Raw genomic sequence first — 72,089 nt, 5'->3', positions numbered from 1 at the left:
TTCAAAAATGTCTAAACACGCATCACTATAATGTTTCTCTACCTCCAAAATTTTCTCTTGTGTTTGATCCTTGAGCTTATGAATCTCTGCATCTAATGTTTCCATTACTTTATTACCATCCACAATCTTCTCTATCTAATCATCCATCTTATCTAACTCTTTCACTATATACACCTCCATTAACATCTGATACCTTTGGACTTTGATTAACTATAGTGCCTGCAAGTCCTTGCACCAGGTATGTACTTTGTCCATCAAACCAAAATCTTGATTCAAAATGGCCACTAGTCTATCCGCATTATCCTACATATGGTGTTGCAGCTTAATATTTACCTATATAATCTGTACACCTTTTTCTTCAAAACTCTCTCACCATTGCTGACAAGCTTTCAAAATTGAGTCTAACTGGACTATCCCCTTATCTCTTCTCTCCAATATTGTGTTCAAAGTTTCCTCAAGATTTGCAGGATCTAAACGACCAACAAATTCATTCAGATATCCTTTTAGGATTTCATTTTGTCTTCAAAGTGTTATGAATTCTACCCCATCCTGTTCTAAGTGCCTAAACACTTATTTAATTTCTATTGTCACCATTAACTTAGATGTGTCCAATGTAGGTTTCCCAAGCATGACCTCCTTGATCCAATAGTCTCATGGAGTCAATTCTTCAACATCTGCATACGAAGGAGGGATAGCCACATGAGTAAATAAGTCTTGGTTCTGATGACTAATGATAAAGGCTAATGCCATGCATCCTTTGGTGGTGACTTAGGTTTCCTAATAACTTCAATCAATTTCCTCTTCGTCAGTAGTGAATTGCTACAATGGTAGAGCTGCTTCGAGTCCTTATGTTTCAGGTGGCAACTGACTCTAATCCTTTTGTTGAGGTTGACTAGTCAGAGTGTCCCTTATTTTGTCTCCCACCAATTTAGTATTGAATGGCATAAAATCAAAATCTGACATCTGAAAGACATCAGTGCCTTCACCCTCCTACTCATTGATTCATTGTTGTAGCTCATATTTTGATGTAATACACTAAATAGGCTACTCAGGAATTGATGTCGGTGTAACTATGGAGCTTCTTCTCCATTCTAACTCCATGGCTCTTTCAAGATAAGTCCTCCAGCTCAAAGGAAAAAGGTTATCCTCTTTATCCTCATCATCCTATTCTTCTTCTCCTTCGAGAATAACTTATGGGACTGATGGGAAAGGAATCTCTCTCCTAACCACCTTTTGCCTCATCTTGATCAGAGTCTTAATCTTTCTTCTCTTAATAGAAAATGGGGAGGCTTGTACCTCTTATTGAGTTGGAGACATCTCTTGTACTTCCATCTCAACTCCTTCTTGCTCTTCCTGTGTTGGTGGCACTTGAGGATTGTCTTGGATCTTTGTGGCTTCAATATTTTTTGACCCTTGTACATTTTCTTCCCCTAGCTATGGAGGTGTTTGGGTTGCTTCCTCTTCTGGCATGGCTTGTTGAGGAGAAGTCCTCTTCTTCTTACCTTTACCTATCTTAGCCCTATAATATCCAACTTGTTTATTAGGTTGGTGCACTATTTCTGGTCTCACTAGTGACTGAGTTGTAAATATAGGCACTGTGACCTTAACTCATTGACCTTTAGTTGGGCGGGCTTGAGCATGGAAGACCACCACTTGAAAAATTTGATCCAACTTGCAAGGTCTTTTGATCTAATCCTTTATAAATTTGATGACATGCCTAGCCCTATGATTGATGTCTGAGTTTTCTTCTTTGTCAATTTTGACATTCATGATAGGTTGATCATCAATCTTGTCCCTATTGAACAATGGGTTGAGAACATCCTTTGTATCCTATTGCATAACCTTTAAAGGGATCTTTAGTTTCAAGGCACTGCTTGCCAGATAAAGAGTCATCCTACAATAATCCCTTATACAAATATCATAGTTGTCTACTGTATTCATCAAATGATCCTCAATTGCACCTTCATGCTAAAATGTCTTGCCAGCCAAATATTGTACCCTTCCAATGTTATCAAAATAAAGGCAAGGAGAGTTATATTCCTCCAAGTGATATTAATCCCATTCAAGTTTGAAAGATAGAATATCTTATCTCCAAACCACACTAAATGGTCCTATCATAATAGGCCATACCCATGTTATTTTATGCTATTTCCTAACTCTGTTGTAAGCAAACAAGAGTTGTCGAGCGATCTCTAGTAGAATCAGTGTGTCACTAGGATACCTATGGATCTTCTTGGAATTGATCATTGTACCCGTTACCCTCAAATATGTGAATGCCAATATTGGATGTAATAGGTTCCAACCTCTAAAATCTTTGCAGTTGCCTCCTCTGACATCCTCTTCCCATAATCCCCCTTAATGAACCATATTATTATGAATATAAATGCATCATTCACTATTCTATATTCCTTGCTGTGCTCTGGAAGTTTCTTTTTCACTAGTTGAGGATATACTATATAGGGCCATGCATTTACATCTTGCATGCTACCCTTTTGTAGAGCCCTAGATAATATGTTTCCCTTGCAACTAATAAGTATACCAAATATGATGTTATATAGAACTTTTAATTATTCTTAACCATCATCAACTGTTCATCCAAGTTTTCACTAAGATTGGAAACCCAATCAATCGACATCTTCACCATCTTGATAGTTTCAATAAATTGCACCATCCAAATATTTAGGTGCCCTGACACTAGAAACCCCATGATTTTACTCAAGAGTATGATACAATATCTAATATCTTCCTTCATATATCCTCTCGTCATGACCACTTTTCCTACTTTATGCCCCAAAGGAGTCTTGTCAATAAGGTATGAGGATTGGATGATTTTAGATGCTTCCTCGACATGTTCCCTATACCATCTTTCGACTTGGTGATAGGTTAATCTGATAAATTGATCTGCTCTTGGAAGACGAAACACCTTCTCTTTGTTCTTGGGTCAAAGATCTAGGATGATCTCTCCAGTTATGCTCTTCAAGCCCTTTCTTTAGAAACACAAATTTGAGCGAGTGTCATAATTAGTTATGAGGAGTGTACCGATGTTGGGTGTGATGATGCATTAACAAGTCCTAATCGGATCAGAGCGCATATAAATGGGGACCTCTCTGTCAATTTGTTTCACAATACTAGGAATGCACTCAAATATTTGTGACCCAATTTGGTGTCCCAGATCTTTGAATAATCATCTTGAAAATGTGACTTTTCCGCAATGCATTGAAACTTGAACACCATAGGTTTTGGGACCATCTAGGGAGGACAATGAAGGAGCCATTAGATCTGCACAAAAATAACATATATTAGTCTGGAGTGGAAGAAAAATTGATTAATTCAAACCCTAATATAGACACAAACGAAACCTAGAAAACCTAATTGCTCAAAAACATCTTAAAAACCTAATTTATAACCCTTATATAAAAAAGGGCGCATGTGGTGTACGTAATCAGTGCACTAGGTGTGGTTTATCCTTTGATTATGCTTTTAAAAAAGAAAAAGAAAAAAAAGGGGTGCACAACAACAAACCTCATGAGGTGTGTTGATGCACACCCTATTTACTTTGGTGTAAAAAGGGCCTTTAAGTGTTCTAAGGTGCATAGTTGTGCACCTTTTGTCTAGGTGTATATTCAATTTGTTAAGTTTTTTATTTTTTAAATTTGTTTAGTAAAACAAAAAGGTGTGCACTAGTGCACCCGGGTAGGTGTGTTGTTGCGCACCTTTTTGGGTGTTTTAATGTTGATTCTCTATGTCTAGGTTGAGGAAAGAAGTAGAGATGTGCACCTCAATAGGTGTGGTGGCATGATATGAGAGTTGGAAGAAGAAGAAAAAAGACAAGTGAGGAGGTAAAAAAGGGGGGGTGTGCTTGGGTTTTTTAGATCCAAGACCCAATGCACTCCTTGGTACTGTACAATTACGCTACTGCACATCACCGAGGGGTGATAACTCCTCTTTAGCTTTTGGCACACTAGTACACCTGATAAGGTGTGCTAGTGCACTATATTTTTTTGCAAAAACATGACTTAGCTCTTAAATGATGTTTTTCATAATTTGGATTTTCAAACTAGGACTCAAATTTGACCAAAAGTACAAGGTAAAACCCTAAAAAAGACTCATACCCCAGACTAGGGATCCAAAAAGCTAAAAAATAAAGTAGGGGTCCATATTTCTAGGGAAAATGGGGTGTGCATTGTGAAACCACAACAAATAGCCTCGACAAAAAGGAAGAAACAATGAAGGTATTTCTTCATCAGCAAACATTCCTTCAAAATGTGTCCACCACCAATTGAATCCTAAATACCCCAAAGCCTATTTCAAGTCACTTTATAGTTAGAAACCTCAGAATCTTAAATCTCCAATTTCAGTGTGTGTTTAGTGCATTATTTTCTTCGACATATTAGAATGCAGTCTATCAAAAGTTTCCAACAACTTGGAAATAATCTTCCACCCCTCTTGGTCCATTTGTAGGGAATCTTCATGAAAGTTCTTTATCAATCGTTTGTCTGACCAGATGAGAGAATGAGTTCTAAGGGCTCTTGGTGGGTTGTCACTTTTCATTTGAAGTCTTGGATAACCTTTTGAATACTTGCTTCACATAGCTCATAATGTTTCCATTTGATTCTTTGATGAAGAAAAAGGTTTTGATACTGAATAGCTTATTTAGAGTGCATATCCCTATAGTTAGATTACCTTTATCAAACTTTTCAGAAACTTTCATTTTTAACACCTTTCTTTCTTTTTTATTTTCTTTCTGTATCCTGACCATGCTTAGATGGTGTGCCCAAGACATTGGTGTCATTTCCCAGATTCAATCTTTTGCGAACATCCCTTGCATTCCTCTTTTAAGAACCTTTTAGAAACTCTCATGCCAAACAATGATCTTAGCAATTCCTTCAAGAAGACCCTTCTATTTTAACCAATGGGGTTTGGACTATCCCTTACTACCTTCAACCTTGGTTAGAAAATGCCTAAGATAATCAATCTTTAAATTTTCAAAGTGTTGAGAACTTGTTGATCTACAATTCTGAATTCAAGACTAAAAGTCACCTATTACTGCAAGTAACATCTATTCCTTAGTTGGTATAAGAAAAAAAATCATAAAAATGTTTTGACAAAGAAATACCTCTTACCAAAAATGGGAACCAAAAGAATGGTTAGTAAGATACGTCAAGATAAAATCTTGAGTGCACCTACAACCTGGATTGATACAACTTTGAAAACAAACACACAACTGAAAGTAAACACACAACCAAAAAGAAACACACTTGCAGAAACAAACACACTTGTAGAAAAGAAAGTTTTTTAAAAAATAAAATTAAAAAAATCTTTTAGGCTTCAAAGTAATGCTTCAAAAATTTCCCATTTACTGGCAATAGAATGAAATCCCCCTGCAAGGAGCTTAGCCTAAATGTGTTTTCCCCCAGAATTTTTGCGATCTGATAAGGACCAATCCACAAGTGTTGAAACTTAATGTGGCTGCCCGACTTTTCTTTTGTCTTATCCTAGAGTAGAACAAGGTTGGATATTCTAAAATACTTTATCATGGCCCTCTTGTCTGACCACCTCTTGATGACAACTTGATGTTTCGCCAAATGCTCCAAAGCAGCTGTCCATTTTTCATCCATATCTAAAAGATTCATTAATCTGATTTGTAATCTGTTAGCATCTTCAACATAACCATTCATGAATTTCAAAAAAAGAATCCAGAGGTTAAGTAGAATTACCAACTCTTGTCTATAGACAAGAAAATATGGAGATGTCCCCAAAGCATTCTTGGCCCTAACTCAGTCTGTCCGTAGAGCATATTTGAGTTGTGTATGCTAATCTTTAGGATTCTCCTTCAAGAAACATCTTATTACCATGATCAAGTTCTTATTAGTAGACTTATCCATGCCATTTTCTTGTGGATAATAATTTGAAGAGAACTTGATAATAACTTGATTCTCTAGTGCCCATTGAGTTAGAAATATTAGTGCAAAAGTTGATCCGTTATCACATACTAGGGAGAACGACATCCCAAATCTAGTGCCTAGTTGACGATGGTGGATTCACTAGACCAATAAAATCTAACCCCCACTTTGTGAAGGGGCATATCTTGAATACTGGTTGTAATGGCATTGTAGGATGTCTTTCTCTATTAGCACTAGTCTAATAAATATGACAAGTATGCACATATTCAAAAGTATCTTTGAATATCATAGGACAAAAATAACTTAATCTTAAGATCATATGAATAGTTTATTTTTCTAAACCATGCCCTCTTCCATATTTATTTTGAAATTGTTCCAAAACTTCTTTTAATTCCTCACATCCCAAACATTTTAGGTAAATCATTTCATAGTTCCTTTTGTATAATTTTCTATCATGCAACATGTAGGATTCACACTTCATTTTGAGTCCCCTACACTGTGAACTATTCATCCATATGGGATACCAATTTTGTAAAAGATAGTAAACAATATCCTAGTACTAGACATCAGTTATTACACCTTGGTCAATATCAGCTTGAGATACTATAATCCTTTTCTGATCTTCTACATCTGTGTCGTCATCAAATCTAAATTTCTTTTCATACTCAATCTAGTTATCAATTATCATTTTTGATAATCCTTGGCCTCTTACTAACTTCATGGATTGAATTTCTAAGTCAAATTCTTGAAAGATTGCCATCCATTTTCCTCACCTTTCACCAAGTTCATTTTGCATCAATGAGTCTTAATTGCTGGATCAAGTACAATCACATATACCTTACTCCTTAGTATATAATGGCAGAATTTCTTTACTGCTATGATTATAGCAAAAGACTATTTGTCGAGGTTGGAATTATTTAACTCAACATTTTTTAGAGGAAAACTCATAAAGAAAATGGGCCTTTCATCTTCTTTTTCCTTCTTTTGTGTTAGAATCCCAACACATGAGTGTTCTAAAGAAAAAGAGTATATGAAAGGTAATCCATAATCTAGACTCACTAACACTGGGGTCATGGAGATGGCCATTTTGATATCCTCAAATGATTTCTTAATCTCTAGAACCAATTTTGTTTTAGCTCCCTTTTTTGACTAAATCATTAAGGGGATGAACTATCTTTGCAAATTTGCTTATGAACTTTCACACAAAATTTATCTTTCTGAAGAAAGACTTTAGTTCTTTTCAACTGTGAGGAGGTAATAACTTCAAAATAGCTTCAATTCTATCTAGATCAATGGAAATTTTGGCTTTAGAGATGATATGACCTAGGAGCTTTCCTTTAGTAAACCCATCTTAGGATTAAGTGATATGTCATATTTATGACATCTATTGAATACCTATCTTAAATCAGCAATATGAGTGCTTCGATCCTTTGAAAAGATAGTTAAGTCATCCATGTAGATGACTATACACTTTTTTATTGATCCCTTAAAAGCTTCATCCATGGCTCATTGAAATTTAGCCCCTACATTAACCAACCCAAAAGGCATTCTTCTGAAAGCAAAAGTTCCCCATTTACTCATGAAGGTTGTCTTTAGCCTATCTTCTTCATCAACCATTACTTGATTATACCCTGAGTATCCATCCAGGAAAGACATCATCTTTGAACCATTTGCAATTTGTAAAACCTCATCTAGTGAAGGTAAAGGGTAGTTGTCTTTTTGAGATGCGAGGTTCAAGTTACAAAAAATCCACTCAAAGACAAATCTCTCTGGTCTTTTTTCACATAGGAACCAAATTATCCACCCACGTAGAATGGTGAATGGGAAAGATGATCTTGGCATCAAGAAGCTTTTTAACTTCCTTCATTATCAAAGGTTCAATAATGAGATTAATAGGCCTTTTCCTTTGACAAAAAGGCTTCGCATCTGGCTTCAATGGAATATCATGCATAATAATCTCAGGATCATATGCTTTTAGCTCTTCATAGCTCCAAGCAATGCCATCCTTATACTTTACAAGTAATTTTAGAATGTCTTCCCTTTCTTGTGTGTTGCATGCCTTTTCGATCCTTACCATTCTAGGATCTTCATTAGTACCCAAATTGTACAAATCACATTCTTTGATCCCCTTTTCTTGTACCATTCTTCTATTTAGGGCTGATTCATCATGATAAAAAATATGATCCAATTCAACCATTCCCTTAGGAATAATGTTGGTTTTTAAGTTTAGGATCCCATCTTCATTTTCAAGTTCATCTTCCTCAGGTTTGTCATCCAGAGTGTCATCAATCTCTTTCCCTTTAAAGTGGCCATTGCACATGATAAATTTGAGTACATGTCGATCATCCTCAAAGACTTGAAAGTTTGAAATATTGTCCAAGATAGATGGAGCAACAACCATTTCTACTAAAAATCTTTTTAGTTTTGTTCTTTAAACTAGTTGTAATGTGCTAGCTAAAATAGCTAGAGCATCTGCTACCATGTTTTTCCTCCTTGGAATGGACTTTATGTTCAAAGCTTCAAAATCATCCATTAAATCCCATACTCTTTTCTTGTAAGAAAGAAACCTCTTATCATTGCAGGAGTATACTGATTTCACATGACTATGAGAGCTGCAATTCCTTTCTCTAGTGCAAAAAGAAGTCTTCAAATCAATGCTTTGTACTCTACAACATTGTTAGTACATCTGAACTACAATTGATATGTTGCATAAAAAGACTTACCTTTTGGGTTGATTAACTCAATACCTGCACCAGCTCATAATTTGCATTTGGAACTGTCAAAGTGAAGTGTCCGCATTAGATCTTCTTTGGGATTTCTAACCTTATGCTTATTTGTCCTTAGCTTTTCTTTTACTTGGGCCTGAAAGGATTGTTTCTTGGAAATCCATTATAGTCTTTCGTGGGGTGGACTCGATGATTTTTTGTTGTTAGTCCTCAACACCAGAATTGTATGGTTTTCTTGTTTGTCTTGAATTTCTCCTATTAGTTCTATAATTTCATCCACTTTGGCTTTATGAGGGATGACTACCAAAGTCCATCCTTGACCTTTCACATATCATCTTCATCTTTGAACTTTGATCATTCCTGGTGGAGGAGAAGACAAACCTCCACCATCTGAAGAGGTATCACTATATGATACATTTAGATCCTCAATCTCCTCTTCAACCTTTTCCACATATTTAGATATGTTTACAGGACTTTGATTTTCTATGGGTTCATCTTTTAGAATGTTATCACTCTTCACTTCCATCTTCTATGTTAATACCTTACCAACCACTTCTTGGCACAATGAACATTCAAACTCTGAATGACTAACTTTATGAAACCGACAAAATCCTAGGAGAATTAGGATATTGGGGTCAACTTCTTCTCCTAAACATTTTAAATTAGCCACCATGTTATCTATGAACTGTGTAACGATCTCCTGCTTCATGATTGAAATCTTGGATCTTTCATTTTGATCATCTGATATTTTAGTTGAAGTTGTATCAAATTCCATTAGTTTGTAGGAGCACAAATTTGATTGTAAGAATGCCATTTCATTCAGGGCATTGTATTCTGTAATCATTATTTTTATCTTTGGCTCTGCATCTATCTCGATTTGATTGTTCAATCCTTTCCATGGTAACCACAGCTGAGTAAAATCCATAGGAAACCATCGTCTTAGGTATTTTGTCCATTCTCTACTTAGAAGTAATCTATATGTTTTCAGAATATCAACCACATGTATATCGATGATGTCTTGAATCCACAAGTCAACTGTCAACTGTATCCATACATCTTTCAAAACACTAATGACCTTCATCTTAGTTTTATCCAATTGTATCACTATTTGATCAGAGGGCTAAGGAGTGACTCCTAACCTTTGTGCTATCGATAGTGGCATAACATTACAAGAGGCTCTTAAATCAATTAGGAAATTATGAAGATTCTTCCCATATATCATGATGCTAAGCAAAAACAAGGGTACCTCAACCTTGTCTTTAAACATAATTGGCATTGCCTCTGAAGCATTAACTTGTTGAGATATTGCCTTTTGAGGAACAATATTCATATTATAGGGTGCCTTTATGTGATCAAGAGTTTTAATTAGCACCTCTCATTGATGGGGAAAATTTTGCAACATGTCAAACATGGACATATTGGTCTTTATTCATTTTAAATCTTCTACCGCACTATACTTTTTATTAGACCAAGCAGGATTCTTCAATATTGTCGACACATTTTCTTGATTCTAATTTTGTTGTCCTCCATATGGGGGTCTAATTGGTACTAGATTATTACTCACTCTTGGATCAGGAGGAGTTGGTTGTAATGCAAGAGGAATCCCATCTATCATAGGTTCTTTCCTACTTCATAGATTGTAAGTATTTCGATTGTAATTGCGAAAGGAAAGCATCTCTTTAGGCTGAATGTCTAGTTACTGACTAAATGGAAAGGAGTATTCTTCATTAGCTAATTGTTATACTTACATGTTCTATGTGGAATCATAAGACTTTAGTAGCATAAAATTAATTGCATAGGAGGCACATTGTCATTCACTTGTGAATTCTGATTCATCTCTTGATTTCCATTATAATATGAACCATCATTATTGGATGCATTATGACCATTTTCATACTAATTGATGTCCACATATTGAACATTATTGTTATTGTTATCAACAGAAATGCTTTCATTATTAAGATGAGTGTTCCATTGTCGATTCTATCTTTGGAAGGCATTGTTATGATCAAGAGGATTGAAATTGTTTCCTCCGATATTGTTTCCTGCATTGTTGTTTCCATTGAAATTCCTATTGTAGTTCTAACCATAATTGTTGTTGTTGTAAGGAGAAGAATTGTTTCTTTGAAATTTTTTATTCTATCCTTGTGAAAACCTTAAGAAAGTTAGCTCATTATTCATTTGTCACATGGTCTTCTTCATTTGACCAAACTTGGAGGCAAATCTATTGTTTGCCTTAGTGGAAGCTGCCACCTTTTGCTCAAAGAAAGTAGCTTTTGGAGGTTCATACCCTAGATATGTTAAATTAATGTTTTGTGGAGAAGGTGCCTATTGTAATGGAACTGGATTCATAGGTATGAATTGGCTAGGCATCAGAGGTGCTCCGATAGGATATGTTGGCATTGTTGTAATAGCTTGAGCTGGAAGCATCAATCCTCCTCCATTAGGATTGCCTAGTTTAGTAAAAGTAATTGATTTTGTGAAGACCTTATCCAATGTATTGAAACTTGCTACAAGGAGTCTTCTTAGAAAAATAGTAATAAGATGGTCCATAGCATTCAAATAAATCTAAATAGTAGCTTCAACTGGTATAGTGTATGGTGTTTCTAACTTGCGGTATGCCATATGAAAGCAATGATTGAAGTGAGAAACCATATTAAATGGGTCCCTTTTGATTGATATGAGCTATTGATGTATTACAGCTAGGTTAATGAAGGTTTTGAATTGTTTCAAGAATAATTTCTTGAAAGTATCCCATTCTCCAATACATCCATGTGGCAAATTAACATACCAATTAAAGGCAACTTCCCCCAAAGAGTAATGGAAAAGAACCACATTCTCGTTAGCAATCTACATTTGGTTGCAAATTTCCTTCAATACCTTAATGTGATCTTCAACAGTTCGTGTCTCTTCATTCATGAACTTTGGGCAAAACTTCGTAGGATTCTTAGGAAGATCATTGAGTACACATGTCAAGTTGATTGGTGAGTCTACAACATTTTCAATAAAGGCCATTAGAGGATTTGGTGGACCGATGGGTGGCTATTGTGGGGGTGGAACTATCAGAGGATTTGGTGGAATGGTGAGTGGCTATTGTGGAGGTGAAACTAAAGAAGATGATGAAATGTTAAATGGAAGTGTAAGAATCTAAGGTATTCTTTTGTCACTATGGGGCTTGCAAAAAATGGCTAAGCTTGAGGAACTTGTGTGCACTAGGTGAAGATCTTAAAGCTTGCTGAAATGGGGATGATGGGTTAGAATCCTCCAATTTTCATAATTCTAGAAAAAATGCACCTTTGCAGAAGTACACTTTCTCACAAAATAAGGCACACCTTGGAAGATAGTACACTTGGCACACCTTAGAAGTTTAGAAGCTTAGAATTTGTTTTGAACTTGTAAAAAATTGTAGAATTTTGAAATTGCAAGTTGTTTCTTCTATTTTGAATGTTAAGAGGCCCTCCTTCTAGCACCACTTCTATTGAGCTATCATTTTGCATGATGCTTAACAAAAAGAATCCTTTCAAACTCCTCACTTGAAAAGCTGATCTAGGATCAACTCCAAGGTTTTGAATGATCTTGAGACTTACTAGAATCTTCTTAGTTGAAGATAAATGTGAGTGTTCATGAGGAGGCCTTTGCTGGTTTGAAACAATTCGGATAAGATGTAGAATCTGCTTACTATTTCAAAAGAATAAAACACACAAAAATAAATATATTTTTGTATTATCCTATTCTTATGATGAATGCAATCTAACAATGCAACTATATCAATTCCTAAATTAACCAAGTATTTTTAAAAAGAAAATAACGAAGGTAGGGTAACAAGAAGTTTAAGTAAATAGCATGAAAGTAAAATCTTAATGGACATAAGCCATGAAAATAATGTGTCTACGAGTTAAGCTTTTGAAAATATTGGTGGTAACCAATGGAAATAGGAGCAACACTTCCTTTTCCACTGATGCAATTATCAATGGGAATTCAGTAACCGTAAGATGTTTCACTTTTCATCAAATCGCAAGGCCGCAGAAAGTGCGCTTATGCAAGACAAAAAGCTATGTAGGAACAATATGATGATCTCTTCTCAAACTAAGTATGTCAGTGGAATTTCTCAACCCATAGCAAACACCAGAATTAAAAGATCACACAACCAGAACAACACAATAAAACTATCAGCTCAATTACACTTCATGAACATACATTCACAAAATATGACACTTAGGTAAGAATCACTACACTCCAAATGTGAGCACCAATAACATATATTATTGCATCAAAATAATGGTGGCCTAGAATACATATTACATTCCTGAATTTATAAGAAATCTTCTCCTCAACTTGTGTTGAGAGTGAGAGATATCTTTATGCGAACATATGCTTCTAAACTAATAAAACAAATTTATTTATATAAAAACTAACTCTCTAACTAGTGCTTAGTAGGACTTCATCCATATTCATATCATTAAATGGATGCATGAGCCTTTACATGTCTTAAAAAAAATAAAGCATGAGAAAATAGGAGAGAGAAAGTGTTTAGATGATGTAGGAGTGTCTAGAAGTGCCAAAAATAGAAGTTTCATCTTTACTAGGTATCAACAGGAGTTAAACTACCGTCAGATGCATGGAAAGCCCTAAATTTAGAACTGGTAGTTAACTATTGGTGCACCTCTGAATTCAAAATCCTCTAGAACATCTTCAAAAAAATGCACCTCAGAAGCAATGCACCTATGCTCCTGGTTCACCTGTGCACCTCAAAAGCAAGTTCAAAAAATACAAAATTTTACCAAGTGTCAAAACTAAAATTCTGGCTTCTGGGTTTTGTTCTTCTTTATACCAGAGTGATGTCTAGGTATTTGCCCTTGAATTTCTTGATGATCTTAGTGACTTCAGCTACATTTGGAAAATCTAATGCTTCATACTTATCCTTCACTTTCTGCCTATAGTTTCCCACCTCAATGCAAGTTTTTGTAAAATCTCTGAGCTTTACATCCAACTCTAGTAATGCTTCCTCCATTTTGAATGCTTGTCTAATGTCATCATCATTAGTAGCTTCCTCAAAAGTCTTCCAAAATTGGTCAACTAATATCTATACAACTATTAATTTATGCCTAGAATCATCTTTAAAAATGTCTAAACACACATCACTATAATGTTTTTGTACCTCCAAAATTTGCTCTTGGGTTTGATCCTTGAGCTTGTGAATCTTTGCATGCAGTATTATTTCTATCTGCAATATTCTCTATCCAATCATCAATCTTATCTAACTCTTTCAATGTATACACCTCCATTAACATCTAATATCTTTGGCATTTGATTGACTATAGTGCCTGCAAGTCCTTTCCCTAGGTACGTACTTTGTCCATCAAACCAAAATCTTGATTCAAAATAGCCACTAGCCTATCCACATTATCCTTCATATGGTGTACTAGCTTAAGAATTTCCTTGTATAATCAATACACTTTTTTTTCTCAAAAATCTCTCGCCATTGCTAACACGCTTTCAAAAATGGGTCTAACTAGACTATCCCCTTATCTCTTCTCTCCAATGCTATGTTCAAAGTTTCCTTAGGATTTGTAGGATCTAAAGGACCAACAACTTCATTCAGATATCCTTTTAGTATTTCATTTTGTCTCCAAAGTGTTATCAATTCTGCCCCATCCTGTTCTAAGTGCCTAAACACTTCTTTAATTCCCATTGTTGCCATTAACTTAGCCATATAGGTGAACCCACAATAGTGGGTTACACTTTTTTGGGAGGAAGAAATTCCTCCAAAATCATGAAAGGCAATTTTTTTTCCCAAAATTTTTTGATAGAAAGTAATCATCTAGTTTCAATTGGAACTACTTTTGATGGTAGTTTCGATCAAAACTAACTAAGAAAAATAAATCATCCTAAATAGTTTCTATAGAAATTATTTAGTTTCTATCAAAACTATTTTTTACATGAAAACTTGGCCTTATTAGTTTCGATAGAAACTAACTAAAAATAGTTTCTATCAAAAGTTTTAAAAAGGTTTTGATAGAAAGTTAGTTTCTATCGAAACTAGTAAAGTAGATGGCTTTTACAAAGTCTATATTATTCTCAATTATTTTCATGGCTTCTAGGCTCAATTGCTAGGTTTAGATGGAGCACTATAGACATGTCATTTTCCATGATACAAGTACTTAGAATAAACTTTCTAATGAATATGGATTTGATACATTTTGAATTTTTTAAGTATACATTTTTTTATGTTAATTGAATAGAGATTCATTATAAAACATAAACCTATATATTGAACACTCATGGAAAAATAATAAATAAGAGAATTTTTTTTTTGAAAAATAACTACAGTCTCCATATTCGAGTCTTCTTTCAATCAAAAAAGAAAATTTTAAATTGGATAAATATATAATAGGTTACATGTGTCAAAAGCCATGTATGTCCAAATTAGTGTTAGGTCAACTTTAAACTCTGATAAAATATGAAATGCAAAGGATAAAGACATCAGATCACCTCTATGGTTTTGGTATGGATGTTAAAAAACTAAATTCAAAAGAATCACATTGATATCTATTGTAGAAAAAAAAGTTATGTCTGTCAAAAACAATGTCACTTTTTAAAAATCAAGTTTTTGAAAACATAGCAATTTTTGTAGGACAAAATTAATTCAATCAAATCAATTCATTTTTTAAAATAAAAAATATATATTTAGAATCTACATATAAAATCCTAAAATACTCTAATTTACTTCATCTTCAAATTCCTTACCATTAAATGACAATTTGCATTTGAATGTGAAAGTTTTCTTGAAAATTCACAATTCAGTATCAATTTAGGCAAAAAAGTGTAACCCATTATTGTGGGTCCTCCAATTTCCAACATAGGTTTCCCAAGAATGAAATCCTTGATATGATAGTCTCTTGGAGTCAATTCTTCAACAATTGCATGCGGAGGAGGGATAGGCACGTGAGAAAATAAGTTCTAGTTTTAATCACTCATAATAAAGGCTAATGCTTATGCATCCTTTGGTAGTGACTCAAGTTTCCTAAGAAATTTAATAAATTCCATCCTATCCTCTTGATGTAGGAGCATCTTGGGTTGCACTACTATCTTGCATGTTTTTAGTTTTGACATTGCTGTTGAAATTGTGTTTTGTCGAAACTGTGTTTTCTAGTTTCTGGGTGCCTGTTGTAGACCATGTAACTAATTTTGTAAAACGAATGAAAGGCTGAAAATTTTATGGATTGAAGAGGGCCTAGATTTATTTCTATGATACAAGAAGAAATTTATAATTTCTCATAAGTTGGGAGATATGAAAATTCTCCTAGAGTATCAATTTATGACAGTTCTATGTGATAGTTTTTTGTGCTTAACTTTCGCGATGGATGTGCGCTTATCCTTGATGAATCAACATTTACACACTTAAGGGGTGGACCTAAATTAATACCCACAGTTTGAAGCATGATTTCTAATTCAATAAGATCTAGGAGATATCTTGACATTTCTCAGATATCAATTTCTAGACCTTTAATTTCTGATGTAGTCTGACTTGTAGCTCTTCAAGTATTTAATGTTAGGTTTATTTTTATGATGGGTATTTAATATTTGCTAAGAGATGAATTGTGGCTTCTCTATGTTTTAGAATGATCTATAAGCCATTTTGGTTAGTATAAATAGAGTCTTTAGGATTAGAGCTTAGCAGTTTTAGAGACGATTGGAGAGTAGAACTAGAAAGTGTGAATTTGAAGCTAGATCTTAGATCATGAATGTATTTTGTATCTGGCCATAACCCAAAAGGCCTTACAGCTGGGCATGTATGCTAATCACTTCATGAATCAGTAAACAATATTGCTCTCTCTCTCTCTCTCTCTCTCTCTCTCTCTCTCTCTCTCTCTCTCTCTCTCTCTCTCTCTCTCTCTCTCTCTCTCTCTCTATGGTGTTGTTCTCTTTTGTCTTTGATTCCATTGTGTTAACTCTCGCATGGTGGTTTGGGTAGCTGAATGTGCCACTTGGCCTTAGTTACTCCCATCCTCCCTACATCAGGTGGTATCAAAGCTTGTGGTTCATCCTTGTGGAGATTGGATTGTGTAGAACCCTATTTTAGATTTGGTTGTAGGGTTTTAAATCTATGGGTTTGACCTATAATTTGCAGAGGGTTATGATCTTGCAGGAACTTGATTTGTAAAGATGGTTTGTGGTAGAGAAAATGCTAATAATGCTATATTGGATCAATTAAGACAAATTGCAGCTAGATTAGATTCTATGGAGATAGCCTAGAAGAGAGGAGCACATCTTGATGATGTAAGTGATGATGAAGCAGTAGCACCAAACCATAATCTAGAACCTGAGGAAGATCAAGATGAGGAAAGATTGTTGAGAGTGTTGTCTAGGGAAAATTCAAAGCGTAATGTAGAAGTTATTCCTTATGATAGAAAATTGGACACCAATGCTATGTTAGATTGGATCTTAGATATGGAGAAGTTCTTTGAGTATGAAAACATTCCTGATAATAAGAAGGTGAAGATTACAATTACTAGATTGAAAGTCATGCTCCACTATGGTGGGAGCATTTGCAAACTGATAGACAAAGGAGAGGAAAGGAGAAGATTAGAACTTGGCCAAAGATGATGAAAAAGGTAAAGAAAAAATTCCTTCCTACTAATTACCAAGTTAGCTTGTTGAGAAAGATGCAAAATTTGAGACAACAGGACATGATTGTGAAAGAGTATACTAAGGAATTCTATAGACTGGACATCAGATTTGGACATGTGGATGATGATATTGAGAAAATTGCAAGGTACATAAATAGATTAAGATCTAAAATTCAAGATGAAATAAGTTTTATGAAGTTGGAAAGTGTGGAAGAAGCTTATCAATATACCATGAAAGTTGAGGAGATCTTGACAAAGAAGCATAAAAAAAGACAAAGAGGTAGAGGTGGTAGATTCTAGAGAGGTAGAGGTAGATCTTATGGAGAAGGTGGTAGATCTAATAGTTCTATGCATGATAAAGGAAAATCTAGATGGAAGAATGATGACAAAGACAAGACTGAGCAAAAAGGTGGTAGTTCATACTGAGGAGGTACTAGATCTTATCGAGGAAGAGGTAATTCTTATTCTAGAGGTAGTTTTTGTGGTAATTGTTTCAGATGTGGCAAAGAAGGGCATAGATATTTTGAATGTAGATCTCCTAAAAGTGGGTAAAATAATAGAAATGTTGTGATTCAAGGAGACATTGAGAGTTCATAAGGTGGACTTGAGGCCGAAGAAAATCTGATGGTGGGAAGAACCTTATGTAATAAGGGAAGTGATGAGGAACTTGTCCTTAGAAGAAGTCTTTTCAAGACCAGATGTAAGATGGATGGAAAATGCGCAAGGTAATCATTGATAGTTGAATTTCAACAAATTTGGCATTAGAAGAGCTAGTTACAAAGTTGCAATTGTAGAGGCTGAAACATCCAAAACTTTATCATGTTTCATGGATCAAAGATGAGCATAAGATATTGGTAAGTGAGAAATGTATTGTGAAGTTCAAGATTGGACATTACTTTGATGAAGTTTTGTGTGATATTATACCTATGGATTGTTGTCATATTTTTTTGGGTAGACCTTGGCAATATGATAGATATGTTGTACATGATGGAAGATTGAATAAATATACTCTTTGGGTAAATGGGAAGAAACAAATTTTTCTACTTTTGATTGAAAGTCTAGATGAGGTCAGTTGTACTACAATAACATTTTGCATGTTTAATGGAAAGCAAATTGAAATCTAAGTAAAGAAAAATAAAGTTTGTTTTGCTATAGTTCTTAGAGGATCGAGTGTTGGTAGTAATGACCAAGCATCAAAAGTTGGTAATGATAGAGTGACAACAAAAATTATAGAATTGTTGAATGAGTATAAAGATATTGTAGCCAAGGATATTATTGATGGTTTACCTCTAGTAAGAAGTATAAGTCATTGTATGGATCTAATTCCTGGAGCTAGTTTTCTGAACAAAGCACCATATAGATTGACACCTACAAAGAATGAAGAACTTAACAAACAAGTGCATGAGTTATTGCAAAAAGGTTTAATCAGAGAAAGTTTGAGTCCATGTGCTGTACTTATTGTATTGGTACCTAAAAAGAATGGAGAATGAAGAATGGAGAATGTGTACTAATTCCAGAGCTATTATCAAAATCACAGTAAAATATAGGTTTCCTATGTCGAGGATGGATGATATAATGGATTGTTTGAGTGGAGCAAAGTATTTTACCAAGATTGATTTGAAGAGTGGCTATCATCAGATTAGAATCAAAGAAGGTGATGAATGGAAGACTATTTTCAAGACACAAGATGGTTTGTATGAATGGTTGGTTATGCCTTTTGTTTTGACTAATGCACCTAGTACTTTCATGAGGTTGATGAATGAAGTTTTGAAAAGATTCTTGGGTAAGTTTGTGATTGTTTATTTGGATGATATTCTAATATTCAGTAAGACCAAGGAAGAACATCTTGAGCATATTAGACAAATATTATAGAGGTTGAAAAAGGAAAAGTTTCTGATTAATCTGAAAAAGTGTTCTTTTATACAAGAGGAGATTGTGTATTTGGGATTTTTAATTTTAGTTAATGGATTGAAGATGGATCCTGAGAAGGTTAAAGCAATTTTGGAGTGGCCTAAACCTGAGAATGTGGGTGAGGTAAGATCATTTCATGGCTTGGCTAGTTTTTACAGAAAGTTTATAAAGAATGTTGTTTGTAATGCTATGAGTGAGACAATGAGGGGAGATAAAAAGGAATTCAAGTGGACACGTGGAGCTGATAAGAGTTTTGAAACTTTGAAACAAAAGGTTTCTAAATTACTTGTATTGGCTTTTCTTGATTTCAACTAAGTATTTTAGGTTGAATGTGATGTAAGTGGTAATGCAATAGGAGCTATATTAAATCAAGAAGGTAAACTATTGCTTTCTTTAGTGAAAAGTTGAATGATGCCAAAAGAAAGTATTTTGTATATGATCAAGAATTTTATGCTATTATTCAAGCATTGAAGAAGTGGAGACATTATTTTATTCCTAAGGAGTTTGTATTGTATACTGATCATAAAGCTTTACAATACTTGGGAAGCCAACATAAATTGAATCAGAGACATATGAAGTGGGTTGAGTATTTCCAAGATTTTACATTTGTAATTAAGCATAAGAGTAGAGTTACTAATAGAGTTGCTAATGCATTGAGTAGAATACATTTTTTGTTGACTGAAATGAAGGTTAAAGTTCTTGGTTTTGATGAAATGAAAGAGTTGTATGATGCTGATCCTGATTTTTCTGAGGCATGGAGAGAGTGCAGAGTACTAAATCTGATAGATCACATAAGTAAGTATGATGAGTATTTCATTCAAGAAGGTATGTTGTTCAAAGGCATTTAGTTGTGTATTCATAGAAGTTCTATGAGGTTGAATTTGATTAAGGAAAAGCATAGTGGTGGATTGGCTGGATATTTTGGAATTGATAAGACATTGAGTTTGCTAAAAGAGAAGTATTATTGGCCAAAAATGTATAAGGATGTTCATAAATTTGTAAAGAGTTGTGGAGTTTGTCAAGTTGCAAAAGGAGTGAGTCAAAATACTAGTTTGTATACACCTATTACTATTCCTGAGAAACCTTGGAGTGACATCAGTATGCATTTTGTTCTTGGATTACCTAAGACAATGAAGGGGTATGATTCCATATTTGTTGTAGTGGACAGATTTTCAAAGATGGCTCATTTCATACCATATAAGAAGACATCAAATGCTGAGCACATTGCTAAAATTTTCTTTAAAGAGATTGTGAGATTGCATGGACTACCAAGAAGTATTATTTCTGACAAAGATAGTAAGTTTGTTGGTTATTTTTGGAAGACTTTGTGGAAGAAGATGGGTACTAAGTTGAAGTTTAGCTCTACATTCCATCCATAGAGAGATGGACAGACATAAATTGTGAATAGAAGCTTGGATAATTTGCTGAGATATTTAGTTGGGAATAAGCCAAGTAATTGGGAGATGGTATTGGTAGAAGCTGAATTTGCATATACTAATTCTATGAATAGGAGTACAGGGAAGACACCTTTTGAGACTGTTACTGGAAAGAATCCTAGAGGAGTATCAAATTTGAGAGATATTACTGGTGAAGAAAAGAGAAGTGCTGAAGGAGAAGAATTTTCTGATTTTATGAAATCTTTACATAAAGAAGTGAAGTTGAGGATAGAACAAAGTAATCAGAAGTATAAGGAGAATGCTGATCAGTCTAGAAGACATCATGATTTTTAAGTTGGTGACGAGGTGATGGTTCATCTAAAGAAAGAAAGACATCCTATTGGAACATACAGTAAGCTAAAGATGAAGAAGTTTGGACCTTGTAAGATCTTGAAGAAGTTTGACAGTGGAAACACTTATGAAATTGTGTTACCTGATGACATGGATATATCTCCTATATTCAATATTGCTAATTTATACAAGTATCATGAGTTAGATAATGAATTTATTATATCAAAGGACTATCCTAAGAAGTAAATTGAAGAAGTTGAACATATATTGGATCAGAGAGTTGGTAAGATCACAAGGGGAACATATTATTATGATTATCTGGTGAAGTGGAAGAACAAACCTATAGAAGATGCTTTATGGATTTCTCAATCTAAGTTGGATTTAGCTCAGGTTGTGACATCTCAATAATTTAGGAGAATAATTTCTTCTAACCCTAGTTTTCTGATGTAGGAGGATCCTAGGTTGCACTGCTAGCCTGCATGTTTTTAGTTTTTACCTTGCTGCTAAAATTGTGTTTTGCTGAAAATGTGTTTTCTAGTTTCTAGGTGCCTATTACAGATTGTGCAACTAATTTTGTACAAAGAATAAGAGGCTATCAACTTCAAGTATTAAAGAGGGCCCAAATTAATATCTATGGTCCAAGGCACACTTTCTAATTCCTCATAAGTTGGGACATTTGGAAATTCTCCCAGAGTATCGATTTGTGGCAGTTTTGCATGATAGTTTTCTATGCTTGACTTTCAGGATGGATGTACACTTATCCTTGGTGAATCAACCTTTACACAATTAAGGGGTTGTAGAGGACCTAAATTACTACCCAAAATTTTAAGCGTGAGTTCTAATTCAATTAGAGCTAGGAGATATTGCAATTTTTTTTGAATGTCAATTTCTGGACCTTTAATTGCTGATGTAGGCCAACTTGTGGCTCTTCAAGTATTTAATGTTAGGTTTATTTTCATGATGGGTATTTAATATTTGGTAAGAGCTAACTTGTGGCTTCTCTTTTTTTTAGAATGATCTATAATCTATTTTGGCTTGTATAAATAGAGTGTTTAGGCTTAGAGCTAAGCAGTTTTAGAGAGGATTGGAGAGTAGAATTGGAAAGTGTGAATTTGAAGCTGGATCTTAGATCATGAATGTATTTTGTATCTATCCATAATTCAGAAGGCCTTATATCTGGGCATGTATGCTGATCATTTCATGAATCAATAAATAATATTATTCTCTCTCTCTCTCTCTCTCTCTCTCTCTCTCTCTCTCTTTTGTGTTTGCTTCCATTGTGTTAACTCTCGCATGGTGGTTTGGGTAGTTGAGTGTGCCACTTGGCCTTAGTTACTCCCAACCTCCTTATGTTAGGATTAAACCATGGATAGAAATAAAAATTACATGCAAATATAAATAATATCATAAAATAATAGATCACATAGAAAAGAACACAAGACACCAAGATTTAATGTGGTTCACCCAATCCCTAGGCTACGTCCACCAAATAGCAAGTCTGATATTATTACAATCCATTATGATCCAGTGATTACAACTTGATTACAATCTGTAATCCCTTACAGCTCAATATCAATGCAAGAACCAATTTTTGCATCACTCACTATGAAACAATCTCTAACCTTAAGCCCTTTTATACAAGTATTTTTTTTTCTTTAGGGTTACAACATGTCAACCATAAATTGGTGAATATTAGCCCATACTTTAATGGCAAATTGGTTCAAATAGTACCAAAAAATTTATGAAGTATGTATAGTACTTCCCTAATCAGTCACCACAAACTAACAATCTCCCACTTGAGGACTAATCAGACACCACAGTAGACAACAATCTCCCATTTGGAGAGTGATCCTGTAGCAATATCATTACCACATGGGGCTCCCACTAGATCAAACCACCCTAGACTCTGTTGTTCTTTTATTCTTATTCAGTCTAGAAGACCAACCAAAGCTGAAAAGGAATTCAGCTTCTCTCATGTCACTACCTTTGTGAACATATTTGTTGGATTGTCATCTGTATGTATCTTATTTAGCTTTAACTATCCATCATCCAAAAATGACCGAATGAAATGGTACCACAATTGAATGTGTTTATTCTTTGAATGCAAAGCTAAATTCTTTGTAAGATGAATGGCACTCTGACTATCTGTAAACAAATAATTATCCCTTTGAGGGTGTCCCAATTCTTCCAAGAAGAACTAAACCAATATCATCTCCCTAGCTACCTCTGCAGTGGCAACATACTTTACCTCTATAGTGGATAAAGCATTAACCTTCTGTAACCTAGAAACCCGTCTCATTGTTGCCCCACTAAGAGTAAATACATAACCTATAGTGCTTCACCTGGTATCAATATCTCCTGCCAAATCTGAGTCAACATAGCCTTGTAAATTAGTAGTAGAGCCCCCAAAATATAAACACTTATTGGATGTTCCTCTCAAATATTTGAGAATCCATTTGACTACATTCTAATGCTCATTTCCTAGATGACTCATATATCTACTAACGACTCCCACTACGTGTGCAATATCTGGCCTTGTACATACCATAGCATACATTAAGCTTCCTAAAGTTGAAGCATAGGGTACCTTGGATATCTTATCCTCCTCTTCTTGTGTCTTAGGACACATCTCTTTAGTCAACTTCAAATGCCTAGGTAAAGGTGTGCTGACAACTTTAACATTCTCTATAGAGAAACATTGCAACATCCTCTCAACATAATTAGCCTAAGATAGCATCAATTTCATATTCTTCCTATCTCTATAAATCTTCATACCAAGGATTTGGTTTACTGCCCCCAAATCCTTCATAGAAAATGCATGTGCTAATTGGCATTTCAGCCTCTTAATGTGATCCATGTTAGACCCAGCTACAAGCATATCATCAACATATAAACATAAAATAATGTAGCTGTCATTATTCAACCTCTTAAAATAAACACAAAGATTTGAGTGACACCTACTATAGCCATGCTCATGCATAAAACTATCAAATTTTAGATACCATTGCCGAGGTGCTTGCTTCAAGCCATATAAAATTTTCTTAAATTTGTACACTAAGTTCTCCTTACCTTTGACCTCAAATCCTTATGGCTAAGTCATATATATCTCTTTCATCCAAATCATCATGAAGAAAGGCTATTTTAACATCAAGCTGCTCTAAATACAAATCTTTAGTAGCCAGAATACTTAAAATAGTATGGATAGAAGTCATTTTAACAATAAGAGAGAATATCTCATCAAAATCAATGCCCTTTTTTTATGCAAACCCTTTTACAACTAACCTAGCTTTAAATATTTTCTTACCTTCATCCACTTCTTTTAACCTATAAACCCACTTATTCTATAAAGCCTTTTTACTTGCAGGCAATTTGCATAAATCGCAAGTCCTATTTTTCAACAAAGAATCCATTTATTCTTTCATTGTAGACTCCCACTAAAGCTTAGTATCCACCTACACAACTTCATCATAACATTCAAGTTCACCAGCATAAGTAAGTAAAATAAAATACAAAGAGGGAGAAAATATTTCTAGAGGTCTAATTTGCCTTGTTGACCATCTAACATTCACTATTGTGTGTGGTACTTGTTGTTACAGTTGTTGCACATCATGAAGAATGGCTAGAATGTCATCTTTTGGAGTATCATCCAACACTACATAATCATCCTCTTTCTTCTCATATTGCTGCAACAGATCTTTGTACAACACTTTCTCATTGACTATGACATCCCTGCTTCTACAATTTTTTGATTTTCAAAATTCCAAAGCCTATAACCGAATTCAAATCCAACAAATATACATTTCTTTGAAGCTTCCAGCTTGGTTCTATTTTCATAATCTATATGATCAAAAGCTTCACAACTGAAAGTCTTGAGAAATAATAACTCACCTTCTTACTAGTCCATGCTTCCTCTAGAATACCATATCCCAAAGGAGTAGAGGGACCTCTATTAATCAAATATACAACAATATTGAGAGCCTCTGCCCACATGTGTAAGGGCAACCTAGCATGCAACCTCATGCTCCTTGCATGCTCCATTATAGTCCTATTCATGCATTTAGCCACTCCATTTTCCTGTGGAGTCCTTGGAATAGTTTTCTATTTACGAATACCATTAGTGGAGCAATAATCTTCAAATTCATGACTGCAATACTCACCACCATTATCAGATCCAAGACATTTTAATTTCTTACCAGTCTTATTTTCAACCAAGCATTTCCATTTTTTAAAAGTTTGAAATACATTAGATTTTTGTCTAAGGAAATAAATCCATAATTTTCTAGTTGCATCATCAATAAAGATAACATAGTAATGAGAGCCACCAAGGGAAGATACTTGAGCCGGTCCCCATACATCGGTATGCACAAGCTCTAATTTCTTCTTTTTATTTTCCTTCGTAGTCTTCACAAAACACACTCTCTTTTATTTTCCATACACACAACTTTCACATAAATCTATATTAACACATTTCAGACCTAGTAAAACTTTTTTTGAATGAAGCACTTATATACCTTTCTCACTTATGTGCCCAAGTCTGTTGTGCCACAATGCTGTATCAGAATTTATAACAACTATTTGTTCTCCTTGCTGAACTACAACAACTGTTCCTGAACATTCATTTTTCTCTAAAACAATTAAAGTAGAAGGAACAATATGACCTATACAAAGATATAAGGTGCCTACTTTCAAACCTTTTGCTACTACAAGGGAACTTTTTGAAACCTTCAAATTTTTATCATTGAAAGTAATTACACAACCCTCATCACCAAGTTGCCCTACTGAAATTAAATTCCTACTCAGCCTTGGAACATGTCTTTCCTGATGTAGTAGCCAATGATTCCCATTTTGCAACTTAATTTTAACTTTTCCCTTTCCACCAATCTAACAAGGTTCATTATCCCCCAAATAAACAAGCCCAAAATCCTCTTAGACATAATCAATGAAATAATCTCTATGAGGTGTAGAATGAAATGAAGCACTAGAATCTAAAACCCATGAATCATCAACACTTTCTAAAGATAGAAGAATTACATCCTCTTCAGATTTGTTACTTGCCACATTTGCCTCCTTGTCTCCATCTAGTTTATCTCCTTCATTTTTCTTTCAAGTCCAATGATCTTTCTTTTTATACCCTAGTTTTCCATAGTACTAGAAGTCATTTGGTTCTCTCAATTGAGACTTCCTCCCTTTTGACTTTCCTCTTGATTTCCCATAATTTTTGGAATTACTTCCTCTCTCACTCATTTTGCCTTGACTTTGTGCATTCAAAGCACTTCCTGATGTAGATCTAACTAAGGATTTCCTATGAGTTTCCTCACTTAAAATAATTCCGATCACATCATCATATTTTAGGGTACTAGATCCAGGAACAAAATTACTCACAACCATTACCAAGCCATTCTAGCTTTTAGGCAAAGAACACAAAATCAAGAGATACCTAATTTCTTCATCAAAATTGATACCCAAAGAAGATAAATGACTAGTAATAGTATTAAACTCATTTAAATGATCTACAAAAAATCCACCTTCTATCATTTTCATATTAAATAAATGCTTCATTAGAAATACCCTATTTGAAGTAGAGGGCTTTTCATATAGTTTCACTAGGGTTTGCATCAACTCTTTTGTTGTCTTTGCTTTTGTAATATTAAATGCCACCAATGGTGTTAGGCATAATGGAATGCTTCCAAGTTCCTTTATGTCCAAGAGATCCCAGTCATCATTTGACATAGATCCTTGATTCTTGGTTTTGCCTTCCAATGACTTTCATAAATCCTTTTGATAAAGATAGTCTTCCATTTGCATCTTCCATAATTGAAAGTTTTGCTTGTTAAACCTGTCAACCCTCAGCTTACCCTCGTTTTCCATTGCTCCCACTCAACCATGAGAATCCTACTAAATTATGAGACTTTCCTACAGAGGATAACTAAAAAAACAACCTCGCTTTGATACCACTTGTTAGGAATAAACCACGAACATAAATAAAAATTACATGCAAATATGAACAATATCATAAAATAGTAGATCACATAGAAAAGAACAAAAGACACCAAGATTTAACGTGCTTCACCCAATCCTTGGGCTACATCCACCAAACAAAAAGTCTAGTATTATTACGATCCAATGATTACAACCTAATTACAACTTGTAATCCCTTACAGCTCAATACTACTGCAAGAACCAATTTTTGCATCACTCACTATGAAACAATCCCTAACCCTAAGCCCTTTTATAAAAGTATTTTTGCCACTTTAGGGTTAGAACATGTCAATTATAAATTGGTGAATATTGGCCCATACTTTAGTGATGAATCGACGAATAGTACCAAAAAATTTATGAAGTATGTATAGTACTTCCCTGACCAGTCACCACAAACTAATACCCTACCTCACCTCTTCCTTAGTAGTGAATTGCTGCCTTTTGTTTTTAATGACTTCTTTCCTTTACCATCTTAGAACATGCTCTATTAGGTAATTTCCCTTTGAAGACGAGGGATTTTTCTCTGCTATGCTCTTCCCTTTAGCCCCCCTCTCTAGAGTCTTCTCCTTATGTGAGAGATCCACATTGGGAGCCTCTGTATCTATGGAATCCACAATTATCACCTCTTTGTCTTGGGAAGTTTGCTAAGGTTGCTCACTTATTTGCCCTTCCTCTAACACTTCACTGGTAGATGCTTGTTGTGGCTCTCTCTCTTGTTCTACTTGAACTTGTTCTTTGTTGGTGTTTGGAGGAAGAGGGGTAGCCGATCCCTTATATACACAAAATGTAACATGCATGGGAGATGGTAGGGCTACTTTGGGTCCTTGCGGCTCGGGTAGCAACTGACTCCATTCCTCCTATTGAGGTTGATTAGTCAAAGTGTCCCTTATCTTGTCTCCCACCAATTCAGTACAAACTGGCATACAATCAAAATATGACATTTGAAAGACATCAGTGCCTTTTCCCTCCTGCTCATCGATCCATTATTGTAGCTCATCTTCTCATGTAGTAGATTGAATAGGTTACTCAAGAATGGATGGTAGTGTAACTGTGGAGCTTATTCTCCATTCTAATTTCATGGATCTTGCAAGATGAGTCCTCTAGCTCAAAGGAAGGTTATCCTCATCATCCTCATCATCCTCATCATCCTCTTCTTCTTCTCCTTTAGGGATAACTTCCAGGATTGATGGGAAAGGAATCACTCTCCTAATCACCTTTTGCCTCCTCTTGATCAGAGTCTTAATCTTTCTTCTCTTAATAGTAGATGGGGAGGCTTGTACCTCTTGTTGAGGTGGAGACACCTCTTATACTTCCATTTTAGCTCCTCCTTGATCTTCCTCCATTGGTGGTAGTTGAGGATTGTCCTGGTTCTATATAGCTTCAATATTTTTTGACCCTTGTACATTTTCTTCCCTTGGCTATGGAGGTGCTTGGGTTGCTTCCTCTTCTGGCTTGGCTTGTTGAGGAGAAGCCCTCTTCCTCTTACCTTTACCTTTTTGAGCCCTATAATATCTGACTTGTCTATCAAGTTGGTCCACTATTTTTGGTCTCATTAGTGACTGAGCTATAAATGTAGACACTGTGACCTTAGCTCCTCAACCTTTAGCTAGGTAGGCTTGAGCATGGAAGACCACCGCTTGAGGAATTGGATCCAAATTGAAAGGTTTTTTGATCCAATCCTTGTCAATTTGATGACATGCCTAGCCCTATGATTGATGTTTGAGCTTTCTTCTTTGTCAATCTCGGCATTCATGACAGGTCGATCACCAATTTTGTCCCTATTGAACAATAGATCGAGAACATCCTCTGTATCTTATTAAATAACCTTCAAAGGGATCTTTACTTTCAAGGCATTGCTTGCCAGATACAGAGTCATCCTATAATAATCCCTTATATAGATATCATAGTCATCCACTGCATTCATCTAGTGATCCTCAATTGCATCTTCATGCTGAAATTCTTGCTAGCCAAATATTATACCCTTCCAATGTTATCAAAATAATGGTGAGGAGAGTTATATTCCTCCAAAGGATACTGATCCCATTCAGGCTCAAAAGATAGAATATATTATCTCTGGACCACACTAAATGGTCCTATCATAATAGGCCATACCCATGTTATTTTATGCTATTTCCTAATTCTGTCATTTTGTCACCTATTATCTAGTAGTGTAAATTGAATACTAATCTATTAAAGCATTCTCAATACTAAAAATAGTAAACACTTATGATAGGATGAATATGGTTATCACCACCAAAGGAAGCAAACCAAGAATGGTAGGCTTCTCATGATATAACCAATGATGAAGTGGATGTGTCCCTGATAGGTAGAGATGTGTGCTCACGATTGTGCTCAAGCTTCAAGTGGATGGATTGTGTGCATGGAGGATGGTTTTAACAATGGAGGTATTGAGAAATTTCAACATTATAATGGTATTTTGGTGGTTTTCAAGCTCTCAAAATAGTATTATAACATTGCATAAAAGGTGGATGATCTTTACGAAGGGAGAGGGTTCCATTTATAGGCTAAGGGGTAGAGAGATGGATGGTTAGGATGCAAGGATGAAAAGATGCTGAGGGAGGGTCAAGATGCACTCAAAAGGGAGCACATGGATTGTGTTTGTTTAGCACCAATAGGGAGGTGACACTTGTCACAAGGAGGATGAGTGAGAGAGGATAGGATATTCATTGGTCAAAGGAGTAATGAGGGAGGTTGAGTATGTAAGAGGGATGTAAGAGTCATAAAGGGAGGTGTAAGAGGTGTGGTCAAGTTTGTTGACTTTGGCTTGGGTTAGCAAGTCTTAACCCTTGCTTAAAGTTGTGCACATGTTTAGGAGGGGGATTAGGATTAGCTTAGAAAGGGGGTTAGGGGGTAAGTAGCTTAGCTTTGATGGGATGGGTTAGTTAAGTGGCTAAGTGAGTTTAGTATGGGTGAATGGGTTGGATTAGGGGTTAGGATAGGGTTTAGGAATGCTTTTAGGGTTTGGATAAATTATTGAATGATTTATTTAATAAAATGAGGATATGTGATTAAATTAAATAGATTTGAGGATTTATTTAATTTAATAGAGTAATAGGAATTTAATTAATAAATTAATTTTGGGTGATCATTTGATATTATCAATTGGACTATAGTTAATTAAATAAATTAATTAACTAGGGGATGATGATTAATTAATTAAATAGTAAATATTTAATCAATAATGTCCTATGAGATGACTAAATATGATTACTTATTGATGTAATTAGATTTAGGTGTTTACATTTTTCCCCTCTTTGACATAGTGTTGAAACAACACTATTTCAAAGAAGTTCGAATATAAACAATGCGAAGAAGATTGCCCAAAGCAACATGGTTGACCCAGTTTTAAATAGAAGAGGAGAGAATGGACCAGGTGATGCCCCCTCAAGAAGGTGGTGGGGAGAGAAGGTGAGGCCTGACAACTTCTTGAAAAGTACAAGAATCAAGAGCGAGCAGGAGGATTGAGAGTGGCTAAGAGAGGGGTTTGAGGAAGCTTATACTCTCACTATGGGAGAATGATCCAAAGGAAAACCTTGTGCACAAGGATAAACAAGGGGTAAGAACACTGGTTACAAGGGGAGGGGGGTTGATCGGTTGCTTAAATTGAACCCAAGGAAGTGATTTGGAAGATGTTAGGGTTAAGATTCTAGGATTGGGATTGGGATGACTAAAATTATGATTGATGTAGAAGCTATGATTATGATTGATGCAGGATTTATGATTTGATGCAGGAGCTATGATGATGATTGATGTAGGATCTATGATGATGATTGATGTAGGAGCTATGATTATGATGGAAGCAAGAGCTATGACTATGATGGATACTAGATTGGATACTATATGAATGATAGATTGGCTGGATCATGATGGCAGTATTAATTGGATGGGATGCTTTAATAGGATGGCATGTTTTGATAGGATGGGATTCTTGGATATAATGAGATGTTTTGAGAGAATAGAATGCATGGATAAGATGGGATGTTTTGATAGGATGAGATGCTTGGATAGGATGTGAGTGTGAAGGAATTTAGTGAAGCTTGAGCATGGGGGTGTTCCAAAGGGGAGTACCACCATGTAATTGAGAACTTATTTTGATATAGGAATAGTGGGGATATGCCAAGGTTACTAAGAACATCAAGGCCTTTGCACAAATATTACATAGGATTGACTCAAAACAAACATGCAAGGATTGCCCTAGCATCACACATGAAACTCAGAGGAATCAAAGTGCAAATGATATTGGGTAACCCACAAAGAAAATGATAGTTCCCAAGTGCACCATGTAACCACAAGTGATCACATGTTTGGACTATGCAAGGGTCATATGAAATTGACTCACAAGCTGAAAAGAAGAAGATGAAAGCAAGATCAAAACCTTGTGCTTGAATTGCCCCATTCGTAGCACACCATAATATAAAATATCATGGTGACCTTAAGGAGGGAACATCACAAATCACTTGGAAAAGATACATTAAGAACCAGACTTGAAATCTCGAAAAGAAAATAAATCGAAAGAAAATGTAAATCCATGAAAAAGTAACCTTTTGCCAAAGAGATCAGTAGGACTAGATACTGATAGACCAAGATCAGATGAGAGGAAGGATGCATCCTGCAAGGATCTATCGATAATATCAAGGTCTAGGATGAGCTAGGCAATCAGAACTCTTTAGGACAACATTTTGATGATAAGGGATCTTGTATGAGGATTCACTAGAGCACCTAACAAAGATAATTGTGATTGTGTGATCGAGCATGAACTAACACGAAGAGATGAGAGATATACAATGAGACCAAGATAAGGATTAACATGCAAGGAATATACAACTGATAGATCAAAGGATTTACAAGGGATTGCTACACAAAAGTTCAACATGACAGGATAGCAACAGAAAAGATAAAGATGAGAAGATAGTAGATAAAAAGATTAAGATGAGGAGATAGAGGGAAAGCATAGGATGAGAAGAGAAAGGGGATAAAAAGCTTGGGATGTGAAGATAGTGGATAAAAAGCTCAAGAGGAGCTGATAGTGGAAGAAAAGCTCAAGATGAGGAGATAAAGGGGATGAAAAGCTTAAGATGAGAAGATAGTTTGTAAAAGCTTAAGATGGCGGGAGTAAAAAGCTCAAAATGAGGATATCGTGAAAAAACTTAGGATGAGGAGATAGGGGATGAAAAGCTCAAGGAGTGGGAAGGATGCATCCCAATGATGATGATTGGGGTGTGACCAAGGCTTGCAACAAGGATGGGTAAGTGATTAAGAAGGTGATTGGATAAGTTAAAAGGATGTGTGATGGGATGGTGTAGTAGATGGTAGATTTTAGGAGCATTAGGATAGGAATGGATGACATTGGGTAGGTGGGGATAGCCTAGAGCTAGATACTAATAACAAGGGATGTACCCGATGATGGAAAGATGGAGAGATGGTGGGAAGTGCAGAAAAGGGTATGACTAGTAGAAGGTTGGATATTGTTTTGGGGTAGAACTAGATGAAAATAGGGCTAGAATGGGGGGGCAGGGAATAGACACAACATGGTCTCCAAGGAATATAGTGCCCCTACTTATATGTTATTCAAGAGGAGGTTACATAAGGGGTGGGATAGGATGGGAGATTTGGTCAACAAGAGGAGAAGGGAGATAGATGAATGCTAGGAGGATTTTTTTTATGTAGAGTATGATAGGATCTAGGGTTGGAGGATAAGAGGATAATGAGGTAGAGGGAAGCTATGATAGGAAAGGTGAATGAGCAGGGAAGATAGGGGATAATAATATTGGGTAGATGAGTATGATGGAGGGCTTATATGGATGGAAGGGTGGGTGGATAAAGGATAGGTGGATAGAAACTATGATGGGAAATGGATGTTAGAAGGATGACCAAAAGCATGTATCTAGTGGTGGACTTCATTTTTTATCAAGATCCAAAGGAGGATGGTGGTGAAATGGATGGGATTTAGTTAGTATGGTGGGATACGATGGGAAGAATGGGTGATGGAAAGTGCCCCCAAGTGTGCAGAGCATTTGGATGGAGGGATTACACATGACACTTGTTTGCCAAGTTTTCATCATGGTACTTATCCATGGTGCTTGAATTGGCAAGTTTTCACCAGTGGATGATTTTATAAATTTATAATTTTTTCTTTTCTTTTTTGACTTTTGCGATGCATTTTTACTCATAGATGTTGGTAGGAAGGAGGGAGTTGAACATGATTGGATTATACAAGTAGAATGATGGGTGAGAGTTGGCAGGTAAGGGATGGGAAAGACATGAGGCTTGTGGGTAAATGAAAAGATCATCATTGGCACACACCTTGAAAGGTGATAAAATAGTAGGAAAGATGGTGCTGAATGAGGTTAAGGAGAAAATTGAGGAAGAGAAATATAAGGACTAACAATAAAGTTGGAAGATGGAGGATGTGATTTTTAGGATAAGAAGCATATGGACTAAGAGTGGGTTGGGTGGGTGAAGGATGTATATATGGAGATTTGGATAAAGGATGAATATGTGAGGCTTTTTGAGTAGCATGAATGGATGCCAATTGAGAATTTTCTTGGAGATGCATTTCTTTTATGAGCATCCTAGAATTCCACATGATTTTTGACTTTTTGAGCTTGGGCCTTTGTGGGCTCTTGACTTTTTCTTTGATTTTGACCAAATGCTTCTCTTCTAGAACATGTATTTTAGAAGGGATATGTTGATACTTCAATTTTTGTGGATTTATGGATTTATGCTTTTTAATTTTGGCATCCAATATGCTTCTATTAGCCATGGGATGGGAACACGAGCATGGAGGATATGGAGGGATAGGGTTTGAAGGTTTGAAAGGATTCAAGGGAGTGCCTTTGATGATCTAGCCTATGGATTTGAGGGGATGGAAGGATGGATTGGAAGACAAGATATGGATGCATATAATTACCCAAAATGGATGGGGGGAATGAAGGATATGGGCCAAAACATATGGAAATGGGGAAGGAGTAGGCCCCAAAATAGATGGAGGAGATAAAGGATTCATATTAGGTATAGAAGGACCCAAAATGGATGAAGAGGATGGGGGATGTAGATAAGAGATATACATACCCAAAATGGAGGGTTAGAAATAAGTAATAGGATAAGGGCCCAAAATAGATGTAGAATAAGATGGATGGGAACGTTGGCGTGGAGATGGAAGGACTTGTGACCATGCAGGAATAGCGGGGATGCCAACATCTAGAGATACATTTTTATTTCTTTCATCAATACAATGTTCATTATTTGGAACACAAGATGTGAGTCCAATACTAGCTAAAGCAGTTGAAGCTAGGGATAGGATAGTTAGTTCTTCTTCTATTGATCTATCATCATGGATTATAGGGTATGTATGATCATGAAGCAGAGGGGATGGAAGGAGAGGATCTTGATTTGGATGGGTGGGTGGAAAGGGATCTTGAGATGGAGTAGGTATGATGGTAGGATTTGGATATGGAGGGGATGGTGACTACTCTTTGGAGGGAATGAATGGTAAAAGTGGATCATGTAGGGGAAGAAGGGAGATGGTGGGTTCTTGTTTCACCTACTATCACCTATTATCTAGTAGTGTAAATTGAATACTAATCTATTAAAGCATTCACAATACTAAAAATAGTAAACACTTATGATAGGATGAATATGGTTATCACCACCAAAGGAAGCGAAAAAAGAATGGTAGGCTCCTTATGGTATAACCCATGATGAAGTGGATGTGTCCTTGATAGGTAGAGATGTGTGCTCGTGATTGTGCTCAAGCTTCAAGTGAATGGATTGTGTGCATGGAGGATGGTTTTAACAATGGAGGTATGGAGAGATTTCAGCATTATAATGGTGTTTTGGTAGTTTTCAAGCTCTCAAAATAGCATTATAACATTGCATGAAAGGTGGATGATCTTTGTGAAGGGAGAAGGTTCCATTTATAGGCTAAGGGGTAGAGAGATGGATGGTCAGGATGCAAGGATGACAAGATGGTGATGGAGGGTCAAGATGCACTCAAAAGGGAGCACATGGATTGTGCTTGTTTAGCACCAATAGGGAGGTGACACTTGTCACAAGGAGGATGAGTGTGAGAGGATATGATATGGGTTGGCCAAAGGAGTAATGAGGGAGGTTGAGTATGTAAGAGGGACGTAAGAGTCATAAAGGGAGGTGTAAGAGGTGTGGTTGAGTTTGTTGACTTTGGCTTGGGTTAGCAAGTATTAACCCTTGCTTAAAGTTGTGCACATGTTTAGGAGGGGGATTAGGATTAGCTTAGAAAGGGGGTTAGGGGGTAATTAGCTTAGCTTTGATGGGATGGGTTAGTTAAGTGGCTAAGTGAGTTTAGTATGGGTGAATGGGTTGAATTAGGGGTTAAGATAGGGTTTAGGAATGATTTTAGGGTTTGGATGTTTTATTGAATGATTTATATAATAAAATGAGGATATGGGATTTAATTAAAATAGATTTGAGAATTTATTTAATTTAATAGAGGAATAGGGATTTAATTGATAAATTGATTTTGGGTGATCATTTGATTTTATCAATTGGACTATAGTTAATTAAATAAATAAATTAACTAGGGGATGATGATTAATTAATTAAATAGTAAATATATCATTATGAGATGACTAAATATGATTACTTATTGATGTAATTAGATTTAGGTGTGTACAGTCATAAGCAAACAAGAGTTCTCAAGCGATCTCCAGTAGAATGAGTCTGTCACTAGGATACCTAGGGAGCTTCTTGGGATTTATCATTGTACCCACTACCCTCAAATATGTGAATGTTTGATACTAGATGTATTAGGCTCCAACCTCTAAAATCTTTGCAGTTGCCTCCTCTGACATCTTCTTCATATAATTCCCCTCAATGAACCAGATTATTATGAATATAAATGCATCATTCACTATTATATATTCCTTGTTGTGCTCTAGAAGCTTCTTTTTCACCAGTTGAGGATACACTATATAGGGCCAGGCATTTGCATCTTGCATGCTACCCTTTTTGTAGAGCCTTGGATAATATTTTGCCCTTGTTGCTAATAAGTATACCAAATATAATGTCATATAGAACTTTCAATTTTTCTTAACTGTCATCAACTTCTCATCCAAGTTTTCACTGAGAATGGAAGCCCAATCAATTAGCATCCTCATCGTCTTGATAGTTTCAATAAAGTGCACCATTCAAATATTTAGGTGCCTTGACACTGGCAACCCCATGAATCTACTAAAGAGTATGATAGAATATCCAATATCTTCCTTCATATATCCTCTCGTCATGTCCACTTTGCCTGTTTTACGCCCTAAAGGAGTCTTCTCAATAAGATACAAGGATTGGATGATTTCAAATGCTTCCTCAACATGTTCCCTATACCACCTTTTAGCTTGGTGATAGGTTAATCTAATAAATTGATCTGCTCTCAAAAGATGAAGCACCTTCTCTATGTTCTTGGGTCGAAGATCCAGGACAATTTGTCTAGTTATACTCTTCATGACCTTTTCTTTAGAAACATAATTCTCAGCAAGTGTCATAATTAGCTCTAAGGACTATATTGATGTTGGGTGTGATGATGCATTGACAAGTCCTAATCGAATCAGAGAAAATATCAATGGGGACCTCTTTGTCAGTTTGTTGCACAATACTAAGAATGCACTCAAATTTGTATGACCCAATTCGGTGTTCTATATCTCTGAATAATCATCTTGAAAATGTTACTTTGTTAGAATGCCATGAAACTTGAACACCACAGGTTTTTAAACCATCTTTGTAGCAAAGAAGGACAATGAAGAAGCCATTAAATATGCACAAAAACAACATCTATGAGTCCAGAGTCAAAGAAAAATTGATTAATTGAAACCCTAATACAAACACAAATGAAACCTAGAAAACCTAATTGCTCAAAAACATCGAAAAAACCTAATTTTTAACCCTTCTATAAAAAAAGGGTGCATTTGACATGCCTGATTGGTGTGTTAGGTGCATCTTATCCTTTGATTAAGCTTTTTTTTAAATCAAAAAATGGGGTGCGCAATAGTGCACCTCATGAGGTGCGCTGATTTGTGCACCCTATTTACTCTAGTGCAAAAAGGGTCTTTTAAGTATTTTAATGTACACAGTTGCACACCTAAATAGTTGTTCAACTGTGCACCTTTTGTCTAGGTGTATATTCAATTTGTTAATTTTTAAAACATTTTAAAAGTTTTTTAGTAAAATAAAAAGGTGCATAGTAGTGCACTTGAGTAGGTGTGCTACTGTACACCTTTTTGGGTGTTTTAATGTTGATTCTCTGTGTGCAGGTTGAGGAAAGAAGTGAAGATGTACACCTCAATAGGTGTGATGGCATGATATGGGAGCTGGAAAAAGAAGAAAAAAGAAAAGCGAGGAGGTAAAAAAGGGGGGGTCCCCAGGTTTTATAGACCTAGGACCTAGCACACCCCTTGGTATTGCGTAGTTGCACATCACCAAGATGTGATACCTCCACTTTAACTTTTGGTGCACTAGCACACCTGATGAGGTGCACTAGCACACTTGATGATGTGCACTACTGCTTTTTTTTTTTTTTTTTTTTCTGCAAAAACATGACTTAGCTCTGATATGATGTTTTTTGGAATTTGGAATTTCAAACCAAGTCCCAGAATTGACTAAAAATACTAGGTAAAACCCTAAAAAGACTCATACCTAGGACTAGGGATCTAGAAAGCTAAAAAATAAAGTAGGGGGTTTGTGTGCATTGTGAAACCACAACAATATCCATGATGTCCTCAAAATTATCTCCCATTTCAGCTATGAACTCATTGATTTGATAAAGAATAGGTTTGTCTTTCTTCCAAAATACAACAACTTTTGTGTTGGCATTATGGTCAAAGTTTGTTTATTAGTCACTCACACTTAGTCAATTGGTTAGTAACTACCAAATTATCTTGCAATTTATAGTGTTAACTAAGAAATCCATTTACTATCTAGTTCTACAGTTGCTACCGAGTTCCAGTATCCACATTCAATTCACACTGAGTAGAATCTACCAAGTTTATCAATGACAATACAAACCAAGCTTCATAGTACTAACTAAGTTGCACAATGTCAATTATGTTCTCCAATGTCTATCGAGTTTGCAGTATTAGTGATGTCAATCTAGTGTTGACTGAGTCAAGGAGTGTCAATCGAGTGATTCAGTTTATATGCTGAGTTTCATAGTGTTCACTAAGTCACTGGAGCTAACCGAGTTCAAACTACTTTGAAGTGAATAGTATGAAATGAGATTCTACATATACTAAGTGTATGACAATGCCAAGTGTTGACAATGGTTGTTTAGTATCAAGACCTTGCCAAGTTTTTCTTTAGAACTTGAGTGCCAGTAGTTGGGATGACTTTGTGATCTTGATTGAAACTTATGTTGTAACTAACTTTGTTGAATTGTAATTTGGAATGGTATATATGTAACACATTTTATCACATCCAAACATGGAATATAGAACATATGATGTGAATATAAAGAGCAGAAGTGCAAAGTAAAAAGGCTATAGGAAGTATAAGGAGCAACAAAGATTTATCTATCATAGCAAGGTGATCATTACATTTCAAAGGTATCTCAACTAGAAAACTAGAGTTGCAGATTAGAGATTAGCCACTAGTTCATCCTAATAGGTGTATCAGCTAAATCTTTTAACCCAATAGAGTTAATAGTCTTTGTCAAATCTCTTTACGGAGTCCATACTTCATTGTATGTTTTGTAAATCCTTTTACAAGGTGGACCTAGTAGTCCTTATTGCTCCTAACAGGGTAGACCATTAGAAGTGATCAATCGAAAGCCTTAACTGAAAAACTTTATACTATAGCAGCTTATGGGTATCATCCCCACCCCAATTTTACTTTCTATTTAGAAAGTTTCTAGGTCACCATATCTTATGTCAATATGTTATGAATGTTTTACTATTTTCATTATTTCATGCATGCAATTAGATTAGAATATTTTATGAAGGATTAATTGGTGAAATAAGTTGAAGTTTTATTGGTTACTTGATTCACACCCCCCGTAACCTTGTCTACCTCATATTTACAACAATTGGTATTAGAGCATTGTGGTTCTTAGAGAAGAAGTGTAACAACTTGAGAGAAGATTAGAGGCAATAGAGGTGTACAAGCTGGATAAGGCTATTGACAATGATAATTTGGACCTTGAATTGGCTATTGGGCATTTGAATAAAGAAAAGGAGAAACTCTCTCAATCATAAAAAATAAGAAAAGATCTTGCAATACAAATGAATGACAATCTCTACACTAAAGAAAGAATTGAAGATATTTTTCCTTAAAGGAACTTAGATGAAGTTGATGATGCAATCATAGATCTACTTGAAAAGAATTCCAATCTTCAAGAAGAAGTTAGAAAGTTGGAAAGAGAACAAGAAATTTAGTTAGTAAGATTATGTGAAGTCATGGAAGAAAAGATAAAGCCAAAGAAGAGATCGAAGGAAAGAACAATGAAATTCAACAGATCCCTTTAGCAGGCAGACTTCATTGATTAGCTCACTGATGCAGATAAAGAAATCATGAATCTAAGATCATAAAATGAAAGATTGCAGAATAATCTAAACAATGAAAAGAAAACCAATGAAAGAATGTTAAAATCTTAAGCAGACATGAATTAGTTGTATGGGCAAAGTAAGTACAGATAGAAAGGAAAAACAGGAATAGGATACATAGAAGAAGGTTACTCATCCAAGCAAGGAGCTCAAAAGAATCAAAGGCTTACTTGAAATAATTTTGGTAAATTAGGTCATACATCAAACAAATGTTGGAGTAATGGTAAAGTAAAATTCAATGGAAAGTGTTGCAATTGCAACAAGCATGGTCATAGAGCAATTGAATGCAAGGAGAAACCTAAGTTTAAAGGTAAATGTCACAAGTGCAATAAACATGGACATAAATCTTTTAAATGCAAAACTAAGATATTGAATCCACTAGAATAGATTATAAAAGCTATATTCAAATGGGACTACAACACTTGGTGTAGATGCCACTACTGTGGAGAATTTGGGCACATTGGAGCAAATTGTGTGAAACCTCATATGAGGACAAGAGACACCACTAGAAGATGTTTTATTTGTATAGAACTTAAACATCTTGAAAAGAACTGTATGAACACTAGAAGAGTTGAGGATGAAAAGAAAGCTAGAGTTGAAAACATCAGAAAGTAGATGAGGCAACAATGGATTCCTAAATCTTCTTAGAATGCAAGTTTGAGTCATGAAGTAGACGTCACTCAAGAGTTGGGTGACTCAAGCATATCAACTTGAATTCCCTGTGGAATGACTTGAATTGAGACTCTAAAGTGGATATATCACATTAGTTCCAACCAGTTAGAAGGAAATATCCATATCAACATTTAAGATGCAAAGGGATTACCAAGTGACTATAGAACTCAAGACCTTACCGAGCTAGGTCAGGTTGTAAGACCCTACTGAGCTAGGTTAGGATACACTGAAACATTGTGTGGATACCAAGCTATGAATGACTTTGCTGAACATTAAGGTTGAATCGAGTGGAAGATATTCTATCACTAAATGAGAAAATGTACCAAGCATTAATGGCATTTGAAAAGTGAAATTTTTTAAAAGGAAGGAAATCAAATTCATTTATCATCATCAATTTTCAAAGAACTATTTGTAAAGAATGATTTATGTGCTTCCAAGAAATTTGTGTGTTTGTTGCTGAAGATTTTTATGTTTTCATAAATCCTACTAAGCATGGCATCCTCCAACATTAAAACTAGGAAAGGGTTTGACATGTTGGTTCATGGAATTGAATGGAAGGCACCAGATTTCAAGTTGAGTCTGACAATCGCAGAAGCGCTTGGTCCAACTGGAGCTCAATCTTAGATTCCACCCAAGGTATTACTTGTTAATGATATCCATTCACATTTTTTTTGTTCAATACAAGAACTTGGAACCCTAGAGATGGATGAGTCTTTGAAGATGTTATGTGTGAATGGTATGTTGAAACCCAAGCATCAACATTTGGAGACCAAGGGTTTAATGCACATTCCACATATGCCCCCAAATTTTCAAATTAGATGGATAAGGTTTATCCTCAACTATCTACATAATGGGAAGTTATGGTTGGAAAAACTTATTCAAATCATAAAGAAAATGATTCATAGGATAATAGGCTTCTCGATGTTAAACAAAGCTAAGACTACCAAAACCCTAAGTTAGGTAGAATTAGAAAACAAGACTCTTGCTGAGTGGAATGGAAGAGGAATGAAGATCAGCAATGTGACTGACATGGAGCTGAAATTTTGAATTCATGTGATTGCCTATAAGATCTATAGCTCTAGTCATCTCAATAGTATGTCGTGTGAGGTAGTTGATCTGATTCTCAAGGTAGAGAAGAGCAACATGTCCTTTGACCTTGTCAAGCTAATGCTGAATCAATTCAACAAGAACATGGAAAGAATCAGAACTTAAAATAAAAATTGGTATAATTTTGGTGCACTTTTAACTTGTTTATTTTTCTATGTGCAGAATTTTTTCCCTTTTAAAGGCTCAGTTGTATGGAGAAAAGATGTACCAGTGTTACATTAGATTAATGAATATATAGTAGAGATGGGTGAGAACTTTGTTAGTATTATGGACAATTATTTTGATTCATTTAAGCAAAAGATAAATAGTGGATATAGAATTCAAAATAAACTCTTAGAAGATCACAAGGATGGTTTTTGTTTCATGGTGAGCTATGACAAAGTGTACTTTCAAGTATTCAAACCTAGAGTGGTGTGGGTTAAGCCTCTAAGCTATGAGGTTAACATTGATGACACCAAGGATATCATTGAGGCATTTTTGAATGAACCTGTTGATCCAAGGCCACATATTTTGGTACTTATGTTGAAGCTAAAGCTAGAATAGAACTTGAAATCAAGCTTCCTCAAGTAGTCATTAAAGGAAAGAAGAGGATAGAAAAGCTAAGGCAAGAAAGTTATACTCTCCTATTGTCTGAAGGAAAAGGAGATGATGTAGAAGAAGATGAAGTAGAGGATGAAACATATGAAACAAAGTCTAAAGAAGAAGATCCAATCAGGAACAAAGGTAAGGTTATCATAACCAGACCTACCGAGTCATCTATTGTAGTATTCACAAGAAGAGCATCAAGGTCTAGAAAGAAATTAAAATTAGGTGAGGAGGATGCAAATGAAGTTATTCTCAAGAAGCCTCCACCTACATTTCAAGAAAAAATAAAGGAAATATAAGGAGGAGATGGAATGGAAAATTTCAAATCTCTCAGATATGAAATAAGGAGTGCAAATGAGAAGAAGCAAATTGAAGACATGATGATGTCAAAACTAGGTAAATTGAAATACTCTCCTAATCAACTTGTACATCAAATTCCAAATGAGCTTATGTAAGAAATCAAGCCAAGATGGGAAAATGCTAAGAAAATTGCAAAATAGATTTATGAAAAGACTCTGAGGAAAATCATGCCAAGTCTTAGTGACAAATAGATGAAAGATTCCATGAAGAATAATGAAGAAAAATTCACTCTAAAGTTCAATACATTTCTTGTGTTGATAAAAGACATAGAATCTATGGTGAAGACAACTCCTACCACATGGAAGAACATTTACAACCTTCATAAATTGGGTGATTTTGTTGTTCATGTTAGTGATAAGGAAGATGATGATAATGATGATGAAGATGATGTGGAAATACAAGATGATGTAAATCTGGATGATGAGGAGGAAGAAAAGGAAGCTACCAAGGAGAATCTCCCTGAGATTCAAAGTATTGAGGAAACTAACCCAGAGAAGATTGTAGCAGTAGTGATGGCCTTATTTCCTCATTCTTCGAGCAAAGATTTGATTCCATCAAGCTTAGAGAAAGCTTCTGCCGAGTTGGTTGTGGTAACCATTGCAACACCATGCACCCAACCAATTTCTACACCTATTCAGCTAAGTACCACATTGACTAAAGTGATCAACACTTCATCTACCAAGCAACAAGTGCCTCCACCATCATCAAATTTGGCTACACAAAAACAAGGTATTTCTATTGTTAGTTCTATATCTACCTTTGTTGCTAGCCCTTTTATTTCTATTATTGCTATAATTCCAACTATGCACATAGCAAGTACAAGAATAGTTTAGATCAAGCCTACACCGAGTACAAAAGTTTCTAGTAAGGATAAGGGTAAAGAAGAAGACATTGATCTTGATGAGGATATAGTTATCCCAAATTGGGATATCTCTATTCTAAATCTTGATCAAATGAACATAATAGGTGAACTATTGCAAAAGAGAGCTAAGAAGTAGAAGCTTAGTGAAGAAAATAGTAGAGAAATCCAAGTGCTTGAAGATGTAAAGAACATACTTATGGATGCACTGAGTATTGAGGTTAATAGTGCACAACCTATTTTGGATCAATTGGCAGAAGTTGTCCATAAATTCAATGAAGATTTGACTGGACAAGAAAAGTTTCTATAGAGAGTAGAGAGGAAATTTGAGAACAAAGTATTGGAGAAACATAGAAAATTGCATTAAATGAAATAGAATTGTCTACTACTCTTAGCTCATTGGAATCCTTTACAAATAGTGTAACTTCATTATTTAGAAAATTATGTGATACATCTATCTTCACCCAAGGAATCAAACATAAATTATCTAAGATAGATGAAGATTTTAAGGAAATGCACACCAATTGTCACTTGACCCAAGCTATAGTTCTACTCACTACTCAAAGATTAGATTTCTGACTAATTTGCAAGAAATATTATTGAGGGAAGAAGCTAGGATAAGGGTCACACTTGTAGACATTTAAGGCATGATTCTTACAAACATGGATGCATTGAAAAAACACATTGCATGTGCTAAAATTCTCATCCATGACAATAACTTCTCCATAGTTGATCATATGATGGAGTTATCAATAGAAGTGTAGATTGCATGTCATGCAAGAAAAGTGTTACGCAAAAATTGGGACAAGACAATGACATTGATTTTAAAGGTACATTCTAACTTCTTGTCAAAATTTGGCATTACCATGTAGCATAGACCTTTGGCATTTATGTCAAAAAGGGGGAGAAGATGTGATATATAAAGGGGAGAAGATGGGATATATATATAAAGGGGGAGAAGTATAAGTATGTATATATTGAGAAAGTATAATATGTATATATGTGTATGGGGGAGTATTATAATATTATACATATACATACATAGATAATTAGAAAACATTTGTTACAAAAGCAATTTTTGAAAGATTTCAAAAATAGTTTATGTTGCCGAGTTGAAGATACAGGATGGAGATAAAGAATGTATTGACCTAAAAATTTTGAAAATTTAGTTTTGTATTGATAAGTGTTTTTGTCACTAATGCCGAAAGGAGATATTGTTGATATTATGGTCAAAGTTTGTTTAGTAGTGACTCACACTTAGCCAATTGGTAAGTAGCTACCAAGCTTATCTTATAGTTTATAGTGTTAACTAGGCAATCTAGTTACTACTGAGTTCTATAGTTGCTACTGAGTTCTAGTATCTACATCTAGTTCACATTGAGTGGAATCTACCAAGTTCATTAATGATAGTGCAAATCAAGCTTCATAGTACTAACTAAGTTGCACAATGTCAACCATGTTCTCCAGTTTCTACTGAGTTCATAGTGTTAGTGAAGTTAATCTAGTGTTGACCAAGTCAAGGAGTGTCAACCAAGTGATTTAGTTCATATGTTGAGTTTCGCAGTGTTCACCAAGTCACCAGTGCTAACTAAGTTCAAACTACTTTGAAGTGATCAGTATGAACTGGGCTTCTATGTATATCAAGTGCATGATGATGCTGAGTGTTGACAATGGTTGCTGAGTATCAAAACCTCACATAGTTTATCTTCAAAATTTGAGTACCAATAGTTGGGTAGACTTTGTGGTCTTGATGGAAACTTATGTTGTAGCATACTTTTTTGAATTATAATTTAGATTGGTATATATGTAACCTATTGTATCACATCCAAACATGGAATATAGAAGAACATGTGATGTGAATATAAAGAGCAGAATTGCAAAGTAAAAAGGCTATAGGAAGAATAAGAAGTAGCAAATATTTATCTATCACAACAAGGTGATCATTAAATTTCAAAGGTATCTCAACCACCAAATCAAAGTTTCAGATCAAAGATTAACCACTAGTTCATCCTATTAGGTGTATCAACTAAATCCTTTAACCAGGTAGACTTAACAGTCTTTGTCAAATCTCTTTACTGAGTGCATACTTCATTGTATGTTTTGTAAATCCTTTTACAATGTGGACCTAGCAGTCCTTATTTCTCCTAACAAGGTAGATCATTAGAAGTGATCAATTGTAAGCCTAAACTGCCCAACTTTATATTGTAGTACTAAAGCTTGTGGGTATCATCCCCACCCCAGTTTTACTTTCTATTTGGAAGGTTTTGGGTCACCATATGTTATGTCAATGTGTCATGACTATTTTACTACTTTCATTCTTTCATGCATGCAATTAGATAAAAATATTTTATGAAGGATTAATTGGTGAAATAAGTTGAAGTTCTATTGGTTCCTAATTCACCCCTTCCCCCCTCTTAATAACCTTGTCTACCTCACATTTCCAATGTTTTTGAAGGGAAAAAAATTTGAACATAAAAGAATAAACATACAAGGAGTGATCCAAACTTATATGGATTATTTTTTGATGCTCGAATGCTCTCCATATTCTTTCTTAGTTGGCTTAGTTGCAACTCAACAAGGTTAAAGGATAGATTATTCTTGACCACCTTGTATGCTAGATCTACAGCTTCACATGGAACATTGTTAAGTTGGTTGGAATTGTAAATTTTGTGTGTAATCACATGTATCTCAAACTTAATTTTTATGTCTATAACTCCATTCAACTATATTCCTTTTCCATCCCACTTAGAAAAAGTCTTCTTTGCTAGTTCAACTTGACCTAGGGTTTTTGTGGTTTTAGGTCTATCTAGCATAGGAAACCTAGTAACCCTATAAATCATCTTCTTTGTTATTTGGATAGGTTGGTCAAGCCAGTATTGCATGTCATGAACACGAATGAGAATAAATCTAATCCACTTTCCTTGAAAATCCCTCGGCATGTATAGAATGTTGGTTAAACCATTTGTTTCCAAATACTTATGCTTGGGTTTCAAGTTTCCATCCACACATAATGCCTCATATGCTTGATTCATCTCAAAAGTACACAATTCTTGAATCAAATAGTGATAAAATCACCTAATATCATGTATCAAGAGTACCTTTGGAGGAATTTGTGAATTTTCTCCGACTAGGTCTAGTTCCTCTGCAATCATCAGAAAAAGTTTAAACTTTGGGTCTATGGGTGCTACACTTCTTATCAGCATCACAAAACCCTTCTTAACTTTGTTGCTGGATGAAAATGCCATTCTCTCAGTGACACAAAGATAATTCTTTGATAAATATGATCTAAATTGCTCGGGGGCTCAGGAATTCTCTGCTCTATTTTCTTTGAAATTTGCTATGAAAAACTAAATCTTTGATTCTTTCCTTTTAACCAAAAATCTATTTTCAAGTCACCATTAATGCATCATACATAGGACAACTCAATGATAGCTTGTCCAACTCAGCTAAGTCTTCAACTCGGTAGATACCTTTGAATTGATTAAAACTCCAAACAAGCCATCTATATCCAAGCTTAGTTAGGTATTGCAACCTAACCTTGCTCTTTAAGATCTTGTAACCCAACTTTTCTTGGTAAGGTCTTACAACTCAAATTTTCTTGGTAAGGTCTAAGACTTTACTCCACTTGTTATCTAACTCGGTGATCCCAATGCATCTAAAATACTAATTTGGATCTTCTTGTTTGCTATCTAGAATTGATATGGGATGTTTCCTTTTGGATAATAGTTCTAGTGATCTCCATGGGAAACTAGTTAGAAATGGTTGAGTCACCCAACTCATTGACTTGGGTGTCAACACTTTCATGGATTTGATTTGCATTCTCTAAAGATTTCTTTATCCATTGTTGCCTTATTTGACTTTTGATATTTTTAGCCTTTTCTTTCTTTTCATCTTCAACTTTACCTTGGTTCATATAGTTTCTAGCTAGATGTCCAAGTTTTGTACATCTAAAACATCTCTTTGTAGGGTCTCTCTTCCTCATGTGAGTTCTTATGCAATTTGCTCCAATATGTCCATGTTCACCACATAAGTGATATCTACACCATGTGTTATAATATCAACCAAAGATATCTTTAACAATATGTTCTAGTGGATTCCATTTCTTGGTCTTGCATTCTAAAGATTTGTACCCTTATTTGTTGCAATTCAAACATTTTCCTTCAAGCTTGATTTTCTCTATGCATTCACTTTCTTTGTGTCCTTGCTTGTTACAACTATAGCATTTTCCATTGAATTTTGATATACCATTGCTCCAACACTTGTTTGATGTATGGCCTATCTTTACACAATGATTACAAGTATGTATTTATTAAGATGATTCACCTTCATCTATATAGCCTAATATTGCTTTGCCTTTGTGTCCAAATAGAGTTTTTTCATTTAATTGATTCATGTTTTTTTAATATTTCATCATCCTTTCATTGGTTTGCCTTTCAAAGCTGAGATCATTATGTAATCTTTCATTGTCCATCCTCAAGTTGATAAGTTCTTGATTTTCACAATTGACTTGACTTATCTAATCTACTTGCTAAAGGGATAGGTGTTGAATTTAATTATCCTTTTATTCTATCTATTTAGTTAGCAATTTATTCTCTTCATTTTCCTTTTCTTTTGTTCCATGTCTTCACACAATCTGACTGATTGAATTTCTCGTTCTCTTTTTAGATTTCTAACTTCTTGATGAAGAGTGAGACTTTTCTCAAGTAGGTCATTGATTGTTGCATCAACTTCATCTAAAATTTTGTCTTGGAAAATGTCTTCAATTCTTTCTTTTGTATAGAGATATCCATTCATCTATGCTACTAGGTCTTTTCTTCTTTTCAAGGATTGAGAGAGCTATTCATCTCAGATTGGTTTTGACATATGAGTAACAATATACTTAAGTCATTTACTTAGTTCATGCAAAACAAGTAATACATGTTGAGCATAAGTAGTTAGATAGTATATGCTGAGGGATAGATATTTAGTATGAACTGAGTAACTCATAAGTGCCAAGCTATTTAGATACTATGTGATTATTGGATGCCAAGTCATTCAGAGGCCAAGTTATATAATTGAAGTTTGTAATATCCCCGACAGGATATTTGCCTCTTAAACACCAAAATACTTAAAACTTCAAGGGTTTGGCAGACATTTCGTCAAACAATTAACTATCGAGCTCTAATGCCACTAAAATCCGTAAAAACACTTATTTGGAAACTATAAGACAATGCTCTACAAATTTACCAAACTACAATGATTAAATGATTAAGGAAATAATGACTCAATCGTTTTGCCAGATGTAATGGTAATACAACCTGAATCTCCGTGACCGAGAGCAATGATCCAACGGGTGCCTGAAATGCCCGACCCGTAGCACTTGTAAAGTGGCAAGTTACTTATCCTTTATTCAATGTAGTGTCTTGCAGGAAATAGAGAAATATGACTCTGCCAGACAGGAGAGGTTCTGATTCATCTTCCTCCACTATCGAGTGGGCCCTGTCAGCTCTAATACAACACCCCGATATTCTGTGCAAAGCCCAACAAGAGATCGATTCGGACGGAACCGACTGATGGAGGAATCCGACCTACCAAAGCTATTACACCAATCCTTCTTCTGCAGATTTCTTCTATACACCGACCTGCTTGTTGCCACCACACCACTCTAGATAAGTCGTTACTGCATTATCAAATATCGCCCACTCTTAGCCGGCGCATGTGCCAAACTATGGCGCAAGTTCATCTTGCTTGCTATTACGAAGTCTATCAACGGTGATAACAGCGTTATGTTGGTACAGGCAACGCAAGTAGGACAATCTATTCTGAACTTAAACAAAATATATATATCAGAGTAACAGAAGCTTTTCTTCGAGTTTAATCAGGTCGACGGCGGAAGCGTCGGCGGCGAGCATCCCGCATGGGAGGAGCGAGGCCATCTCTGAACTTTTGACCTACCACTGCAGCTAAAGCTTGTCCTTCCTCTCGCACATGGATGATCTGCCCTATGTCCGTGGTCTTAACAGCGTGCTGTCGTCGTACGATTTGTATGACTCCACAATTGCCGGTAGATCCAGTAGCGAGGCAGGAAACCTTTTGTTTCCGATCACAAGGCTTCCATTTCTTCCGTCGTCTGAGAAGCTGATATCGAGGAAGTTGTCGTGCGCCAAAGACGGATTTTCGTCCAGTACTCTGTTAATTCTCTCGGCTACCAAACAATGACGAAATAGAAGGGTCGTCTAAACCAGACGGCCCGAAACTTGCTTGCTGGAGATGTATCACTGCTTGTAATCCCTTTCAAAATTCGAACCCTCTGCCCTAATGATCAAATCCTTGCTTTACGTTAATTGAATCCACCCTCACTGATCCTTGCAAGAACCGCAACTTTGGCTTTAAGCCACAAATATTCACCCTGATGAAATGACTGCAGCGTCACCTCCAATCTGCGATAATTCGGATGATATCTCACACCCTCAAAATCGCGTTCCAATTGAGAGTTATCATTCTCAATGGCCAACTGTGATAATTGCCGAAACCCTAGGTTCCACAATGCACCTATGATTGAATCACAATCTGAAAATCAAAGAGAGATAACACAACCGCTTGATTCGAATGGAGCCCCGGGGTGCCTATTTATTCTTTTTCTCCATCCTCTCCAGAGACTTCTAGAATCTTTTTGATCTTATCCCTCAAGTGACTTTATTAAATACTCCAAGTAACTTTATTAAATACTAAAGTCACTTTATTAAATACAAGGTCATCTTTTAATATTTATTTATTTAATTAAAATAACTAATTAGTCGTCTTTGGACAACCATTAATTAAATTAATTAAATCGAACTGTCACCAAAAATTGGGGACATGACAGTCCGCCCTCCCTGAAATTGCTTGTCCCCAAGCAATGGCTGAACCATGAACCAATTAGTCTCCCTGGATCCCAAATGTAAATCTGTGTATCATCCCAATCCTCACCATACTCCCGTGGAGAAATCATCAATATCAAAAACTGAGAAACTGTACTCAATACCAAACAACTTGACAACTCTGATGAAATCATCTGAAAACCAACTGTAGATGTCAGTCGAAGAACCCATTCTGCGGAACTCAAGCCAACTGAAACATCAACTCTATCAAAACTCAAGCCCCCGTCAGAATGACACTTGCACCCAACTGCTCTGTAGATATGACAACAGCTACAGGTACCTGAATCATTGCCATCAAATCCAATCTCTGAAAAACTACTCCAGGTGTGTCGATGCTGCAAGCTGAGTAACTTGCTGGTACCAATTTTATTTTCAAAAGATGGTGCCAATCTATCCCCTAATGGATGATAAGAATCTGGAGCCAATCTACATCTGCGTGAAATAAAATCTTCTACCTCTGTGTCAAAAGAGAAATGATGAGCGTACCCTACCGTATAATGCCGGTAAGAACCTCCAAATTCTGCTGCTAGCTCATCATCACTAAACTGGTAATCAATATATGGCTCCAATCTCTGACTCCGAGTGACTGTAGGCTGGATAGGATCCCGTGCATTCTGCTCAACAAACCCTTCCTCGAGATCCCTGTGAGGTAGCATAGTAGAAAGGACCCCTATAATCTTCTCAACCAATCTGCAAATAACACTAGTATCATGGATGAGAACACCTTCTGTCACTTTATGCGAGTCCAAATGAACACATGCACTATCCAGCAAATATTCCATGAGCGGTTTAGTGCAGTAAAAATTATATGAGGAAACATTAACATACTCCCCTTTACACCACAACTGGTCCTCCTGTAAGGGTGGCATACTCAACTGTACCACACTGTCAACTATCTGAGTAGAATCAATCTAGAGACTTGACTCTACTGGTATCCCAAACTCATTAGGACCAACTTCTTCCAAACCCTGAACATGTGTGTCAGTCTCAACAATAAGCTCCTCAAAAGCAACTGTAGGGGTGTACTTACCGTCATCTACCTTAGTAGTCAAATGAACTGGGTCTGGGGCTGGTTTTGACCGCAAATGCTCCAACTCCACGGTCACCTCCTTCAACTGAAACTGCGACTTCTGTAGATCCCGCTGCGTGTCCTCTAACGCCTCAGTAGTCGCTATGAGCTCTTGGGAAAGCTCACTCACCTCCTCTTCATGATCCAAGAGTGCCTCATATGCTGTACTCCCCCACTCAACTAAGTGATCACGGTCGGCTACCAATCGTAAATAATCCTGCTTCAAAATCCAAACAGCTTCACGCAAGGCATGAATCTCTGCCAAAGAGAAGTAACCACCGCTTGGCTCATCCATCATAGAAGTACCCCAACCAGTGACAGCCAACAACTGACGAGTAGTATCAAAATGCTCACAAGCGATAGCAATGTCTCGCTCACTAACTTTCAACTGGCTAACCACATGATGGCTCTGGCTGAACTGTCTCCAACAATCTTCTTCTGGAGCTCTTAAAGGAGTATCCTCAATATTAACATCCATATCTCGTGAATCATTTCCAAGGTCCATATCAATATCCAATTTGTCAAAAATTGTAGTACTGCTGTCAAGCTCTTCTGTACCTAAAGAGACTGTCAAAGAAACTGTGTCTTCAAAACTGTCCATTTCATCCTCCTGGATGTCATCAAGGCCAAAATGATCCTGGGACTCATCCGTACACACTGGCAAATATGAAAAATCTTCAACACCTTTCAGCAAGGATGGTCGTCTGAAAATATGAACCAAACCCATCAATGGTGCATAAAAACTAATACCAACATCGGATGTTCTGCTGGCACAAGGAAAGATAACACCGTATATTCTGCTAATCAAATCCATGATAGTACTCAAACAATCATGGCTATCATAAAGTGCTAAAGATCTTCGGTTGACTGAATCCCAAATGCTGCTGAAACATTCCCGAATCCATATGCAAGAAACAACTGGTAACTCAAGCAAACTACTTACCTGAGTAATGTGACCAATACCAGCTAATTTCACATACCTGTCTGCCATTGTCCTTGTATTCTGGATGTGAATGCAAGATGAACTCGTAGCATTATCAGCAACCTCACATGATCCTTCTTCGGTCAAAAACTGAGTGCGAGATGAACTTAAGCTCAGCTCCATGTCGTGCTCATTCCTATGTCTCTCCCAGTCCTGTAATGCCAAAATTGCTCGAGTGTCCTCAAGCTCACAAGAAAGCTTGATAACTTCTTCTTCCTTCCTCCTCAAGGCATCTGAATAATCTTTGGCAAGGCTTAGAATATGGTTACGATCTGATAGAAGATGTAAATAGCTTAACTTCGTCGTTCCCATTCCTTCATCAATTGCATGTAAGTCACAGCAAGAAGAATTCGCCTGAACTCCCTTATATCTTCCTTGTAACTGAATCATCTGGATGTGCTCTTCTAACATCTCCCGCATCCTGTCATGATGAGATAAAGAAGCCACAATACTATCTTTGCTTACCTTCAGCTGGCTGGACAAATCATGTGTAGTACTGCCATTCTCATCCTCATGTGACGAAGCTTCTAACTGAGCCTGGTACTCTCTGTCAGCAAAATCATGAATGCTCGATGTCTGCTCATTTTCACCAGGTATCTCATTATCATGAACAATGACATCTTTATCATCATCTGAACTCACTTTGCTTGTCGGAACCAAACTACCTTGAGTATCTGAGACATCACCCTTGGAAAACTTGTATTTAATTGTCTCAACTTGAGTGTCAAGTTGACAGTTACTATCCATCAGCGTAATGTCCTTCACTGCTTCTTCCTGTGGCTGAACTGAAACCTCTAGCTGATTGCACACTTGTTCCTCAAACTCCTCATTAAGGTTCCTAGTAGCATCTCTCATTGTGTCTGTCAACGCTTCGTGAGAAGATTCGCCAAAACGAAATCCAGTTGATTTACTCACCTTAGCTGGGATGGACAACCTGTCAAGCATACGGCGGTGCTTAACCAACAGTTCGGACATGTTATGTTTGATCTTTCTGAGCTCATCCTGAATACCTGAATAGTCCTCCTTTCCACAATTCCGACTCTGAATACTCTGTCTATTACTTGTCCAAGATTGCGTCCTTGAAGACTTTGTGCTGTACCTTTCCATCTTGGTTGAAGTAGAGTGCTGATCACTCATATAATTCGGTTCTCACCCCACAGGATGGCAAGAAAACCGCTCTGATACCACTGTAATATCCCCGATAGGATATTTGCCTCTTAAACACCAAAATACTTAAAACTTCAAGGGTTTGGCAGACATTTCGTCAAACAATTAACAATCGAGCTCTAATGCCACTAAAATCCGTAAAAACACTTATTTGGAAACTATAAGACAATGCTCTACAAATTTACCAAACTACAATGATTAAATGATTAAGGAAATAATGACTCAATCGTTTTGCCAGATGTAATGGTAATACAACCTGAATCTCCGTGACCGAGAGCAATGATCCAACGGGTGCCTGAAATGCCCGACCCGTAGCACTTGTAAAGTGGCAAGTTACTTATCCTTTATTCAATGTAGTGTCTTGCAGGAAATAGAGAAATATGACTCTGCCAGACAGGAGAGGTTCTGATTCATCTTCCTCCACTATCGAGTGGGCCCTGTCAGCTCTAATACAACACCCCGATATTCTGTGCAAAGCCCAACAAGAGATCGATTCGGACGGAACTGACTGATGGAGGAATCCGACCTACCAAAGCTATTACACCAATCCTTCTTCTGCAGATTTCTTCTATACACCGACCTGCTTGTTGCCACCACACCACTCCAGATAAGTCGTTACTACATTATCAAATATTGCCCACTCTTAGCCGGCGCATGTGCCAAACTATGGCGCAAGTTCATCTTGCTTGCTATTACGAAGTCTATCAACGGTGATAACAGCGTTATGTTGGTACAGGCAACGCAAGTAGGACAATCTATTCTGAACTTAAACAAAATATATATATCATAGTAACAGAAGCTTTTCTTCGAGTTTAATCAGGTCGACGGCGGAAGCGTCGGCGGCGAGCATCCCACATGGGAGGAGCGAGGCCATCTCTAAACTTTTGACCTACCACTGCAGCTGAAGCTTGTCCTTCCTCTCGCACATGGATGATCTGCCCTATGTCCGCGGTCTTAACAGCGTGCTGTCGTCGTACGATTTGTATGACTCCACAATTGCCGGTAGATCCAGTAGCGAGGCAGGAAACCTTTTGTTTCCGATCACAAGGCTGCCATTTCTTCCGTCGTCTGAGAAGCTGATATCGAGGAAGTTGTCATGCGCCAAAGACGGATTTTCGTCCAGTACTCTGTTAATTCTCTCGGCTACCAAACAATGACGGAATAGAAGGGTCGTCTAAACCAGACGGCCCGAAACTTGCTTGCTGGAGATGTATCACTGCTTGTAATCCCTTTCAAAATTCGAACCCTCTGCCTTGATGATCAAATCCTTGCTTTACGTTAATTGAATCCACCCTCACTGATCCTTGCAAGAACCGCAACTTTGGCTTTAAGCCACAAATATTCACCCTGATGAAATGACTGCAGCATCACCTCCAATCTGCGATAATTCGGATGATATCTCACACCCTCAAAATCGCGTACCAATTGAGAGTTATCGTTCTCAATGGCCAACTGTGACAATTGCCGAAACCCTAGGTTCCACAATGCACCTGTGATTGAATCACAATCTGAAAATCAAAGAGAGATAACACAACCGCTTGATTCGAATGGAGCCCCGGGGTGCCTATTTATTCTTTTTCTCCATCCTCTCCAGAGACTTCTAGAATCTTTTTGATCTTATCCCTCAAGTGACTTTATTAAATACTCCAAGTAACTTTATTAAATACTAAAGTCACTTTATTAAATACAAGGTCATCTTTTAATATTTATTTATTTAATTAAAATAACTAATTAGTCGTCTTTGGACAACCATTAATTAAATTAATTAAATCGAACTGTCACCAAAAATTGGGGACATGACAAAGTTGTAGTTGATGCTAAGCATTAGGGGCTTGAAGTGTCGAGTTACACAATTTTGATGTAGTTGTTTGTAATGGCATAAAATTCTATGTAAACCTTTTTTGCACTGACTTAACGATTGTTTTATGATCTTTGATGATAAGGATGAATCTTAATTGTGAATACATATGCATTACATGCATTCAATCATAAAAAGGGAAAGATTTATTGATATTATGGGTGAATCACAATCATTGATTTATACCTAACCCTATGTCACCTAGATCTTCTTAAGGAGGACACACCCTAAACTTTTTAATGAATGCTCAAGGAGAATTGAAGAGAGTTTTCGTGTGTAAAAAAAGCATTCATGGTGATTAAGGAGTTATAATTTGCGTTACATTGCAGAATCGGCTAGAGGAGAACAGAGGAAAGAATTCAAAAGACAACAAAGATACATCTGATAAAAAAGGATCAAGTACAAATTAGTAAAAAGGTGATTTGACATCAAGCAACATAGTGCTAACCATAGGATCATTGTTGAGACATTTTAATAGGTTAATCACTTAAATCTCTTAATAGAGTAGTCCTAACATGCTGTTGTAAATCCTTTACAAGGTGCTTACTTCATTATAAGTTAAAGTCCTCTTAGTAGGCACACTTCTAAAAGGGTGTTGAAATCCTTTAATAGGGCAAGATCTAACAATCTTGTAAGCCTTTAATTGGGTAGACCTTTTATAGGGTAGATCATGTTTTATGATCAAACATTGTAACCTTCATTGGATACACTTTATTACTATAGTAGTGAAGATTTGTGGGTGTCTTCCTCACCCTATTTTTACCTTCCCCTTGGAGGGTTTTTAACCAAATATCTTATGTCATACATGTGTTGAATATTTTACTTTCATGCTATGGATATATATGCTTAATTTGGTATTTTAGTTTATATGCATCAATTGTGAGATGGATGTGTGGTGAATGACTTTGAGGTTGAAATTTTTAAGTACTAATTCACCCCCCCTTAGAGTTTACTTCCCTATTATATTTCTAACAATTGGTATTAGAGCTTAGTTCTCTAGAAAGTAAAGCTTTGTAGCTTTGAGGAAAAATCTTGAAGATGGAAGTCTATAAGTTGCAAAAGATTGTTGAGAACTAGATAATTGAAATACAACTTGCCCTACATCAACTGAATGAAGAAATAGATCAGTTAGAGAAATCATTGAAAAGAAGGAAGGAAACTGGTATTTCAGAGAATGACACACAATACTAATAAATTGACACTCTGAATTATTTGTAGACAGAAAGACCAATGAATTTGATGCAAAAGTTATAGATCTGATGACAAAGAATGGAATGCTAACTAAAAAGGTCAAAAATCTTAAGAGAGAATAAGAAGTCCAATCAGTATTACTATGTGAGGTGATCGAGTAGAAAAAGAAAGATAAAGAGGACAAAGTCATGATTAAAGATAACAAAAGGATTTTGACCAAAAAATTGGAAGAGAAAATATTAGAGATAAGTAGGATTTCTAACATGAAATTGGAAACTTTGAGTCAAATGATGATTGCAAATCATGAACTGAATGCCAAGGATATTGAGATCACAACACTGAAGTTTCAGAATGAACAATGGAGAAATGATTTGAAAAGAGAAAATTAGTTTGCTAAAAATTTCAACAGACCTATTGAAGCCATCAAGTACTTTAAGAAATTGATAAGATCCCCTAGATCCAACAGTGAAACTTTTGGATTGGATTACGATAGTACTAAAGAAGGAGAATCATCCAAAAGCGGTGAAGAAAGAAGTAAGAAAGGTAAGAACTCCAAACCTACTTATCATAGTTGTGGTAAGATAGGTCATACTACTAACATTTGCATGAGCAAGACTACAAATCAGAATCCTGAGCTGAAGCTCATTGGTCATTATCACAAATGCAACAAACAAGGATAACAGGCACATGAATGTAGAACCAAGACCATAAGCACACAAAGATTTGAAGGATACTACTATAACTATCAGAAGTATGGACATAGAGAATATGAGTGCAAATCCAAGCCTAAATGGTCATCAAACAAGCATACAAAGGCAAAGCACAATGAAAAATCTTATAATTGGGATTATAATACTAGGTATAGTTGTCACTATTGTCAAGAGTATGGACATGTTTCTAAAAATTCAATAAGAACACATTTTAGAAGTGACTACAAAAGATGGTTGAGTCAAACCATATGTTTTAGCTGTTTGAATACTGGTCACATAAGCAAAAATTGTCCAAAAAGGTCAAAGGAACCAAGCAGTGAGTTCAATAAAGGCAAAGGAAAGGCAGATGTTGAGAATGTTAGAGATGAGATAAGCAAGACATGGAAGAGAAAGGAAGATTGCAACACATCAAGTTCAGATGGGATCACTTCACCCAATGGGTTAGGTGATCACACCACCTTCAATTAAGTAATCAAGAGGTATGTGTGGGACTAATATTTAAAAGATAGACTATACATCAGTTCTAAGGATATAGTTATGAAAATATTATATTTGCATGAAGAAAGATGCAAAGTGTTGTTAAGAATCTAGAAGAAATATTTAAGTTTTGCTAGTTTTCATGTTACTACAAGCATGAAAAATTTCACTATGGTTGCCAAGTAACTTGAGGGGCTGTAATCATCAGTATTGAATGGGCTTTGGTTGAAGGTAGATATATGAGTATCTAATTCAATTGGGTCATTGGTGTTATGCTTAGAAGTTAGAGAATTGTTGGTTTCAACTGGGATATCCTCATATGCCTTTTCATTGTTCAAAACATCCATAGTCTTACATGTAGGTACCGTGGTACTAGGAGGACCTATTTCATAATGGTTTAAATCCAAGCCCCAAACTAGGAGGTCATCCTTTTGTAGTGATAGGTTCAATGATTTCTTGTTTTTGATATCCAAGACTACTATAGCCAGCATAGCCTTGTTTCTACATGATAGTAAACCCAAGTCTATACTTGCTAGGAGATATCAAAGTGGGTTCTCATTCTGCTTTTGCTTTCTCAATACATACAGATGTATTCTCATTGATAGAAGCGATACTTTGTGTACTGATCTTTGAGTGTTGGTCTTGCAATAGTTGTGATGTACCATAAGATAGGGGAGAAAGTGGCAACTCCCTTATGTGGGATACATGAGACATAAAGTATTCTCCACACCCATTGTCTTCAATATTCATCTTTTCCTTAGCCTTACCAAGGAGTATATCAGCATCCAAATACTTAGAGGAATTTGTGGGTTGTGCTTGATTGTTTGCTGGGACTTGGTATGTAGTAGCATCTCTCAGATTAGCACAAAACTGGAAAGGATATGGATCACTAGGGATGGTAACCTCCATGTTATTATAGGAAAACTTCAAACATTGATGATATGTAGAGGGTATTGCTTTCATAGTATGAAGCCAAGGGCATCCTAGTATCATGTTGCAATTCATTTCTATATCTAGGACATGGAATAATGTGTCTTTAGTAGTTGGGCCAACTCTGATAGGTAATGTGATGATGCCCTAGGAGAAGCATTCACCATCATCATAAGATTTTATTGTGATTCTTCAAGAGGGATCCACATCATCTTTAGAATAACCCAAACCTTTGATAACCTTAAGAGTGCATATGTTCAATCCTGCTCCTCCATCTATTAAGACACATCTAACTTTGGCATTATGGATGAAGACTTCGAGATGAAGGGGATCATTGTGATTAGGTTTGTCCTTAAAAATATCCTGAGGGGAAAAGGTGATATGTTGTGAGGTAGATAGGTTTCCAACCATGGATAGGAAATGGGAAACATCCATGTTATCTGGGACTATTGAATCTTTAAGGGCTTGCTCCAAGATCTTCTAGTGTTGGGGAGATGCATGCAGTAAGTCCAAGATGGATATTTGTGCAGAGATCTTGTCGAGCTATTCAACAAGGCTATAATCAGATGAAGTAGGAGTAGTAGGTCTACTAGGGGGTGTAGGTCTAGTAGAAGCAGTAGGTCTAGAAGGAGCTCCAGGTAGAGTGATCTTGGTATGGCATGTAGTGACAATGCAATGAGAGTCTTCATCCTTTAAGGTGAATGTGGATATGCAGGAATCAAACTCATTGAAATAGTTGATAGTGTAGTCATATCCCATGCACGTGTAATTCACATTAGGTTGTGAGTTTGAGTTTGAACTGGAGGGCTTCTCTTTGTTGTGATTACCTAAAGGATCTTTGAATATAGTGTGGTTAGAGTTGGATGCTAATAGTGATGGATCAACCATGATTACACTATCATCAATAAGGTCTTCTATTGCATGTTTCAATTGGAAGCATGATGATGTTTTATGTCCTTTGGTGCGATGGTAATCACAATACTTTTTTTCATCCCACTAATTGGCTTTAGTCAATGGTTCATCTTTGATTGGGGGTAACTGTAGGAAGTTATTACTTAGTAACTATTGCAATGCAGTCTCAAGAGGTATCCCCAATGGTGTGAATTTTCTATCCTTGGTTCTAGGATGTCTTTGAGGTTTGTCTTGCGTGGAAGTCTCAATCTTCTATTGTTGAGGTGTTGTTTGATTAGAAGTTTGTGAATTTGTAGGGTTAGCACCTTTCAAAGTCAATTGAGGTTGTGCTGTGCTAATTGTGCAAGCATCCACAATGCCATCATTAGTCACATTCTTTTTTTTGGAGAAAAATTTTGGTTTGTAATTAGATGAGTTGGTGCTTGTGTTTTCTTTATTTATCTTGAGGATTCCCTTATGGATAAGAGCATCTTTAATACTAGCCCCCTTTTTCATTAGTTTAGAAATGGTGCTTGAACTCTTGATTTTGAGTTCATACATCAAGTCTGGGACTAAGTTTTCAATGCACAAGTTAACTTGTTGTTCTTCTGGAATGTCTAGTGAACATTGACTAACTAAACTTCTCCAACAAAGTAAGAATGTGATGAATGGCTCTCCTACCTTTTGTTTAGTTGAGCACAAATCAGAAAGTGTCACTTCATTCATAATGTTAAAGGAAAAGTGGGAGATGAACTTGTTTGCTAGTTCTGACCAAGATTTGATATTACTAGGAAGTTTGGAGTACTATTCAAGTGTGGGCCCACCTAGAGAACGAGGGAATAATCTCATGAGGTAAGTGGGATCATCACTAAGTTTGGTACATGAAGCATAAAATTCTCTAATATGATCAACAGGGTTGCCTTTTCCTCGGTATTTTTCAAACCTTGGAGCCTCAAAGTGTTTTGGGAATGGAGGCATATATAGACTTTTATCAAATGGATTAGGATGTAGGTCCCTTTCTGTATAGAGAGCCTATTTCTTTTGGACTCCTAATGCCTCGACTTGTTTGGAAAGTTGTTTGAATTGTTGTAATAGTTCTTCATTAGGGTTTTGCATGATAGTCTTCCTTTCAAGTCCTTTGTGCCTATGAGTAGACCGTTTGATGTGGTGAGAGCTATGTCTACTCGTTTCTGACATTTTTGTGTCTAATGAGTCTGGTGATGTGTCACTAGGTGGAGGAGGTATGTTGGCACCTTGAAGATAGAAGGGACCTTTTTTTTGGGGTTCTTGTTGTGGTATTTGATATGGCACTTTTTGCGAGATTGACTACGATTATTGTACCATGTATTGTTGTTGTGCCATGTGTTGTTGTTGTGTCATGTGTGGAAATTGTTGTTGCAATATCTCTATCAGTTGTATGTGAGACCATCTATGTGATTGTTGTTGTAGAGGTATCTATTGAGGTTGTTGTGACACATGTTGTTGTTGTAATAAATGTTGTTGGTATGCAATTTGTTGCTCAAGGTGTCTTTGATATTCCATTTGTTGTTTGAGTTCTTCTTGTTATTTAGCAAATATGGTTTACTTTTGTTGAAATTTCTATTGAAATTATCATTGATAAATTATGTGTAAGTCAAGTGGGTTCACATGGGACTGCGTATTAGGAATGTTGGATGTTTGCCCCACTTGAGGTTGTTGTTGTTGTGGTTTACGTTGTTGTTGATATGTGGGATGTGCATTAAGTGGATGTAGACTTGGTTGAGGGTTGGAAGTGTTAAGTCCTTGTACCACCATAGGTTGATGTTGTTGGGGTAGTTGGTTATGTCCTTGAGAAGTGATTGTCATGTTGGTATTGTTGTTTTGGCTCCTTTGTGTTTTGGAGGGTTCTCCGTGGGACATCATATTGACTGGACAATGAGGTGCATTTCTTTTGGGAATAGGTGTAATGTCAATAAGACTTTTCCTTTGTGCATCAATAGGGATTGCTGTGTTTGATGTTTCACATAGTGTACTTGTGCGAGGCTCCATAATATTTGATGTCATAACACTTGGTAGAGTTAGGAGCAAAGGTGCACTTTTTTGATTTGTCTCCAAAGGAGGTATGTCTAGCATCCCTAGAGCACAAGTCCCTTTAGGTGCATCTTGTTGTTGCATCATGTGACTAAAATCAAGTCTTAATGTTCTCTTGGGATATTTAGGGAGAGTCTTGTTTACCTTCATTGTTTGTGGTTTATCAAACAAGGGATTAATGTTGATGTGCTCAAATGTACTTTGAAGGATTTTGATTGTTGGTTCTTGATGGACCTTATAGGTGCCATTATTGCATTTGAAAACTCCAAAGGTTTCTTTCCATTACCTAAGTCCAAATTGATCATGGGTTGTATGTTTTCAATTGTTGAGTTGGTTTGATTTTTGGACTTAGGACCTTCCATGTTTGGGTTGAGTTTTAACAATTTCTTGGGCTGCCAAAAGTTTGAAGTTTTTGTAGAAATTTTTATCTTGACATGCCCTAGCCATTTCTTCATCAGTGATGCCATAATCAATGTCAGAGTCATCATTGAGGTGTACAATACCTTATTGTATGTTTGATGTGTTAGGGTGGAAGGTACTTGTGTTAGGTTGGTTGAATTCAAAGGAATGTGATTGTTCCTGTTTAGGTGTGGTTGGTACACTGCCACCTCTAGGTGGTATCAACATGAATATAGGTTCAAAGTTAGGACTCCACTGAACCATCCCATGTGTGGGGGAAGTTTTTGGAGGAAATATCATGGTAGGTGCATTGTTTAAGGTTTGTTGCATCATAGCTTGATTATGGTGCTCCTATTGATACATGTAAGGGGTCTGCAAGTAAAGGTTGTGATGCCTTGATTTGTTCTTCGTCAATGGTTTGTTGGGTTTTATTGCTCTTCTTCTATCTTGGATGAGGTTTTGGTTGTGCTTGTGCCTCAGAAAAAAAAGGTTGATAAAGTTCCTCAGGTCTCTGGGCTGTTTGTGTCCTAGTAAGTGCTAGCATGATACCTAAGAATGCAAATGAAATGCAAATTTTGAGTGTTTTGAGTGATTTAGAGTGTTTCCTAAGGTCTTGGGATGCAATGCAAGGTGTGGAAGTGTAGATTAGGGTTCTATAACCTAGAATGAAACACCCAATTACCAAGTGCATCCTAAAAACACCAATTGCACACTTGAAGTGTGAAGTTGGTAAAACAGGGTTGCGATTGGTAAAATAGGGTTGCAGTTGGTAAAAGAGGTCAAAACTTGATAACTAAGATGTGGGTATGCAAGATATGAGTGTTTTTAGGATTTTTAAGTGTTTAGGGATGTTATGAAACATGAGGAAATAATAAATGACCTAGGGTTTTGACATGCAAAGTGAAAATATGCTAGGGATATTATGCAAATGCGAAGGCAAGGTGCCATTTTGAAGTTTGACTAGAGGGGATGGAAATGACACTAAGGTATGCAAAATGACAATTAGGGTTATATTTTGGACTTGGTAAGGATGCCAAACGTTGATGGATACAAGGTAGACTATGAAAGGGGTGTTTTTCAAGGGTTGATAATGATGTTTGGGATATGCAAAATGAGGGTAAATGATCAAGAAGTCAATTTGGTTGATGGACAATTTGATAGGGTTTGATAGTGAAAATGATGCTAAGGTTTGAACCATGCAAGATGAAGGGGATTTACCACTAGGGTAAGACAAAATGACATTTAGGAATATTATTATGCTGATGATAGAGTTATATGCAAGGTTTTGAACTTGGGTGAAATCTTTACAAGGTATTAACCTAAGAGTTTAACGTTATGACAATAGACTTTGGATCTTGACCAAAAAAAGACAAAAAGTGATAAGATCAAAATGACAAAGCCAAATCTACCTTTACATAGGTAGTTTTTGACCAAAGAAAATGATAAGAGAAAATGATAAAATGACCATGGTCAAAATCCATCATCCGTTGACACAATGTAATACTCTAGAGTTCATACTTTTGTTTAGATTTTTGACTAATTACCAAGGTTTTAGGGGTTCAAAATGATGTTTCAAGGACTTGAAATGGTGGTTATTCTGAGAGGATATGAAATATGGATAATTCCTATGATGAAAAATGGGATTTTGGGTGCAAGATGTAGTTTTGGGTCAAGTGCAGAATGGGGAGGTACAGAGGCCCCTAGATGTAGTTTTGGGATCCTAAAGTGCAGTTTGGGGGCCCAAAATGGTCATGCAGGTGCCCAAGTGCACCCTAAAAATGAAAAGTGTGCTCAAAAAATACCAAATGCATAATTGACACACTTGGAGCTAGTTTGGGCACAATTGATAGTTTTTGGGTGCAGTTGGTAAGTCAGGATGAAGGTTTCCTAATTCTGAGTGATATGGTTGCCAAACTGGTATGATAGGAAGCTAAGATGTTGGGGTTGCTATTATGATGGGTTGGGAGATGTAGAATAGAGGTTATGACCTAAGGAATGATGTCCTAAGTGAAGGAAATGAAGACTAGGTGATGCAGAATGCAGATCCAGGCAAGCTAATGCAAGGGGAGCTAACCAGGTACCTAAAGACATAGTTGAAGCCTGAAAATGTTATCTTGAATCCAAAATTGGGTTTGAGGACTACCAAGTGCACCCAAATAGTGCAGACTATGTCAATGATGCAATTGGTAGTTTCAAGACGCAGTTTGTAAACTGGGCTGAAACTAAGGCAATTTTGGGAGCTATATTTTTCAGATTGATGTTATAGAGAGGTAAGCAATAGGGGAAAATGTTAAGACCAATATGAAGGTTCAAAATGATACTTATGACACCTAGAATGATTGTTTAAATGGTCAATATGAAGGTTGGGTATGCAAAGATGTAAAATGGAGATGCAAATTGCTGATTTTGAGATGGGAATGTAAAACTAAGGGAGGTAAACTAAACCCAAATGGATGCAATATGAAAGGTAATGGATACTAAATGAGGACTAAAAGGTGAAATATGAAGTCCATATGATGCAAGAATGAGGCCTAGACTAGGGTGAATGCAAGTGGAGTTTATGCAAGAATAAAATCTACATTTTGCCAAGCACATTTAGGATCACAAATTGCCATGTTTTCTAAGGTTTGAATGTGTTGAACCAAAGTTTGCAAACTTTGGACAAAGGTTGAAATGTTTTGTCAATGTGCAATGTTTTGAAAGTGTTTTCAAGTTTCCAAGGTGTAAATTTGAATGTTGGCTTTTATCTTGATTATGTTATGCACACACGCAAGACACATTAAGACAAGAGTAGCTGTTGTTAAAAGTGAACAAACACACCACAACCCAGGCTTTTAGGACTGTATCCACTGAATTCCTACTTGAAATAAAGTTTAGCCATGCTTATCCAAAGTAGGAAACCTAGGATCTTGGGACCATAGGCTCCCCATTACAACACACTCACTTCTCGAGGCTACCAAGATCTGCTTCCCAAGGGGCATGACTTCCCAAGGGACTGTTGCCTCTACTAAGGACCGCGAGAATGTAGGATGTCTTCATGGGCATGGGTGATCCATTGAGCCATTGGATAGAAAGTATTTTGGCCACTAAAACATGGTTTTTAGTAAGGGCATTCTGTTCAGCAAGTGAATGATAAACTTTCACAGAAGGTCTCCCAGCCCCAAGAATCGGGGTTTGACGCACCACAAGGGTAATGGAGGAAAGCTATCACACAATAATACCACTGACATGACTTTCATCGTAATCAAATTTTATATAGTGGCTGGAATGTTGACCTAGCTTTTGGCCCGTTAACGCTCCGAGGTTGTCCCCTGGCATACCCAATATCAAGTATCTTGGTCCAAGGAAGGCCTCCTATAGAAGTTACACAAATTTCTCTTACACCCAAGATCCACGAATGGTGAGGGGAGAGGATACATAAAATGTAACCCCTAGGGATTTAAACACTGTAGAAATGCCAGGAAAAAAATAAAAAGTTCATTTTAAGCACCAAATAAACTGTTATCTAAGCTAGAAAATCCACACACATGGTTTTGACAAACACACAATGGTCTTCAACAACATCCTGCAAAGCAAGCATTAGTAGTTTTTTATGATCATGTCTTCATCCCACAATTTCCACATGCTAAAAGTAGACCATTAGTAACACAAAATAATCTAATCTATGTTCTATAAGAAAATGGAAACCTTAGATGCAGATTCCATGTTATGTGTGTGTTTCCTATGAACTAGGTGTGCTCTGACAGAGCAGGTTGCACCCCAGAAGCCCAAAAAGGCTCAGAACACCCCCAAGTGCACCCAAATAGTGAAAAATATGTCAATGATGTAGTTTGGGCCTAGTTGGGTGCAGTTGGTAGTTTTAAGACACAGTTGGGAGGTCAGGTGCAAACTGTGGGGAAATGGTGTCTGAATAAAACCTAAAAATTGCAAATTTTCAAAGCTACACTCCCAAGTGTACCCAAATAGTGTAGATTGTTTCAATGATGTAGTTGGTAAATTTTGGATGCATTTGGTAAGTTATAAATAGAAGAAAGAGGTTTTGGTGGCTTCTAGACTCCTAAAACTGCTCCTTGGGGTCCCGAGTGCGCCCTGACAGAGTAGAGTGCACCCTAGGACAACAAGCTAACATAATGCATGAAAAAAGACCATACAAGAATGTTACTAGACCCCCTAATTAATCTAGTTGTGAAAAGGAAGAGTAGATAGTCATTATACCCTTCCAAGTGAGCTCATTCCTTGTACCTACAAGCACAAAACAAGAAAACCTAAGTTAGATATGCATGTTCACGTTGGGTTCACCAAATTGTAGTACCTAGAAAATGGCTTAAATGCATAACATACTATGAGAAATCACAAACTCAATCAACATACATTATTACCCACTAGTCTACCATGAAAGCCAAACTAATCAAAAGAAGAAAACACAAGGTTAGAAACCCCCTCTTTCATTTGTAGCTCCCATGTCCTTCTTTCTTCTCCAAATGATGTAGCTCCAACTTGCCTATAGTGCACACAATATTGAAGAAAAGTATATGATAGGGATAATTCCATGAGAATACTAGAAGTGTGATTTTAATGTAAGAGAAAGAATTCAAAATGCAAAGAAGCTAGGAACTCAAAGAATCAAGAAATTAGGACCTAAGGACTCAAGAGTTAGGATCTAAGGACCGGAAATGAGAGAAAGAGTGCTCATTTTATAGTGGGCATGGAGGATGAGAGCATTTGATTTTTCACCCTTAGATATGTGATGTGGCAAGAGATTCCTTTGAGAATCCATTACGCATATGACAAAAGATTCCAAATGTAGGATTCTATGACACATGGAAGTCAAACTTGACTAAATGTGGAAGAGAATCTATGGCGCATCATAAGACATCTCAACCCACTTAAAGCTAAGAATCTATGACAAATAAGCCAAATATGGACATGTATAAGGGAATAAGAATATTTGATTATGAAAAATCTTAGCCAAGTGTCGAAGGAGAATCCACAAGGTGTCATATCCAAGTGTTACTATGATGCAATATTTTATGGAATATTTGAATTAAAAAACCCTCTTATTCCACAAAATAAGAATTAGTAGAAAATGGAATTAATGGATGAAAATGTGACTTTGGAAATTAAGAATTTCCATGGTTTGTGGATAATGAATCAATTAATTAATAAAATTAATTAATTGAGGACGATAATTAGGAATAATAATTAGTAAGAAATATAGGATCAAATTATGGGTTATTTAATCCTATAGAGAAAATTAGTAAATGATTGGCCAAAATTGATTAAATAAGTGCGATAGTATCCTTTGTTGAAGATGTGATAATGATATAGATTGAATATGATGATATAAAGATAGACCAAAGCCATGGTCAAATTGATTGATTGATCAAAATTGATAACATGCCAAGGACACATGACATGAATTGGTTGATATGTAACATTTAACCAACATTGTAAATGCTACAGGATTGAAATTGATTGAAACCGTTTGATCATAATAACATTGACAGACACTGTCAATATTATTAAAATGGTTGATGATGCCATGATTCGACATTGAAAGCCTCAAAAATGTCAAAGATTGAATGACATGAATGATAGTTTGACCTAGCATTGAAAGCCAGGATAGTACTAAGGTCAGATTGATAAGATTGATAGGTTGATAGGTTTCCAAGGTACTGAAAGCCACAACAATACCTAGGATTAGATAAATGATGATTGATTTGGGATGTTTGATATGTTCTAGGTTGATTAGGACTGATTCCAAGTTGATTTGGGGTGATTTTGAGTTGATATGAAATGGTTTTGAGTTGATTTGATATGATTTTGAAATGACATGAAATTGATGTGAAAGAGGATACAAATGATAAAGTATGATCAATTTGGCCAAAAGATCAAAGTTAGTAGAATGTGAAAATGGGATGAATTAGTCTGAAGAATTGATGAAACTATAGATGTGGACCATTTTTGAGAGTCTACAAGTGTAAATAGAGCTCATAGTGATTTCTGAGCAAAAAGGAAACTTCATGGAAGCCTAGTTAGTCAAAGTCTATATTGAAGCTGAGCTTACAACTGTGTAAGCAATAAGCATTAAATGTGAGGTTTTAAGGTCTATATTATTGATTTACACTCATACGAGATCTTAAAATTTGAAGTGGAGCATGAAGAATGAAAGGAAATTTGGAGAGATCATTCCAAGAATTTGCAAGTAAGATTCAATAGTCTCTCGACACCATCACAATAGATTTTCAAAGGCATTTATCATGTACTAAGCTATGCAATTTGAATTTTTGCAAACCCTGGTTTACATTATGGCATCTAGTTCTTCAGCTCCTAAGATTAAAGAGGGTAAAGAAGTTTTGAATGTTCAATTGATAAGAAATGAGATCAAAGAACCAAACTTTAGAGTCATTCCTAATATTTCTTACAAGAAAGGTGCATTTGGTGTGTTATCAATGATAACACCTTGATTTTTGATGATTCAATTTGTAAGATGTTGCTAAACATGCAAGGTGGGTAGCATAGGAGACATGGAGATTAGGGAAACATATGGGGAATTGTGTGAAAATAAAACACTGAAAGATGAATTCAAAATTATAGAAAGAAAAGGGTTGACCCATGCCCTAGATTTCCCTAATATTTTCAAGACTGAATGGATAAAGATAGTTCTAAGTAGAATTCATGATAATTTTGTATGGTTGGATAATGGATTGGTGAAAATCACAAAGAAAATTGTACAAAGGGTAACATGGTATCCAACACTTGATCGACCTACAACCATGAGGAGTGAATCTAAAGAGGTCATTGAAAAGAATACAAAAGTAGTGTGGAACAAACAAGGCATGACAATTGATATATCTCAGATCCCCTAATTGCATTTGTAGTGAGGATAATAGTAGATTAATTCTACCAATCAAGTAGGCTCAATAGTGTACATGTATTATTGTTGACATGGGCTACAAGATAGTCAAGAAGGATCATACCTATGACCTTGTCGAGTTGCAGATGCAACAGTTGTCAAAAAATTTGGGAGCAATAAGGAAGACCAAAAGTGCACAATGTAAATTTGGTTCAATTCTTGTATGTATAGAATAAATTCCCTACATTTGGTAAAGTTTCATGAAAAAAAAAAGATCTATTGTAGTGTAGATAGGTGAATTTATTGAGCAACTTGGAAATAATTTTAAGTCTGTTATGTCTAGCTAATTTGAAGATTTCAAGCAATCAATGAAGAAAAGATCAAGGATACCAATTTTACTAATAGAGAAACATTTCAATGATGTTTTCTTTCTAGTTGACACTAATTTTACATATGTTCAAGCTTCTATTCCAAGGGTAAGGTGGTTAAGACCACTAGGCTATGAGATCAATGTTGATGAAGCCTCTATAGCAATAACAACATTACTTGCAGAAGATGTAGATGCTAAGGTTACTACCTTTGGGAACTATGACATGGCTAAATCTAAGATAACAATGGATATGAAGACTACCTCATTCATAAGAAATAAAAACAAGATTGTAAAGAAACTTAAAGAAAAATTTGGCGAAGGAGCAGATGATGATGAAGAAGAAGAAGATGATGGTAATGAAGAAGAAGATATACTTGCTCAAGCACCACTGGCCTTAACTCAAGGTCAAGGCAAAGATCAAGTAGAAGAAGTAGAAATTGAAGAAGGTGCCAAGGGAGAAGAATCCAATGAAGCACTTGAGAAAAAGAAGAGGAAAGCTAAAATCCCAGTAGTTAGCAAACCAAGGAAGGTTGCAAAACTTAAGCCTACTATTCACAGTACTAGAGCAAGCACAAGGGCTACTACGAAAAAGGATAAATAAGCAGATAAGCCAAAAGAGAAGAGGGCTAGATCAACTAGAAAAGAAGAGGAGCCTAAGAAGAGACCAAAGAGAAAGTACATAGCTCCAGTTGAATTTGATGAAGAGAGGACAAAATATGATGACAACAACTAATTCAAAATGGTAAGTCATTGACTTTCCTCAGATTTAGACAATATTTGTTAGAACATAAAGAATAATGCTGATTTATTTGGTCTCACACGAAAGTTGAGATGAACCAAGTAGAGGAGTCAATATATGCCATGATGGAAACATTCAAACAAACTCTAATTGAGATTGCCAACTAACTACCCAAAGATCTATATGAAAGAGTTGAGCAAAAGTGGTAATATAGTCTAAGCATAGAAAGACAAATCAGAGAGACTACACTTGCACAAGTGATGCTAGAATTGGATAGGGAAAAATTTCTAAATAAATAAATAAGAACATTGGAAAATTTGCACCAAAATATAGGACATTCAACATATTACAAAACAAGGTTGAGGATGTTGTATAGAAGACCACTCTGATTTGGAAATCATTATATGGTTTGATAGCACCCAAGGCAATAATGCAGACATCTATTAAGGTAGGTGAGGAAAAAGATGAACAATAGGTAACTGAGGTGATTACAGTTGATACTAAACAGTTGCACACGAGGAAGGCACTAAAACACATGAAGATACATCAACACCGGCTGAGGTTGAGTAGCAAACATAATAGAGTGTACAAGATACACTAGTGCCAAGTGCCAATCCTCAACATGAGGTGAATAAACATCATGATACTATAAAGAATAATAATTTTTCTGATACTGTCACTCAAAACATTAATCCCCTTATAGAGGAAGACTTGAAGAAGATATTGGTTGAATTCACTACCTAGGCTAAGCTTTGTGAAAATCCTTTACTAGTGAGTGTTAATGATATTGAGAAGGTAGAAAAGGTAATTGTAGGGGAGGAATTATAGAAACAAGAGACATCTATAGCCCCTCCTCAATTTTCATTAGTACAACCTACATTACCCATTATGGTATATCAAAGGAAGGAGACAACTTCTATCAGTGCATTGGTACGAGGTACTCTAGTCTCAGTCAATATAAAGGAAAATGAAACAAACAATAATGAGACAATTGGAGAGCATAAAGATGAAATAAAAGAGCATGAAGGAACTCAAGTTCAAATAGGTCAGGTAGATACTTCTACACCAACAACACAAGATCAAGGTATAACTAAAAATGTAGAGAAAGAAAAGGATAGGACTAAAAAGCTAGGTATGACTACAAAAACTGACGAGCATATTGTAATACAAACACTAGTGACTTCACCAACATCTACTATTCCTCCAAGTCAAGCTCTTCATAGGTCGAGTATAGAAGCTATACCCCTACAATCATCAAGGCCAAGTCCAAGAACATCTGGGGAAGTTGAAATTACATCATTTATTGATGTGAACTTTGATGAAGTGATTGAGTTTCCCAAGTTTGATTTTGCAACCATCACTATTGAATATATGAGCATACTCCAAGATGCTCTTGTAAAGAAGAAGAACCAAGAACTACTTAGATATGAGCATAGGCAGAAGCAAGGTTTGATAGATATCAAGGACATTTTTCTTGATGCATTTAGCCTACCAACACTAGAAGCAACAAAGCCTATCATAGAGAAGCTAACCAACATAGTGGAGAAGGTAAATGACAAAAACCTAGATTCAAATGTAAAACTACTTGAATGTTCAAGTTTGATGAAAATATATCAAGTGCTATTGCACTGTGACAGGTTGAGTTAGTAACCAAAATTGACAATGTAAAGAAGGTGCTAGAGAAGATTTTCTCTTTATACATCAAATTGTGCAATCGAACACTCTTCACACAAGAAATCAGGAGCCACATACTAAGTTGGAGAGTCATATATAGTCATTTGGTATAACTCTACCAAAATCTTCAACCCAAAGTGAGAAACATTTTAGGAACCTCCTGAACTCCCAGAGTTAGTTAGCAGTATTACATATAGATGAAGCAAATATTAATGCTAAATTGGTCAACATCCAATCTGTTCTAACTCCACATATGGAGATATTGCATAAGGAACTAGCCTTTTCTGAAACACTCATCAAGAAAGATCCACATCTTTCTACTCATGAAGGCTTAGTCCACCGTGCTGCCAAGCTAGCCATCCAAATCAAATCATTGGAGGTAGCTTGTGATAACTAGGATGCAACTTTAAAAATAATGCTTGAGGTCCACAATTTTTTTTTGGAAAAATACACTCTAAGTGTATAAACCTTTGACATAAGTGTCAAAATGGGGGAGAAATAAGAAATATGGGGGAGATAATATTTTTGAGGGAGTCAATGATAGAAACATAGTACAGAGATCAGTTAATGCAAATCCACTCAGTAGGAGGAATGATTTTGGTTAAGATATAGAATAGAGAAAGCAACTTAGGGGGAGATATTGAATTTTGAGGTATGAATGATGAGTCATAAGTTTTTGCAAAATTTTGAAGTTTTGAAGTTTTGTATGTAAATGGATATTATCTGAGTTATGCCTGAATAACTAGAGTTATTCATGCATGACTATG

The 72,089-nt window shown here is 36.0% G+C and overlaps 2 pseudogenes; both read right to left on the bottom strand.

The window, feature by feature from the left end:
• Positions 1–48,893: 48,893 nt before the first annotated feature.
• Positions 48,894–52,965, bottom strand: LOC149575156 (transcription initiation factor TFIID subunit 7 pseudogene; annotated as a pseudogene).
• Positions 52,966–53,969: 1,004 nt separating this feature from the next.
• LOC149575155 (transcription initiation factor TFIID subunit 7-like) lies at positions 53,970–60,063 on the bottom strand (annotated as a pseudogene).
• Between the last annotated feature and the right edge of the window lie 12,026 nt (positions 60,064–72,089).

The sequence above is a fragment of the Cupressus sempervirens genome, chromosome 2, assembly GCF_028749045.1.
Source record: "Cupressus sempervirens isolate cs-2001-9-10 chromosome 2, ASM2874904v1, whole genome shotgun sequence".
In the NCBI taxonomy this organism is placed as follows: domain Eukaryota; kingdom Viridiplantae; phylum Streptophyta; class Pinopsida; order Cupressales; family Cupressaceae; genus Cupressus; species Cupressus sempervirens.
The sequence above is the reverse complement of the archived record's forward strand: the minus strand, read 5'-3'. Positions and strand labels throughout refer to the sequence as shown.